Raw genomic sequence first — 72089 nt, 5'->3', positions numbered from 1 at the left:
AAAGCATTCATCCTCCTGGTAAAGGACAGTCCCCAGAAAAATGTCACTAAGAGCAGGGGTGAGGGGGCAAGGCGGGTGGAAAAGCTTGCACCTGATGGTCCCAGCACAGTCTCACCCCTGCAGCCCTGCATAAAATGATTTATGTACTTTTGTTCTGCTATAAGCTGTGGCATGTACATCTATGATTTTTTTGTGTGTGTGGCCACATGCCAAACTTCAGAACTAAAATCCACAAAATTATTCACAGGATGAAAAACAAAACAAATATCTGAGACAGAGATGCATAAGATGAGAAATTTTTATTCTGAAAGCTATCTCACTTCATAGGTATTCTATCATGGATGACTCTAGAATGCACCCATACCTTTCTATAGTAATGTCAGACTTGCTGCGTCTGCTATCTCATGGGTTATTTGCTCATGAAGATGACTACATGGGGATAGTTTTCACATGTACAATAAGCAAACTGGGGGTTGCCAATGTGGTGCTCTCCAGATGTTGATGGATTCCAACTCCCATCAGCCCCAGCTACCATTGTCAATGGACAGGGATGACAGGAGCTGTGGTCCAGCTAAATATGGAGGGCACTACATTGGCAACCCTTGAGATATTCCAATGAAACCTGAGAAATGGGCCTTAATTTTTCCCTTTGAAGTTCAAAATTTGAACACCTCTCCTTCCCTTGCTCCCTTTTTCTTCCTCCTCCATTACATGCTTCCTTAGTCCTGTTTTAAGGAAAGAATAGTCCAATCTTTCATAGAAAAATAACTCAATCTAGGCATTTTTTATGATTAATTCAAACCTCAAAGCAATCAACAATCCACTTCTAAGAGATTTCCTTTCAGTTGTCCACAAATGATTTTTAAATGGTGTTCTGTACCTACCTAGGATAGGAACTATTTTATATGTAATTAAGGGACATACGTTAGTGATTACGGTGCATCTTTTGTTTGTTGATTGAAGTCATGATATATTAGTTAAAGATAACCAAAAGGGCAAGAAACAGTTTTACTGTTAATGTTCCATTCAAATAAATTAAGAGGGGATGAGAAATGCAGATTAGATTAATGCAAAGCTCCTGATTGTGTTCACCAAATCAATTTGGTGGGGACTGTTGGTGATTATACAGCGACAAGAGTGGCTGTATACTATACCAAGTGTGTATTTTTCACATTCCGCAATGTTAAATTGAAAATACCCTCCTTCCCATTCTGATGCTTCCCATAAGCTCATTTGTAAACAAAACATTGCAAAACTTAGAGTCCTGAACTCAGAAATGCTTGCTTAACAACCCTCTCAATTTTCATGGTGATAAACTGCATGGGAGGGACTGCATGGAGGTGGTTCCGTTCTTACTTGGTGGGTCGTCTCCAGAAGGTGGTGCTTGGGGAACATTGCTCGGCACCCTGGGCTCTCCAAAAGCTTCCAAGCTACACAGGAAGTGGATTGGACTGTGAAAGACCAACCCAAATTATGTTTGCATTTTGAGAAATTTGTAGGGCAGTCCAATATCTCAGATAGGAGGCCAGGTCTCTTGCTCTTCTGATACATTCACTATAGCTGCCCAATTTCCCTGCTTTTTAAAGTTTGATAGACATATCTGTGGGCTATAGGTACATTCTTAAACCGCAAGGTTTTTTACCTATTAGTGAATTTTATTAGAAACGAAGGGAAGCCACAGTGGGGAAGAATTAAAGGGATCAATTTCAAAGCAGTAAATGGAATGGAATGCATATGCAAGCTTTTAAACATTTTAAGAGCAGACTGATAATTTTGTGATATATCATGTTCTGTGTTTTATAACTTTAATACTATCCAAGAGCAGTTATCAAGATTTTACCTATAGGGATAGCTGTTCACATTGATTTCTCTGCTGAGGAACCTATCTGGATCTACCACAGAAACATTTCACACTAGGAACAGAACTTATTTTTTTTAAAAGGCCCTGAATTATGAGACTGTTCACGTTTCCCCCCAATCCTGTTCACTGTTGATGTTTCCCCCAAAAATTCCTTCGCATATATCATCATTATCTTCTTCTTCTATTAGTCACTGAAGCTAGGCCCAGCAAATTGTGGATCATATATGGGATTATGTCACTATGCCTTAGCCAATCAAATTAGCTAAATGGTAGTGCCACTGAGGACAAACAATGCTACTTTAGAGTATGGACAATGATTCCCAAATGACTAATGTTGGACTCCTCTTGAATTTATCAATGGAAAATTAGGGCTTTTATGAAGCTGTGTTATACTGAGAAATATAAGTTTTCCTGTACCTATAGAAATGCTGACAATACATGTAGAATAATGACAATGACCTTTGGTAAGTTGGCAACAGTAGGTCATTGACCGTTTGCTAGAAGTCAGCAAAACTGGGAATAATACAATGAATGATTCAGAGGTTGCAGTTTGCTTATCTTGTAGCTTTGTGCACAGTGCAAAAGTACAGAGCATGACTAACCCCCACCTTTGGAATGTCTATGTATTGCCAACTGCTTGGAACTCAGAGTGTATAACTGCTTGTAAGAATCATGAATGCTTCAGACCTCACAAAATGACATGAGTCTATGTGAGCTCTCCGCTTTGCAAACGTATAGCTAATAAAAGGCCTTGGTTGGCAATTCTGAGTCTCCGTTGTTTGATATTGGACCTCAACCACGGGAACGAACCTTAATTCTGGTGTAACAGTTTTGGCGAGCATAGCAGCCAGGAGTCCTCTGGTTAACCTTGCAAGTGTTAGAGCCGAGCCGGAGAGCTGGGGAAGTGCGCACCGGGCCATTTTGGCCTGCCCTAGGGCCGGGCAGACGGAGGGCTAACACTATGTGAGAATTAATTGAGGATTCCCATAAAGACTCAGATGAACCAACGCTCATCCGGACGTGGATTTCCTCCTCTCCTGTTAGAAGCATTGCCAGTGTATGTGGAGAGGGAGGTGTGGATGACGGCCTGCTGAAAAGCTCAGGGGATCCTGGGGAATGTGGAAACTCCCAACTGACTCTGAGTGTTGAACACAAGATGAGTCAGATTTTTCTTGAGGAAACAGGTGAAAAACCCAGAAACTGAGAGCAGGCATCACGAAGGGAAAAAAGCATTGTAAACCCCTGGGTACATGGGATAAAGTTGTTGTAAATGTTTGTAGGAAATGGTAATGCACTTGCAAGAAAAAGAGAAAAAGGATGGTTGGGCATAAGATGTGGAATGGAATAGAATGGAGTCAGTAGTTTGGCTCCCGTGTGTGTAGCATTTTCCTGGGAAATGAGAGTGGTGTTAGGAATGATCTTGTTTAAATGGATGTTTATGAATTGAGTACTCAGGTGTGAATTGAGTGTCTGTGTGAAGGTTTTTCTGTGGGAATGTTATGAGGGAACTTTCACTCCCTTATTGTCACTTCCTAAAACATGTGGTTGTTGTTTTCCTTGCTGCGTGGATCGGCTGTCCATGCTACTATTTCTGCTAACTGTTCTTGTTTTGTTTTCCATAAGATCTGAAGGACTTAATCTGTTCCTTAAGTAGTGTTTAGTAATCTTTTAAGTTGGTATGAAGAGATTTTTGCCAGACTTTCATGCCCTCCTTGGCAGGAGAGGGAGAAAGGAAAAAAGTATTTTAAAACCAAGGCTTGAAGAGAGATAGAGGAATGAAAGGCTGTAGGGACAGAGCCGAGGAGACTCTGAGTCTCGGTGTAAAACCTTGAGACCAAGAGATTTCTTCCTGGTTTTGGATCAGAGCTCTTCCACATAGCTTCGGCTGTATACAACTGCCCACTGCAGGCACAGGATAGGTAATCTCATTTGCCTTTCACCTCTTATAGTAATAAGGTCCTTTGATTTCTTAACTTTAAAGTTATGAAGGAGTTAGGATGATAAATGCTGTCACGCACCCAAGTAAGTTTGTGGTGCTTTCTTGCTCTCTCTCTCAGTAAAATCAGGCTTTGCTGTGTTTTGTTTTGGACCTGCATTTCTTGGGTTGAATATATGCACCATTTGAGCACATTCCAGGGCAAAGCGTTTGTTTTGTCTCTAGCAGTGGATCCCCTCCTCTCAAGAAGGTGTGCTTCATGGGACATGAGGGTGGCAAATGCACACACTCAGGTTCCCAAGAGCACATGTAGCCAAGTTCTGAATGTAACTGGAATGAGCGTAATTTCCTTTCTTACTATGTTTTGCTGTCTCTTGTTTTAAAGTGAGTGGGGAAATGTTCTTTAAATGCTGTGGTAAATCTAGAGGTTAAGGTATAGAAATTCCCTGGCACATTGTTATCCCCCTCCCCTTCTGTCCTTGGCAACAAAGCTTTGGCAAATGATGATTGTTTTGAGACAGAAAACCCTATGAGAACCATGATTGAGGCCTATGCAAGATATTGCAAAGAGTGCAGGCCTTCCAAATCAAAGAAAAGTGTTACAGCCGCTTGGGGACTTTATAATGCATGTTAGGATTTGTTAGAAGAAGAATGCAAGAAAAGTCAGGACTCAGGTAGAGGAAGCCTTTGAAATAAAGCGCCTCCATTTGACTGAGGCTGAGGAAAGGGAGTATAGAGAGATGGTTCTGGAAGTTTTGAGCTTCCTTAAAGCAGGCAAAAGTATAGGGACATCACCTTTAATGAAGGGTGATATGTGGAAGGAACCCCAGTTTATGGGGGTAGTTTGTTAAGACTGAGGCATACAGAATGAAGATAGAAGGTTTTGAGATACATAGAAAGACAGTGAACAGGTTCAAGAGTCAGTGACTATTTGTGATGGATAAGGAATGTTTTGGGCAAATTCGTGGATTGTTTTAGGATAACAAAGAGAACTTGTGTTTTTGTATGATTTTTGAGAACGTCTTTTTAAAGGCTGGCAATATTTCCTTTGTAATGCAGCACAATTTGGAAAAATTGGGGGTCACCATTTGGGAACTGGGAAAATTGGCAAGAAAACCAGGCTTGGGTTTTTAATAATAATCCAGCCTGCAAAACTAGAGATCTTTAGCACAAATTTTGTAGCTACGGGAGGAGGTGATTCTCTCCTAGAACAGGGTGTCATGGATCACAGTGCAGAACCATATTTAGCACCACAGGAAAAGATTTCTTTGACTAAAGAAGTTGAAACTCCAGAAACAGTTGAAACCAGGAGGGCTCCTGTCTTTGAGCAAAGTCTTATTAATGTTCTTAAAGGGGAACATACAAAAGCATCTTCTTGCTTAAGCATCTTGCTTAAATGCTTCAGAGTTGCTTGAAAACACACACAAGATGTGTCCACTTCCATGGGGAAAAAATACTGATTTGAATGCTTCCCTTGGGTCTAGTACACCACAGTCTTTTGCTAATGAACATTCTTTTCCAGAGGAACAATTTCTTGCTGGCAAACAGCCTTTGGATCAAAACAAGACTCAAAGTATAGAGCTTCTAGCTTCAGGAAGAGTCTATCTAGATGTTGAATTTACTTTGAAAATTAATATAATTGGGCTTCCAAAACAGCAGCTGGTTTCTGATGCCATCTGCATGCAAATAGACAAGTTGCAAAGCCCTGATTCCAACAGGGAGTTGCCTTTTTTATTGTCACACTTTGTGCGTGCAAATTCAGGCACTGGTGCAAATGTGTTATTGCATGCAGTCCTTGATAAGTTAAGTAACAAGGAATCCAGAGTAATTGATTTGCATACAAGGTGTTCACTGGTGAAATTCCCTGACATGGTAAGAAACAGGGAAAGTGTATTTAGATATAAGGATAAGATTTGCAGTAATATAATATTCTTTAATGGGCCCAGCTTAAATGGTGTGATATGCATGTTTTGTTTTAACTATGGTAATTCTTTTCAGCCAAGTCATGACCAACGAGAAGAATTTTTGTAGATACAAAATGTTCTTTTTTATCACAAATGCCGGCTTCTCTTCCTTCCTATATCTGTGAACAGATGGATTTGAATCTTGCAAAGAGAAACTTAATTTTCCTCTCTGGGGCTCCTTTTCCTGTTTTTCCCAGTATTTCTGTATCTTTCCAGCAACCTCTGTACATGATCAGAGGCTAAGGAAACCTGTTGTGTGTTTGTTTGTCAGAAACCTTTCTTAATTGTATCTTTTTCACTACTAATGGCCTGTATACAAGGCTGCAAAAAGTGTAAATACAAAGGTACATGAGGGTTTCACCCGTCCTTTTCTTTTAGTAGACATTTGTTTTCAAATGTTGAAGGCCAAGCTGTATGGTATGTACAGATGTGTGCAAAAATATTAATAATGTGGAAAAACAATATTACAACTTAGTGTTTGGCTATCTATGTGAGAACATGCATGAATCATACACATGTTTCCATACCTCATTCAAATAATGAGTGATTTTATATCGGGTCTTATAATGTGAGAGAATGTTACAGATGCCACACAAGATTTCACCCAGATCAACTATAAAAGAGTGTTTGAAATAGGGTTTGTCTTTAATTATGACCAAATGGATATGTAAATCTCTGAGGCTAAAGAAAAAGGTCCTCAGGGAAAGATATCAAGGTTATTTATATTGTGCATTGTATTATATTTCATGAACTTTATGAATAGCATTGTAATCAGTCTAGAGTTAAAGAAGCACAGTCTCTTCCCACTAATGTTCCTTGTCATTAGTAAAAGGGGGAAATTATGTGTGAGAAGTAGTAATCTTTTGGATTCAACCTTTTTCAGTTCTTGTATTCCACTAATATAGCAGTTAAAAGCAAAGAAACACAGATGCCCTCTCAACCATGGGACCCTGATGCTTTGTTTTCCTCAGAAGGACTGTTTTTAAAGGATTTGATGAATTCCCACCCCGACATGCCAGTGGGACTCAGAGATTTTTCCAGGAGCAGCTAACCAAAGGCTGTTATTGCATCTGCCCATGCCAGTGGGAGAAAAGGCATTTCTAAAAGTCACACGGGGAAAGGTGGGTTCTGAGAAATACAGTCTCCGTACTTTTTCCTTCCAGAAAGAAAGCTGCTGCAATAAACTGTTTTTCTCATCATTTGAATTTCTGATTAGCATCAGTAACCCACAGACTGATCGATTAAGCTGACTATCTGATCTTTTGAAGATGAACTTTGTACAAACCTGCAGTGTGTTTCAAGACCATGATACTTGTTTTATTTCAATTGTAATATTGAATGTAATCATTTATGCATTGTGTTTTATGTGACTATTTAACCATTGACTGTTTTTCCTTACATAGTTTAAGTGTTAAGAATGTTTTGCTCTTGGGATGTTTTTGGTCTTTTAAATCCCTTGTGATGGGGTCTACAGAATTTGGCTATTTCAGAACGATGGTTAGGAATAGTGTAATGCCCAGGAAGTGCCCCAGTGGGCTATAATTAAGCATGCAAGATGGGTAACAATTAATGTGAATGGATGTCAACACCATAAGAATCTAGGATCTGTTTGTGAAGATGATAGTTTGGAATCCCATCAAGATTGCTTTTCTCTCAAAATGATTAATGTATCTTATTGTTCTTTCATGCTAAGAAATGAATCAAGTTCAATTATTGTATATTCTGGACATGGGTGCATGTGCTTTAGAACATTTTGTGATTATGTTGTTATTGATAAGTGTTATATACAACCTATGCTAAGATATATCAATGGATGCTTTGTGGTATTGAGGAAATAGTAGGATGTGATTTTTCATTTAAAGTCCCTGTATGGACCATCCAGAGAACAGATCTGTTTCAACACCTCAAACCCATTGCATTAGGTTATGGCCTAGCTGATCTCCAGAAGTTACTTTTTCATCCTATGTTACAGAAACAATTAGAAGCAGTTAAACAAATGGGAGAACAAGCTACACATCAGATAGCACATGATTGCTATACAGTCACTTACATTATAGATAAGTTCTTATAGATAGAGACACACAGATGGTGGAATTCTCTCTTGGGTTGGGGTGAAGATGCCAAAGAAGGTTTAATTCTTATAATGCACCCCATTGTGGTGATTTTGATGTTTCAAATAATTCTGGTCTTCGTCTTAATGGCCCTTGTAATATGGATCTGATCCCAAATAGCACAGATATACCAGAGGGAAGTAAGCATTAGAGCCAAGGGCAAGACTAAGAAGTCTAAGGTGTGAAAAGACATCTGAATAAGTATATACAGATGCTTTCCAACAGGGGGAGATTGTTACGAGGCAGGGCCATGGAGCCTGATAAACTACAATTCTCACCCCACACCCCCACCTAATGGTATGGCTGGTTATGCTTTCCCATGAGATTTTGTGCAAAGAGTAACAAGGGCAGAAATTAAGATACAAAACTAAAGCTACGGCATAAATGTTCTGCATAATTGTTAACTTGTTCTTTGGCAAATTTCCCCCACCTACAGTGAATCCCATTGTTCGTTAGAAAGAGCCTTAGTTGTTTTTAGTGTTACTTAAAAACATACATGCAGATATACACGCACGCATATGAGGTTTTCTGGTCTGATTTAATGTAAAAAGCATTCAGGACAGTGAAACCTTCCTGTGTTAGAAAACCCAGGGAAGTTAGTTTTTCATTTAAGGCAATAGGTGGTTCAAGGTTCTCCACAAGAGGAAATTAACGGTTTCCCTCCCCTAAATGCTTTTGAGGGAGGACTGTTATACTGAGAAATATAAGTTTTCCTATACCTATAGAAATGCTGACAATACATGTAGAATAATGACAATGACCTTTGGTAAGTTGGCAACAGTAGGTCATTGACCGTTTGCTAGAAGTCAGCAAAACTGGGAATAATACAATGAATGATTCAGAGGTTGCAGTTTGCTTATCTTGTAGCGTTGTGCACAGTGCAAAAGTACAGAGCATGACTAACCCCCACCTTTGGAATGTCTATGTATTGCCAACTGCTTGGAACTCAGAGTGTATAACTGCTTGTAAGAATCATGAATGCTTCAGACCTCACAAAATGACATGAGTCTATGTGAGCTCTCCGCTTTGCAAATGTATAGCTAATAAAAGGCCTTGGTTGGCAATTCTGAGTCTCCGTTGTTTGATATTGGACCTCAACCATGGGAATGAACCTTAATTCTGGTGTAACAGCTGCACAAAACATTCATAAAAAAACTCTCCCCTGTTTTGATTCAGCCCTTGTCTTATCATAATATTCAATTTCTCTTACCACATCAAGGTTGGGAAAAGAAGAACACATAAGACTGAAGTCCTATGCACACTAACCTGGAAGTAGTTCTAACTGAAATAAAGGAAATTTACTTTAGAGTAATTGTGGATAGGATGCTGCTGTAAATGGGCAAATATTATTTTGACTTGGAGGAGGCCAGTGTTAGGCGCCATATCCCATTTTTATTGACAATATTGGTTAGAGACAGTGAAAAATCTTTCCCTAGGAGGAGGAAGTGTCTTTAAGCTGTGCAGTGCAAACCTAGACGTGTTTACTTGGAGGTTAAGTCCCATTATGCTTAATAGAACTTACTCTCAGGTTGTAGGATTTCAGTCTATATGAGTGACATCTTAATAGGCATCCAAGCATGCAGGAAGGTGCTGTTTGATTAAAAACAAAACTTAAGAAGTTTTAATATGTTATGTATATTTACAGTGTATGAATTGAATGGTTTAGTAAAGACAGCATAGGGTCACAGCTCTATGGCCCAGGAACCTGCATAGTACAAATAGCTGAACTTGCAGTCTGGCTCATAGATCTGGAAATGTTCTTGGAACCCTCCAGTTATGACTGTTTGCCTTTAAAAAGTGAACATGCTTTCACCCTGGCTGCTTGGTTCCAGATGAAATTTGCTATGAACACATTACAATGGCATCAGCAGATGATGCAATTATCATTTGATTTCCATTTTTGAAGTCTGTTAAATGAATGCAATAACCTTTAAGGCCTCTTCTTCTTACCTGAAAAGAACATATAAGAAAAGGACCTCAGTGCTTCTGTGAGACATTGCAATGATACAAAATGATGACAAGTTCACAACTCCCTTTCTCTTTCTATCTCTGCTAGATAAAAAGGAAATTCTCCAACATCGTTATCTGCAGTGATGCACCATCTCATAACTTATTTGCATTCCAGAGTAGCAGTTTTAAAAGAGTCTACTAGGTTTCACAAGCAGTATGCAGTAGACCTATAGATTTGTCTAGGTAAAACAAATTTCAAAGATAATTTTTAAGAAAAACCTCTCATGTCCTTTGATTACATACATAACCTCTTCCAATTTCCATACAAACCAATGAAATCCAAAAACACAATTAAGGTAAAGATTTTTCACTGGTCAGATTGGCACTCGTGGCTCCAACAATTTATTGCACATCACCCTATAGGAACACCAATTCACTGTGCTGGACCTCGCACCAATGAAGGGTGAGATCTTTTGTATCCGGCTGCTAGTTATTTCAGAAGGAAGAACCTAACTCTCACCAGACATAGAAATCTTGTTCTTGACTTTGTGTCAGTTGTTTCAGGAAAAGTATAGTCCTTCAATATTTATTCCCTTTTCTTCCTTTATACTTGTTTCTTTGGTGTGAGTCAGTGTGCCCACTATCTCGGGTATGAGCAGGTATAGGGCATCTCTATACTTTCACAGATCTAATGTGTGATTGTATAAGCTAGATGTTGCCCATGTTTTAGCTGTAAACTGAATGCTATACTTTTTCCTTTTCCTCTTAAATAAACCCCTTTTATTATATCTCGTGTGCGTGTTCTTTGTTGGTACATTAAAGGTAAGACTGCATACATTAGAGCAATGTGCAGGTTTAATTCCAGCAAATGATTCCACTATATTCTTGGGATATGTTTAAGTTTAATGAGGGGTGGACACACACAGGGGTTTAGTTGTACACATGTTACACAGGCTGCTCTTAGGCTTCTGATTGGTCACTGTGAGAACAGGATGCTGGACTAGATGAGCCATTAGCCTGATCTAGCAGTCTCTTTTATCATTATTTAAGATGAGGTGATAGAAGGCTGTCTATTTCCACCCTCTTCCTTTTAAGAGGCGCAAGAGCAATGTCACTGCTATAAGTGGAAGCAGAGCTGCTATCTAGGCAACCTAGTAGCATTCCCATGTCACATAATGGCCCACTGGGCACAACATTACATTACAAGTTTGCCACCACACCAAAGAAGACACGTGACACATATATGGAGTAATGTTATATTTATTAAAATATAACACATAATCAAATTCAAATCAGCCAAATAATTGCATATCAAATGCTTCGGGCAGGTGAGGCTCAACCTATCTGGGAGGGTATAGACCCTCCAATCCAGGAGGCAACTCAGTCACATTGGACTGTAACTCCCCAGTCAAGGATGTGGGAAAACTTATCCCTCCTTGCTATTGGAGTCAGGTATGTGGTTCCAACCTCCGCATCCTGGCCCCGCCGTACAGGCATTCACCCTGATGCGCAAGTTGGTCCCATGAGGACACTCCCCAGATCCACACCAGACATTACACCCTGATGTTTCCCTAGGGAGTGCCCTTTACCAAAATGCCTCAGCTGCCTCAATTTTTAACCCCAATTACCTCACCTGCCCGAATTCGATGCCAGCCAAACCGGAATCACTGCACCCCCCCCAAGCAAGCCAATTGAATCAAACTGAGCAGTATGGAGTAGGCAAAACCAAAGAGATTCTGAAATCAGGATCTCCAAAAAAAAATTCCTACTCAGCCCCATCTTGGCAACTAGCAAAGTCCATACTGACAAGGGAGGGGGCGTGCCGCAAGTCAAAAAGGCACATTTTTAGGGAGGAGCAGACTATTTATAGCTGCCCAATCCCTCACTTAATTGGTCAAAATGCCCCACCTGACCAATTTGAAACCTTCTGGAACCTTCCCAAGTCTTCTCAGCAATAGGGTGGCGGCAAATACGCCCCCACGCAAGGCAGGAACAACATTATCCTTGAAGTTTAGTTCTGGCACTTGCAAAAGCTACAAGTATAATGTTTGCATGTGTGCACTGCACCCTGCTTGGGAAGTTTGCTGCAGTGTTTTCTGATATCATGTTCACCTCAGCTTCATTATCTACCTTGAAGGCTACCTGCATCATGAATAGTACTGTAACATGCATCTTGCTCCCTTCCTGTTTTGGGTTGGTGCAACTGCTAATGCTCCAATAGCAAAGCACTCGTGCCTTTCTCTGATACGGAATTTGCTTCAGTTGGCATGATCTGTAAACTGTGGCAAAATGACAGGATCCAGATATAGATGGGGTGGGGGGACACTGCAGTATTGCAGACCAATATTGAATGGTGGCAGAAGACACCCAGACCCTGCTGAAGATCCGAAACACTCTGCTTTCACCCCTGCAGGGATTCCTCATGCAAACTAGTAAATTGAAGCAGCTCTGTTAGCTTGCACTGAATAGGAACAAAACAAAATGCTCAGCAGGTGTGAAATCTAGGGCTGTGCACTGTATTTGTACAATCACAAATAACAAATCAAATATGGCTGATTTGGACCTATTTGTATTCTGTCCAGATTGGGTTGAAGCAGCTACTAATCTCTTCAGAGCAGATCAAGTACTCCCAAATCAGTGTTTAGATATTTGTACAGATCTGTAGCTCAAAACAGTTTCTAATGAAACCCAATAAGAGTGTCCCTGAAATGGAGCAAATACAACACAAACAAGGATGTATTTTAATTTTAAAACATCTGGAAATTTAAAGGTGGCTAGCATGAAAACCCCTGAAGCTATTCGTCTGCAACTTGGGAATTTTAATCCCCTGTATAGCAGCTACCATGTCTCCAAATTCCATGTCTCTAGGTAAAAAAAGAAAGAAAATGATGGCCATTTTGCTTTTGCAATGTAAGTCAATGGGATTCCTGGAGATTTGTAATTTCCATATTGTGATGTGGATTTGGATCCAAATTGGGTCAGACCAGGTCTGAATCTGTCCAGTCCAGATTGGGCCCAATCTGTATTTACAAATCAGAGCCACAAATTGGATCAGATGTACATGCACAGTTCTAGTGAAATCAGAGGGTGGGGGAGAGAAACAGGGATGGCACACATGATCCCACCCTTCCCTACATGTAGTGAATGCTATGTCTGCAAAGAACACTAATTTTGCCTTGAATAAAGCATCCCCTCTTTTTTCACATCAAAGGGTCCCTATGTCCATGATATAGCAACTATAATTTAACTGCTTTGATAAATATGACCAAAGGTATGACTTTCCAAGTCTATCACTTCTCCCAGGTCACAGCAGTGGCCACCCAAATGATCCCAGGAATCTTTCAAAGAAGGTATGATGTCAAAAAAATGTATGTCAAGGAAAATGATGGCAACACTTGTTATTAATCTCAGTAGCACAGAATTGTTTCTGCTGTTTTGAGAAGCCATATGGAATGGACTAATGTGTAACACATTATGACCACATAATTTGTTCCCCTGTCTCATCTCCCTAAGGAACCCTACGCCCCTCGACTTGTCCCATTATTCTAGAAAGACAACAACAACAACAAAGAGTGGTATTCAGTGCTAGGCCTACTCAGAGTAGACCCATTGAAATTAACAAATATGACTAATGTAAGTTTATTAATTTGAGTCGGTCTACTCTGAATAACATTTAGTTGGATGCAACCAAACAGACTACCACTATTGCTTTACATTAGAAATAAAACACCACAATCTGATGACAACATACAAAATGGGGGCCCTGAACGTGGTGGGAGTATTAGATTATTTTTTCTAGTTTCTCAGGCAGGAAAGGAAGTTTTGTTTTGTTTTTAACAACAGGAAGGAGTTAGAGATGAACAACAGCAGAATGTTCTCAAGAGAATTAAGAAATACAGTCAAAACGAAAGTAAAGGTCAATTTAATGTGGCAGTAAAGTACTGCTAGTTGAAAATTTAGGTGTGTACACATTCTGTTACACTTCTCATGGAAAGCCTCTCCAGATATTATATGGAACTCCTGTGGCCAGATTAAGAACATTCCATCTGATTCCATCAATACAGTGACACAAAATTAACCACACTCTTGCTCATGTGTCTCCCTGGAACAGACATGCCTGAACTGTACCCACATCTGCTGCTCAACTGGAATGTTCTACTTGCGGTGAGGTATTACACCAGAAGCAATAAAGGTGGATTAGAAAAATCACTTGCATGGTTGCTAGTGTGAAAATTAGCACTGGATTTTTTTTAAAAAAAGTTAAGCACTTCACTTACTTTTTTTGTATTAAGTCCTACATTGCTTTTGGTTCAATAACAACAACAGAAAACGTCCAAAACTCTTCAGAACTCCATAGGTAGTGTTCTAGATAGCATCACTTTGTAAGGCTTATATTGAAAGCCTATGAGCTATTAGAGGATACAGACAAGGCCTGTAAGATCAGTTGAAAGGCACCAGAACCTGAGGTAAAACTGCATTTTTAACACAGAGACACACAAATACACATCACTCAGCCACCTCCCAATTGCTTTAATGTGAGGAAGCACAAGAGACAAAGCCCTGCTCCCTCTCTCCCAGAAGGAATTACAGAATAAAGTTAATTCCATTTACTTCCCCCACAAATACCTCCTGGGTCAATCAGACTGCAGTTTGGAAGGCTTAATCCACTCTGAAATTTACCCTGTGCCTTTACATCTCATCCACTTTGACCAATTGTCACAGCAGGCATCCAAGGGCTCCAAAACTGGGTTCACCCGAATAGATGAAAGCAATCTTTGTATCACTTTGAAAAGCTTTGTTGGATGATTACTCAAGGATGCAACGGAGGTGGTAAAGTAGGCCTTCTTCACTGCATTCACCATCACACAGTAGGCATGATTATGAGCTCTTATGAGTATTCAGTTGCTACTTGTGCACCAGCCATCTCCCAGCTTATTTCATTGGCCAGAGCTTCCCTGTAAACAAGCATACAAGCAAGCATTAGAATTTTCCTTTACCATAGAAGTGCCTAATTTACCACTAATGATGAAATCATGGAATCCTCAAGGTGTGTTCATATAATCTTCAAATATTTCTTGATTTTTTTGGCATTACTGCCAGAAACCTATCAAGGGATCTTCTAAAATGCAGATTGGTGCAGCCAAGCATAAGAAATAAAAAATGACAACTTGGATTTTTTAGCTTTAAACGTCCTGAAAGCTTGACTCCTATTCCTATTATTCCAATGAGGATTGATTCATATTAAAATTCCAACCCATTTTAGTCTTTGTAATGAGCCTAAAATAGCTGCCAGCTTGCAGTGCTGGAATTAATGATAATTAAATGTAACACAAAATGTATTTCCATATTTTGTATTGCTCAAATGATTTCATCTCAGATGTACTCTGATTCTTTTTTAGTGATGACTACTTCTATTTAATCTCTTTTCCAATTTTAATTTGAATTTCATATTGTTCCTGACTGTTTAATGAATATTTTGGGAGATGGCCATAGTGTTGTTAATTATACCAGAGACTGAGTATAATTAATTCTTTTGGACCCAAAGTCAGTTGGTTAATCGATTTCTGATGGAACTGGAGATTAAACACAGATAGTTCACTTCTCCTTTTATTCATTTTAATTTTTCCCTCTTCAATTCAATCAGATTAGTATGGAAAGGTGTTGCTGGTAAATCAATTTTGGGGCACATTTTGGTCATTATCCAGGTGCTAATAAATAGGTGATCCTTTCAGCTATTCACCTTTCTATTGAGTTTTCAGTGGATGGGTATATAGGAACTTCAAGTTTTGTTCTTTTAAAGATGATTCTCCCAAACTTATTTGTAATTCATATTTCAGTTATGTATAAATGCTTGTCAACTGCAAGAACCTTGCCTAAGTGCAAAATGAAAAAACATTTGGACATAGTTCTCCAGGAGATCTAACCAACCAACATGGCCGGAGCAAAGCAGAAGTCAGTCTTCATGTAAATACAAAATAAATGTGTGCAGTTAGATTTGATTTTCAGAGAATGCTTTTAAAGGGCTTAAATGAACACTGGCAATACATTAGTATGCCAGGCACATCATGCTTCCTTATTTTTTCTAAGGCAATAAATAATGATATATTTTAATTCTTGACAGCAAGAAAAGCCCCAAAGGCTCCAAGGAGATAACCAAAAAAGGGTGAGTGGGGAAAAAAATGAAACAGAACAAATGCAGAAACTTCCACCTAATCAATGAGAGCAGCCTTGAACATTTTTTTTCACTTATTGCTATTCAGATATGAATAGATGGCTCTGGTTCCATTCAACAATATCTCATTGCCCTGACATTTTTCATACTTCTGCAGAATCACTTAACTTGACTATTCTGATTTCTATTGTTTCCTGACAGCTCCAGCCTATAGAATCTATAGCGCTTAGATGGAAGTTACTAGATCTCTGAAGTCATATGACATTGGGTGACTGATAGGTGGGTTTGGTTTGCCCATGATGGTTTCACAGGCCAAATTCAGAGGCCTGGTAGGCTTAGTTAGGCTCACAGCCCAGAGGACCCTCACCAGAACCACAATATGCAGATTTATGTATGTGCACCAATGTACACATGGCTCTCCTGCGCCATTCTTTATTTAACTGGAGAGGTCAATTCCATTTACATAAAGGAGCATTTGTGCAGAGCTTCTTCACTACTGAAAATGCAGGAAACATTTGTAGGCACGTGGCACTCTGAAGACATTAGAATTCCTGCAGCTGGGAGATCATTGAAACAAAACAATGATGATATAGCAGCCATGTGAGGAGATCCTTTCCAGATACTTCTGTACCAACCAGAAATCCCTTTGCTGGTAGACGTCTGTAGCATGGAGCAAAGTAAGGAATTTTGCCTGTCCCCACATAAAGCCAGATAGTACTGTCCTGTTTGACACTTTTTGGATGCAGAGTATTTGCAGTGGTGCAAACTAATGCCTACCTTACAATGGTTTGGTAGGTACAGTATATTACAATGAAAAGGGGACACTCCTTTCAGCTATGTGCAAATGGCATATTGAATATCAAAGGCAAATTCATCTCATGGGATCTCAGTGAAGTGATCAGTTTGGCCATATCACTCTTCAAAGATCCCATTAATCTTGTGGTAGTGGTGTTACACCAAGAGTTATGGGCTGTGTAATCCTTTTTAATCTAATGCATCACCTGAGATACAATGCATTCACCTGATCAATAGCCAAAGCAAATTAATTATTGATTCAGTAATCACCCTGTTAGAAAAGCAAGCTGAATTACTCCAGGTATTTCACTTATTTTTGCTGTAGCTTTGGACCCAAACTCTGAAGCTGTGTTTCTGAGATGGCTAGTCTTATCCAGATACTTCAGGGATAGAGCCACATAAATCTTGATGCTACAGGCTTCCAAAGGCTCTATAATTCTAAGTAAAGGGTTGGGGCCAATAGAGAACTGTTCTTCAAGCTTGGTTCCCCAGACGTTGTTGAACTGACTCCCATCATCCCTGGCCATTGGGAACCCAAGGTTGAAGAACACTGCAATAGAGGTGTTCTGTTTGCGCAAGGACATATCCTTGCATAGAGGAACTTCCCCCTTTCCTCTCCTTGGGCACCCCATCTCCCCCAAATCTGCTCTGGAGGGTTGGGTGCCCCCAGAATATATCTGGGGAGCACACCGAGGGAGAAGAGTTTCATTGTGCAATTGGAAGTCCTTGCATGAACAGAATAACTTTGTTGGATACACAACCCACAGTTTTTATACTCTTTGCTGCATTAAGCTAGCATTGATTTGCTAGATCATCTGAGGACATCTGAGGACTTTTAGGCATCAACAAAGGGTTCATGTATGGATGGCTGATGTGGGACATATTTGAACAGTTCACAAGGAACCTACACAATCATTCCATCTTTCTCAGGCTTAGTTTGTGAAACAGAAAAGATCACCAATTAAATGTACAGAGCCTGGTGTCTTTTAGAAGGAAGCCAGAAAATAACTTTCCCTGCTTCTTTAGTTAAGCCCTTTTTTCAGGTTAAGTTAGCATAAATGTTTTAGTTGATGGCTGAGGGGGGAATTGGGCACAAGAAAATGGATTCAAGATGGCTCCTATTGTGCTAATGTCCCATTTGCTATTTAATTTGTTACCTGTGAGGGAACATTCATCTCCACGGGGAGCATTTGTAGGCTACAGTGGGATGCAATGGAAGAAAAGATAAATATATCTACAGATATGATGAAGCATCTGATGACATGGGCTCCAGTTCACAAAAGCCTATCCATAATAACAATTGTTAAGTCTTTAAGGTGCCACAGAACTCTTTTGTGGTTTCCTGTAATGGAGTAAACTGGTTAACCCCCTGGAAAATATATCTGGGGTACTTTCTCTAATAGAAAATGATGTAAACATGGCAATAATGTTGGATAGGCATTGTATTATTTCCTCTGAGATACATACTCACACTTGAGGAATACACTTTTACAAATTTGTCCCATCATTCATATGGCAATGTGCACAGGAAAGAGAAATACCCAGAAGAAAAGGGGGACAATCAGACAGCACATTTTGTTAATGTGCACTGTCCAGTGGTTGGAAAAATAATACAAGATGCTTGGGTATAATTTAAGATTTTAGATTTCAAATACTACTAAATCCTTCATAGAAAGAAAACAACATTATTTTGGTTATTATTCCAGATCTACCATTTAGCATTTTTCTAAAGAGAAATTTTGAGCCAATTTAGAGATTCGTTCCTTGGGTGAAATATTCAAGGAGAAACAAAATGACTTTTCTTCAGAAATAATGGAGAAATGTCTGTGGTGGAGGATTGTAAAAGGGTCAACGTTGCTCATTTATAATTTAGGCCAATCAATCCAAAAGACGTGGGAGGGAGAACCAAAGGCAAAGCAAGTGCCAAATCCAAAGGTCTGCTGGGCTTATGCCAACAGGGGAGAAAGTGAATATGGGCATTGTTTCTCTAGTCTTCCTCCCCCACATTCTTGAGCCAGAATTTTCTTTTACAGACTTTCACGTATGCCAGCTTGAGGATGCATATGCTCTTCCTCATTCTGGGGGTATGTTGAGGGAATGGGAAGGCTTCTGATCCCCCAGATCCCAAGCCTCCCCTAAAGTCCCTTTGGCATGCCCCAGCACACACCCCTTTTGCTGGTGACACTGTTGGAATGCTGACAGCAGAGTGACAAGGGCAGCAGAGCTTTCCACATCACTACAGAGTGGTTTGCAAGGGCGACTCTCTTCCTCGATCTACAGACCTCCTTCTCTGTGAGTGCAAGGCTAGATCTGCTGTATCCTTTAGTCCATGATGTGCCCTCCAGGGACCATGTGATTGCACCCTTACACAAATGTTAGAGCAGCTGTTTCCCACTGTTTTCTGTTCCCTCCATAATATATTCTGTCCACTTACACTTTATTTCTGATTTCAAGCAACGAGCGGAAAAGAAAGCTAAGAACCATATGTAAATAGTTGCATTTTACATTAGGGTGGTACATTCAAAAGTAAGGCATAAAGGACAGAACAAAACTCCATGCAGTGTTTGCTTTGTTGGTCCCAATTTATCTTTCCAGATGTAATTATAGTTATGCTGATTATGATAGTGATGATGATGATGATGCAAGTGATAATAACTATAACAGCTGGTGCTGCATAAGTTGCTGCAAGCTAAATTAGTTTCATTTATTTTGTTTTGTTTTCAAAAATAATCTGATCCATTATTCTGCAGGATATTGCTAAAGGGATGTATCACTCAGAGGGTGCCAAAATGTATCACTATATATATTTGCAGTATGTCTGTAGGAGAATACCAGGATATTTGACAAGGGAAGAACATGCTACCTAGAGCATTTGAGAGCTTAACAAAATATCTCCCATTTAAATGCCATGCTTAAAAATAACCTGATGGCTACTATCTAGTGAGAAAGCCTTTCAGAAATTCACCTTTGAGAACTCTACTTAAAACAAGTGACAAACACTTGTACCTGTTTTAGCAGAAATTAGCAAAAACAAACCCTTTCTTAAACAGGGAACAACATGCTTGGAGGCAGAGCACAGATGGGTGACTCTTCAATGTGGTCCTTCAAGGAGACAGAGAGAGAGAGAGAGAGAGAGAATATGAATAGAAGAGAACAAATAGATGGATGGTGGATGAATGAAGGAGAAACGGATAAAATAAAGAGAGGAGTGTTTGGTGTGTGTGTGTGAGAAAGAGTGTGTGAGAAAGAGTGAGTGAGTGAGTGAGTGAGTGTGTGTGTGTGTGAGAGAGAGAGAGAGAGAGAGAGAGATTGTCCCTCCCATTTTTTGCTTTGGCTTTGCCCACTGCTATTGGTATGTGGCCCATGACAACTTTGCCCCACACCCAAGAAAACCTGATCAGACAGGAACTGGAGAAAAGGTTATATTTATTAATGTAACAAAGAAGAACTTGTGCCCATCATAAATAACAAGTGCCAGCAAGTATAACCTGGATAGGCAGGTACAAAATCTTCTGCATGCTCCTAAACGCCATTCCACCCTAATTCAACCCCATCACCTGAGAAGGTGTGATAGGAAGCAAATAACATCTTCTCATAAAGGGAAGCTGTGGGTGTGTGATTTGGCCTGTGCCAGCCACACCCAATGTTCAGCATTCAGCAGGTGGCACCTGTCAGCCCCCCAGAATAACATATTACTAACTGCACATCTGTTTGAGATATCTTGGCTTAGCAATGCTCTAGGGCTTGTTATCTGCTGATGGATTACAACAGGTCCTGAATTCATTCTAGGCCAGTTCTGACTGAAGCCTCATTTGGGTAGAACTGAGTTGCATCACTGAACAGAACAGTAGCAAATAGTGGGGTGGGGTGCTGCTGCTCACCTGACTTTCAGTTGGTCACACTGTTGCTGCTTACCAGAAGGTAGAAGGGGAAAGGCAAGGCAGAAGTGAGGTTGGCATGGTACAAACTATGCTAACGTTGCTGCTACTCTCAGTAAACATTAGCAACATGACCAACTGGAAGTCACCTACATGGCAGCAACCCCACATGTCATCTGCTGTTGAAACAGAATTAATGGAAAATGGGATAAGAAGATATATTTTCTTCTGAAGGCTATCTTACAACACAAACAAGTTATTCTGCTTCCAGTTTCCTTTAAGGTACCCAAAGTAGAAAACTGGTAGATAGACTTTAGTTTTAAGCCCTTTATAGCAATACTATCTTAAACTGTTGCAGGTATTCTTAAATTGGGCACTTAGTCATTAAGAATATGTCTACTGTGTAACTTCTCATACTCCCAACTCAGTGCTGGAACAAACAGGCAAGCACACTGGAAGCACACTAAGGAAAAGAAGCCCATGGGAAGCCATGAAGGCCACCCAACCCACACTCATCCGGTGCTGGAGTCTGCCAGCTGGATGGACAAGCAGAAGGCTAGTTGCACACTGAAGCATTGCACTGTACACAGAATCATAGAGTTGGAAGGGGCCTATAAGGCCATTGAGTCCAACCTCCTGCTCAACACAGGAATCCAAATTAAAGCATACCCAATGGGGCTGTCCAGCTGCTTCTTGAATGCCTCCAGTGTTGGAGAGCCTACCACCTCCCTAGGTAATTAGTTCCATTGTTGTACTGCTCTAACAGTCAGAAAGTTTTTCCGGATGTTCAGCTGAAATCTGGCTTCCTGCAACTTGAGCCCATTATTCTGTGTCCTGCACTCTGGGGCGATCAAGAAGAGATCCCAACCCTCCTCTGTGTGGCAACCTTTCAAGTACTTGAATAGTGCTATCATATCTCCCCTCAGTCTTCTCCAGGCTAAACATGTTCAGTTCTTTCAGTCTCTCCTCATAGGGCTTTGTTTTCAGTCTCCTGATCATCCTCATTGCCCTCCTCTGAACACATTTCAGTTTGTCTGCACCCTCCTTAAAATGTGGAGGTTGTTGACCAGAATTGGACTCAGTACTCAAGATGATGCCTAATCAGTGCTGAATAGAAGGAAACCAATACTTCAAGCAATTTAAAACCTGTATTTCTGTTAATTCAGCCTAAAATAGCATTTGACTTTTTTTTGCAGCCACTTCACACTGTTGGCTCATATTCAGCTTGTGATCAACAACAATCCCAATATGCTTCTCACATGTAGTATTGCTGAGCCAAGTATCCCCCATCTTATAACTGTGCATTTGGTTCCTTTTTCCTAGGTGTAGAACTTTGCACTTATCCCTGTTAAATTTCATTCTGTTGTTTTTAGCCCAGTGCTCCAGCCTATCAAGATGTCTTTGAATTTTGTTTTTGTCTTCCAAGGTATTAGCTACTCCTCCCAATTTTGTATCATCTGCAAATTTGATAAGCATTCCCTACACCTCCTCATCCAAGTCATTAATAAAAATGTTGAAGAGCACTTGACCCAGGACTGAGCCCTGCGGTACCCTGCTCTTTACCTCCCCCCAGTTTGAGAAGGAACCATTGATAAGCACTCTTTGAGGAAGATTCTGTAGCCAACTGTGGATCCACCTGATAGTTGTTTCATCCAGCTCACATTCAGTTAGCTTGCTAATCAGAATATCATGGAACACTTTGTCAAAAGCTTTGCTGAAGTCGAGATATATTATGTCCACAGCATTCCCACAGTCTACAAGGGAGTTTACCCAATCAAAAAATGAAATAAGATTAGTCTGGCAGGATTTGGTCTTGATAAAACCATGTTGGCTTCTAGTAATCACTGCATTGTTTTCAAGGTGCTTACAGACTGACCACTGTATAATCTGCTCCAGAATTTTCCCAGGGATCGATGTCAGGCTGACTAGTCTGTAGTTCCCAGGTTCCTCTTTTTTTGCCCTTTTTGAAGATAGGGTCAACATTAGCCCTCCTCCAGTCATCCGGCACTTCACCCATCCTCCACAATTTTGCAAAGATAATAGACACTGGTTCTGAGAGTTCTTCAGCCAGTTCCTTCAATACTCTAGGATGCAGTTCATCAGGCCCTGCAGACTTAAACTCACTCAAAATGATTAAGTATTCCTTGAACATTTGTCTATCAATCTCAAGCTGCAATCCTGCCCCTTCAATTTCACATATCCCAGGGAGAAGACTGAGCCAAAGCAGGAATTGAGCACTTCTGCTTTCTTTGTCATCTGTTATCATTTTGCCATCCTCATTGAATAGCTGTTCCGCCATTTCCTTTTTCCATATTTTACTATGGATGTACCTCAAGAAAGGTTTTTTTGTTTGTTTTGGCATCTCTCGCTAACCTCAGATCATTCTCAGCTTTAGCCTTCCTGACACTGTCCCTGCAATTCTGTGCTACCTGTCTGTATTCTTTCATTGTGGCCTGGCTTTCCTTCCACTTTCTTCATTTGTCCTTTTTGTTTTCAGCATTCTGTGAAACCACATTGGAGTCTTCTGCTGTCTTCCCCCTTTTTTCCTTGATGTAATTGTTTGCCATTCTGCCTTTAGAATTTCCTCATTTAGAAACTCCCACCCATCTTGGACTCTTTTTCTCATTAGGGTCGCTTGCCAAGGAACCTTACTTACAATTGTTCTGAGTTTATTAAAACCGGCTTTCCTGAAGTCCACGGTATGCACATGACTACTCTCAGCTTTCCCCCTGAGTTCCTGTAACTGCCACTTCATCCACCAAGTCATCTCTGTTGGTTAGAACCAAGTAAGGATAGCTGATGCTCTAGTTGCTTCCTCCACTTTCTCTAGGAGAAAGTATACTCTTCAGTGTGGCCACCCGCCATTCCAGGCCCCTCACTTTTTCTTCCAACAGTGCCACCAGCTTGCACTTGATGCACATGTATGCCATTTTGTTCTCAGGCAAGAAAACAAACATTGCACACAAGTTGCAGGCCACCACCACTGGAGTGTCCTTCCCATCCATTGTCTCTGTCTTTTGTTTCTTTCTTTCTACTTGTATTGGAATGGCATGTCCTGTCCTCCTGCAGGATAAATAGGAGAGTTCCACTGGTTTGTGTACAAGGGATTTTTTTTTTAAGGAACCTCCCCTGCTGAACTCCTCCGCCAAACTCCTATTAGCTCTACCTGTTTGCTCACTCTCTAGGAGTTGGCTTGCTTGTATCTCCTCTGGACCAGCTGACACAGCTCCCTCTCCTCTGCTCAGTTAGGAGTCAGGAAACAGAATGAAAACTCCCAGCACACACAGCTGCTCCTAGTTGCATATGTGTGGCTTGTGGGGATCAAAAGTACTGAAAAAAACAGTCCAAACTCCAGGAATTTTAGTCCTCCTTTATAGACTTTAAGAAATGTTCAAGTGGCTTAGAGCTACCGGGGCCTATCTTAAGTCTTTCAAATGAGCTGTACTTATTGAAACTAGTTTATAGCATTTAGGACATAATCAGGTCAGCAGGAACTGAATTCTGAATTAGCTGAGTATTTGCCCAGAAGCCATGAAACATACCTGAGGACATTGATTTGACTTTCACAAATTTGACTGAAAGGTTGTAAGCAGGGCCCTATTAGGAAGCAGTAGCAGCCAGTGTGGTGGGACAGAGCCAATCCTCAGACACTAGCATCACAACAGTTTACCTGGATGGGGCTATAGTGGGATTGGGCAGGGATGCTTGAATGCCCTGGTAGAGACAATCCAGTGCTCCCTCCAGTGAGTCTCTGTAGCCCTGGCCTCATCACTGGCCTGACCCAGCCACATCAAGTTAAGCTGTAGCAATGTTAGTATCAGAAGGGCAACACCACGGCTTTGTCCCACCAAACCACCCCCTACTGTTGAGAAGTGAGCAAAAGCAATTGCATTAAAATGAGATGTGTGTGATGTAAAGTAACTGTCTTCTTTTCTGCTAGCTTTTGCTCTGCTTTGTATTTCAGAAATACTTTTCATGTCTAAATTCTACATTGTTGTAAGAAGCACATCTTCTGGTGTATTTGTTTAAATGAAATGTATTTATTCTCAAGCTCTCTTTCCCCCTTTGATGCAAAGGCTCTTCTGGGGCCTATTGTTGACAGTCAGGTACAACATGTGCACGTATCATCCTTTTGTGAAATGTGGCATCACTTGTTTAGTATTCAGCAGTTTTCTCTCATGTCAGACAACATTAAGTGAGTGAGTGCTGGTCCTTTGGCAGTAATAATGCTTGGAATTTGAGGAGGATGGCATTCAAGATGTCAGAAATGTTGGCCAATGGGAAAACTGATTAGAGCAGGCAGTTTAAATGATTCAGCATTTCATGTATTAATCACTAGTTCAATGTATTAATCACCAGCTGAAATGCCCCCCCCATCATGGTTTGACGGGGACTGTAGAACCAAGAAAAGAGAACTATGCGCCCAAATCAGAACCACCAGGTGAGATAATACTGGCGAAGCTATCTCCCAACTTCTCTTATTAAAAAGGGCATATAAAAGATTACTCAAAGAGAAAAAACAGGCATTTTACTCTAATAATTGGCGGGCCCTGGGCCTAGCGGTATGCCACGGAAACGATTCTGAATTCTGGGGGTTAATTCAGGGGGGGCTCACACAAAATTACTTTGTGCCGGTCCTCCCCCCATCCTCCCAGAAACATGGGTCGCATATTATCGTGCTACCTTCAGGAGCATGGTATCTGTGTGGCTGTCCCCTCTTGATGACCCGGCCTCACTCCCAGCATGGCCTCCCGTTACCAGTGCAGACATCGGGGACCTAATCATGACCCTCCGTGTCGGCAAAGCCCCAGGGGAAGACATGCTCCCCCCAGAATTATTCCTCACCGAAATCACCTGGTGGGTCCTCTCTCAGCAATACTCTTCACATACATTAATTCCACGGGCTCCATCCCCACAGGTTGGCACACCAGCATACTGGTGCCCATATTAAAGAAAGGTGACCCCTCAGACCCCCGCAACTACAGACCCATAAGTTTGTTAGACGTGACATCTAAAATGTACGGACGTTACTTGCTAAACAAACTGCTTGATTGGGACTCTAAATATAACATCATTCACCAAGAACAGGCTGGTTTCAGGAAAAACAGGAGCACAATAGACCAGGCCTTTGTTCTCCATCATTTAATAAAAAAAGTCCATATCTGGGCCCATCAGGTCTCTATACGTGGCATTTGTGGATTTTGCCTCCGCTTTTGACTCAATTGATAGAGACCTGCTATGGCACAAATTAAGCCAACTGAATATCAATAAAAGATTATTATGGCTTATGCGGTCTCTCCACCAGGCAAATCTTGTACGGGTCCGACTGGGGAGGAATGGAACCCTTTCGTGACCAATTCCAGTTGAGAGAGGTGTCAAACAAGGGTGCATACTGGCCCCTTTCCTTTTCAATTTTTTCATAAATGATATCATTACAGCACTGGCTTCTCCGTCTTTTTTTCCTCCAGCGGTAGGGCCCAGGAAAATATCGTCTTTACTATATGCGGACGACCTGGCCTTGCTTTCCTTAAATAAAATCGGTTTTAAAAGAATGCTGGCCCGCCTAGAGGAATATTGCAAAGCCCACTGGTTGCAAGTCAATCATTCCAAAACTAAAATAATGATTTGCGGGAAGCATAAGAAAGCAAAATCAACCTGGACCCTAAATGGGCAACCACTAGACCAGGTCCACACCTTTAAATATTTAGGTATACATTTCAGTGACCAACTCTCATGGAGACCACAGTTGGAGGCTACCAAAGTATTGGGCGCCAGAGTGACTGGCCAAATAAGAAGGTTTTTTTATACCCATGGGGGCCACCTGATTGACCCGATGTTGAAAATCTATAGGGCCAAAGTCCTACCAAAAATCCTGTACAGGTCAGAGCTTTGGGGTAGTTCACTTAAATCCAGGCTTGAGTCACTACAAAATGTATTCATGAAACAGATTTTGGGGCTTCCTCAAGGTACACCTGCTGCCCACTTAAGAGCCGAACTAGGCCTCCCCTCATTGTCAGCCAAAATCGATCTGGCCCATTTAAGGTATTGGAGGAAAATCTCTATCATGGAGGACACCTCCCTGACAAAGCTCTGCTGGCAAGAGCAACTTCGGATTGGGGGCTGGGCTCAAGGAGGTCAGGCAATACTGGAAACCTATGCCCTCCCGCAAAAGAAACTCATAGGCTTCAACTCATCTGAGCTCCGTAACTGGGTGTTCGATTATGATGCGAACCAAGATAGGGCAATGATAGTTGTGGCCCGTTTCTCATCCTGGTTCCCTTGCTTTAAACCCAACCATGCTAAATCACGGTACTTCGACACCCTGACATGCCCCTCTCTACGAAGAGCATTCACGGAACTCAGATTCCAAACAATGCCCACGGCCTATTTGGAAGGCAGGTATCTGGGGACCCCGATCGAGGAGTGCTACTGTGTCTTTGGTTGTAATGTGCCAGAAGACTTAGTGCATTATATGTTTACCTGTCCCTTATATTCAAACCCCAGACACAAATTCTTAGCGCCTCTGATTAGCCCCAGAGTAAGGACACCTGGCGACCTGGTGGCTGAGCTCCTGGCTGACAACCATATACAGGTCACTATGGCGGTGGCAAACTTTGTTCTAGCCGCAAAAAAGCTAAGAGCAAACTACGTACAAGCCCAGCGAGCATAAATTTGACATGAGCGTGTGTTTGAAGTTGTTTTAAGCTGTATGGTTTTAATTGTTTGTTTTACACTGTGCAATGGCCTATGGCTAAAAGCAAATAAAGTGATTTGACTTTGACTATTAATCACCATTCAACCTAGCTTCGTTTCCAAAGTTGGGTTGTGCACTATATTCCCAACTGAATCATGGAAACTCAACATGGGCATAACAGCATTGATATTCTGATTTGTACACTTCCTGTGTAAAGTATTAGGCATTTATTTATTTATTTATTTATTTATTTATTTATAGATGTATATCTCACCCTTTCTCCAGGTAAGAGCCCAGGGCGGCAAACAAAAGCACTAAAAACACTTTTCACACATCATAAAAATAGACTTTAAAATATATTAAAACAGAACAACCATTAAAAACATTAAAACAAAACATCTTTAAAAATATTTTTAAAAAGCTTTAAAAACAACTATTTTTATTTTAAAAAGGAGATTTAAAAATATATTAAAAAGCAATTCCAACACAGAAACAGAAACTTAAAAGGCTTGTTGAAAGAGGAAGGACTTCAATAGGCACTGAAAAGATAAAAGAGATGTCACCTGTCTAATATTTAAGGGGAGGGAATTCCAAAGGGTAGGTGTCACTACACTAAAGGTCCGTTTCCTATGTTATGCAGATCAGACCTCCTGATAAGATGGTATCTGCAGAAGGCCCTCACCTGCAGAACACAGTGATCGACTGGGTATATAAGGAGTAAGATGGCCTTTCAGGTATCCTTAGGGTTGCTATATTCCAGTTCCACAAATCCAGGCAGGTTAATTTGCATATTATGCATATTATTTGCATATTATTTGCATATTAATATCTGGATTGTCCAGTTGTTTTGTTTTTGTGCCTAGGAATTACCACCAAAAACTGGGGAAAGATGTGAGAAATCTTTTTTTTTAAAAGCAACATTTTCAGCCTTAAATGCCTAGACTCTAGTTTCCAACACCATGGAGTATTTATTGATTGATTAAGAGAATTTATATCCTGCCCTTTTGCTGTTAAAAACAGAGCTCAGCACAGCTTACAAATATAATAAAAACAATAAAAATACACAATCAATATAAAAACATAATAAAAACACAAAATAGCAACAAACATAAAGTAAGTCAGGGCAGCAGCACGGTTAACCATAACATATACAATATATTTCAGAGATGTGGTGGGTGGAGAAAAACAAGCCAAAATGTTAGGAAAAGGAGTCTTTCACACCACATCCTCAGTTCTAAATACTGTTGCAGCAAGTTTTACAAGTTCCTCCAGTATTCCACTGGTGCAGGCACTCAGACTTTCAAAGTATCTGTATGTTTCTTAGGTTTTATAAAAGCAGAGCTCTGCTTAACTCAAAATTTCTCAACCACATCTACACAGGTTCCACCTCCATACTCAAAATGAAACTGGGCCTGGAAGTGTGCAACAACCCCACACATACCTTGCTAATTAGATTACCAATGCCAGGATGTCTGTCTTATAGACTACTCTCCTGCTCCCCCACACACACCGGGCATCATGAAAGACCCAGTCCTGGGCTCAGAAAGAAAATAAATATCTGGTCCTCTTCAAAGTATTGATAAGCCTCTTGTTTTAATTGAAATAATAATTATAAATTCTTGTTCTTATCACTAATGGGAATTAATTATCTTGCATATGCTGCTGTTGCTTCTATGGCTGTAATGGAGTGAGGTTAAAGATAAGTGAAATGCAAATAGGAAAAAAAAACACAGAAGGCAGTAACACTTTCCTAAATGTAATACCATACCAACCACAACAAGATTCCTATGAGTAAGGCAAAAAACTAAGCATCTCACAACCAGTCAGGATTCCTAACCAAAAACCAAAAATATGATAAATGAAGAAATATGTATATAAGCATGACTATCAAATATATTTATTATTTACACAAACTGTAAAGATATTTATAGTGCAATCCTAAATTTATTTATTCAGAAGCAAGTCCCAGCGTATTCAGTGGGGCTTACTCAAACAGGGACAGAACTGCAACCTCAAGTAATAAGCAACTTCATTCACACAACCCAAAATTCCGAATCATGCCACTTTATGCTGTTTTGCAACTGTTTATACTTGTTTTATGGTCATTGGATTTTAAATGGCTTTATTTCTTGTTGTGAGCTGCCTTGGTTTCCAACCCTACCTCACAGGGGTGTTGGAAAGACTCCATACATGCACACGCACACACAGCAGATGTATAAATACATACAGCCCATATAATAGTTTATTGTCAAACCAGTTGGTCATTGCAGAAAAATCAGTATTAGTTTTTAAAAAATCAGTATTACTTTCCTGCAGAATAAAAACTGTAATACCTAAGTAAGCCCTGCCTACTTGCTTTAAAATTGGACTGGAGACAGAAAGAGTTAGAACAGAAACATAATTCTTTTTTACATTCACTCCAAAGTCCCATTGATTTTCAGCACATTCATAACCATGTCTACTCAAAGTAAGTCCTATTGAATTAAATGGGATTTACTTTGGGCATATGGGATTAGCATTGCTTTTACAAAAAGCAAGTATTGGGAAGGTTTTCAAAACACTGCCCAAGCTCTGACTCCTGCACACAAGAGGAAAAAAAACTGAAATGTATATACTTACCCAATTTATGAGATTTTCAGATAAACGGGGGGGGGTTGAAACCACCATTTTGTTTTCTAGACACTGCCTCAGGTCAATGAAACTGAAACACAATCCCTGATTGGCTGCAATGCTGAACGGGCGGGGTTAAAGCTACAAAGTGCTATAGTACAGTACTGTTTAAAGAAAGATTTAACAGTCGAGGGGGGTGGCTGATGTTTTAATGTATATCTCGAGAACCGGACCACCTAGAAACTTAATTTTTTTTTAAATTAAAGCTGAGAATCCGGGCCACGTAAGGGGCTAGCCGGGTGCTGGGTGGCATGCATAGAATCCAGGTAAACCCCGGCTATCTGGGCAATATGGCAACCCTAGGTATCCTGGTCCCAAGCTGTATAGGGCTTTGTACACCATAACTAGAATCTTGAATGTGTCCTGGTAGCTAAAAGGTAGCCAGTGCAATTCTTTCAGCAGTGGGGTGACATGTTGGTGATACCCTGCCCCAGTGAGCAGTCTCAATGCCACATTTTGCACCAGCTGCAGCTTCTGGACCAATCTCAAGGGTAGCCCCACATATAGTGCATTACAGTAATCCAGCCTGGAGGTTACCAGTGCATGGACAACAGTGGTCAGGCTATCCCAGTCCAGAAATTGTCGCAGCTGTCTTACCAGCCGAAGCTGGTAAAAGGCACTCCTACCCACTGAGGTCACCTGGGCCTCTAGTGACAAAGATGGATCCAGGAGTACCCCAGACTACAGACCTGCTCTTTCAGAGGGAGTACAACCCCATCCAAAGAAGGCAACTGATCAATTATCTGAACTCGGGAACCACCAACCCACAGCAACTCCAACTTGCTAGGATTCAGACTCAGTTTATTGGCCCTCATCCAGCCCACCACTGACTCCAAGCACTGGTCAAGGGCTTGCACAGCCTCTCCCAATTCAGAGAAATAGAACAGGGTATCATCAGCATTCTGCTGGCACTTCACCCCAAATCTTCTGATGACCGCTCCCAAGGGCTTCATATAGATGTTAAATAGCATAGGGGACAAGATGGTAACCTGCGGCACCCCACAGCACAACTGCCAGGGGGCCAAAAGACAATCACCCAATGGTATTCTCTGAAAATGACCCTGGAGATAGAATCAGAACCACTGTAAAACAGTGCCTTCAATACCCATCTCACCAAGTCAGCCCAGAAGGATACCATAGTCAATGGTATCAAAAGACACCAAGAGATCAAGTAAGAAGTTGGCAGAGACTAAATGCCCTTTACTATTATATGCAGACAATGCCGTACTTATGTGTCTATCAAAAATAGGACTCAAGCGTTTATTATGTGTTTTCATGGCCTGTTGTAAGGACAATTTGCTGTCAATTAATTTTAGTAAAACCAAGATTATGGTTTTCTCTAGGAGTCCTCAGTCAAATAAGTGGATTATTGGCAGGCAACATATAGATCAAATCAAGCAATTTAAATACCTGGGTGTCACATTCTTTTCCACTCTCTCTTGGGCGACCCACAGAAAGCACTCAGTGCAGGTAGCCCAGAATACTACCAAGGCAGTTTTTCATTTTTTCTATACAAAAGGGCCCCAATATATTCCAATGGCCATGCAGGTATTTAAGGCTAAAATCTTGCCTCAGTTACTGTACGGTGGTCCAATTTGGATCCAGGGATTTAATCCAGCTGTGGAAAGTGTCCTTTCAAAATTCCGGAGATCTCTATTTGTAATGCCAAGGTGTGTCACAGCTGTGGGCTTATGTCTCAAGGCCGGCCTTGTTTCTATCGAATGCGCTGCATGGTCCTCTGCTTTTAGATATTGGCTTAAGGTTGTCTTCAGCAATCCTTCTTTAAGCTATTTAAATCTTCTTTTGAAAGACGTTTACATCAGTTCTTGGTCTAATTTTTTTATTGTTAAACTGCATTCATTAGGTTTTTCTTTTGATTTTATCCTTACACAAAATTTTAGGACTGCTAAATTCATTTTAGACCAACAAATTAGGGATATTGACTTTCAACTTTCTGTATCAAATGCTTGCAAAATATGCTCCCCTACCCTATGCTCTTGGTCTGAATTTCCAGCTCCCCAAACATGCTAACTCTTTGGAGAATCTGACTATTCCTAAGTATCGGCATGTATTCTCCAGAGCTGGGTTTAATTGTCTCCCTTCCTTTCTCTTGGAAGGGCGTTACCAAGGTGTCCCTTATGAGGACCAGATGTGTCCTGTGGTGATGAAGTTGAAACATTGACTCATGTCTTTTTTGTATGAAATTTTTATAGGGAGGATTGTGACATCCTTCCCCAGCACCACCTGTGACGCTCTCACTTGTGGCTACCAGCAGACAGGAACGTTAGGTTTATTCTTACCCTTTACAGCACTAGCACCGATCTCAAAAGATCCCACTGCTAGGCAGCACCACCCGACACTTTGTAACCCTTTTAGCCAATAGACTGTGCCTAGTCTCTGCCTGGCTATTCCGATACCTTGTGTCAATGGGTATAGGTCATTTGTAACCCCCTCTGCAGCCCCTTGACTCTGAAGCATACAGCCCTGGGTTTCTCTGTGGGACTGGATACACTTTCCTCCGATCCGCCGCTGCCACCATTCGACACAAACTGTTCAGCCTTGGTTACTTTGCTATTCCCCCTGGTATGTGTATCCCAGCTGAAGGAATCAGGCTTTTATTTAACCAAGAAATATTTATTGAGAATTAGAAATAACAAGATTACTTAAGGAATGTTTCACAAGCGTATGGTTTCATCTATATTCTGTTATTGTTATTATTATTATTATTATTATTGTTATTGTTATTATTGTTATTATTTTATTCAGTTTCTATACTGCCTACAGCCAACGGCTGTCTGGGCGGTGAACAACATAAATATAAAAATACAATAAGATAAAATCACATAATAATTACCGCACGCATAACAGAAATTCTCAAAGCTAAAAACATATTACACAATTAATTTAGTATACCAGAGTGTTATAAATATACTAAAATATATTAAAATGCCTGGGAAAAGAGGTACGTTTTAACCCGGCACCGAAAAGAAAGCAATGTTGGCGCCAGGCGCACCTCGTCAGAGAAACTGTTCCATAGTTCGGGGGTCACCACTGAGAAGGCCCTAGATCTTGTCATCATCCTCCGAGCCTCTCTGTGAGTCAGGACCCGGAGGAGGGCCTTCGATGTTGCACGCAGTGTACGGGTAGGTTCATATCGGGAGAGGCGTTCCATCAGGTATTGCGGACCCGTGCCGTGTAAGGCTTTATAGGTCAAAACCAACACTTTGAATCTGGCCCAGAAACATATAAGCAGCCAGTGCAAACGGGCCAGAACAGGTGTTATATGTTCGGATCATTTGGTCCTAGTCAACAATCGGGCCGCAGCGTTTTGCATGAGCTGCAGTTTCCGAACCGTCTTCAAAGGTAGCCCCACATAAAGCGCATTGCAGTAGTCCAGTCTTGAGGTTACCAGAGCATGGATAACTGAAGCGAGGTCGTCGCTGCCCAGATAGGGACGTAGCTGAGTTACCAACCGAAGTTGGTAGAACGCACTTCGTGCCACCGAGGCTACCTGGGCCTCAAGTGACAATGAAGGATCTAAAAGAACTCCCAGACTACGAACCTGCTCCTTCAGGGGGAGTGTAACCCCATCCAGGACAGGTTGAGTATCCTCCATCTGATCAGAGAAACCGCTCACTAACAGCATCTCAGTCTTGTCTGGATTGAGTTTCAATTTATTAGCTCTCATCCAGTCCATTATTGCGGCCAGGCAACGGTTCGATACATTGACAGCCTCACCTGAAGAAGATGAAAAGGAGAAGTAGAGCTGCGTGTCATCAGCATACTGATGACTATGCACTCCAAAACTCCTGATGACCGCCCCCAGCGGCTTCATGTAGATGTTAAAGAGCATGGGGGACAGAACTGACCCCTGCGGGACCCCATACTGGAGAACCCAGGGTATCGAGCAATGCTCCCCAAGCACTACCTTCTGGAGCCGACCTACCAAGTATGAGCAGAGCCACTGCCAGGCAGTACCTCCAACTCCCAACTCCATAAGTCGCTCCAGAAGGATACCATGGTCGATGGTATCAAAAGCAGCTGAGAGATCAAGGAGAATCAATAGGGTTACACTCCCCCCGTCCCTCTCCCGACATAGGTCATCGTACAGGGCGACCAAGGCTGTCTCAGTACCAAAACCGGGCCTGAAACTGGATTGAAATGGATCTAGATAATCGGTTTCATCCAAGAGTGTCTGGAGCTGGTTAGCAACCACCTGCTCTAAGACCTTGCCCAAGAATGGAACATCCGCTACCGGCCTATAGTTATTTAGGTTTTCTAAATACTGCTTGACTACTTTTCTAAATGTACTTGACTTCTTACTAACTGCCTCAGAACTCCGAGTCACTATCAACAACAACAACCTCCAAACACCACCTCACAGCCACCACCTCAATTCACCACCAAACCTCCACCAAATCTCCACCTCCCTGATTCAACTGTCATTCTTCCATTTATAGTCCCAGCCATTCAAACGCTCAGCCAATCATCCAGCATTCTACTGCTCATGTACTCCCCCTCCTCTTTCATTCCACTTACCATATGTCTTCTATATAACCAGCACTTACCATATTTACAATATAAGCAGGAACATCACAAGGATCACGATATACTACTTGGCCCAATTATGAAGAACTTTCCTGGCAGGCCATTGGTCTGGTTTTTGAAATATTTCCTAGCTGATTTTATAAGTCTACAACAGAGACAGTAGCTAAGTTCCTCTTCTCTGCTCAAAGGAGTCACAAGAGGATTCTTCTCTCTTAACTGCTATTTCTTTTATGATGTACTTTTATATTTCTGTATCTTAACTATTCTGATGTTTTTAATTGACTATTTTATTTGAATGGGTCTGTGACAGTATATTAATAATAAACTAAACCACTAAACCACTAAACCACTAAACTAAACCACTAAAGTAATAACAGAAGATTTATGCAGTGTTACAGTTGACAATGAGGACATTGAACTTGTCAAGGATTATCAATAACTTGGCAGTCATTAACCAAAATGGAGATGATAGTTAAGAAATCAGAAGAAGCCTAGGACTGGGGAAGGCAGCTATGAGAGAACTAGAAAAGGTCCTCAAATGTAAAGATGTATCACTGAACACTAAAGTCAGGATCATTCAGACCATGGTATTTCTGATCTTATTTATTTATTTATTTATTTATTTTTATTTTATTCAATTTATTAATCGCCCATCTGGCTGGATTTACCAGCCACTCTGAGCGATGTACATAACAAAACATATAAAACAACAGAATATCAGAAAGCAAACAATAAAAACTGTAACAATAAATGATAACTAAATAACAAGGTAGAGGCAACTCAGTTTCAATAATAGGCTTCTCGCCTGTATGGATGTGAAAGTTGGACAGTGAAAAAAGCAGATAAGAAAAAAATCAACTCATTTTAAATGTGGTGCTGGAGGAGAGCTTCGCCCATACCATGGACAGCGAAAAAGACCAATAATTGGGTGTTAGAACAAATTAAACCAGAACTGTTGCTAGAAGCTAAAATGATGAAACTGAGGTTATCCTACTTTGGACACATAATGAGAAGACAGGATTCATTAGAAAAGATAATAATGCTGGGAAAAACAGAAGGGAGTAGAAAAAGAGGAAGGCCAAACAAGAGATGGATTGATTCCATAAAGGAAGCCACAGACCTGAACTTATAAGATCTGAACAGGGTGGTTCATGGCAGATGCTCTTGGAGGTCACTGATTCATAGGGTCGCCATAAATCATAGTCGACTTGGAGGTACATAACAACAACAACAAACGAGTATAAAACAGTGCTTTCAATACCCATCTCACCAAGTCAGCCCAGAAGGATACCATAGTCAATGGTATCAAAAGCCACCAAGAGATCAGGTAAGAATAACAGGGTCGCACTCCCCCTGTCCTTTTGCCAATAAATGTCATGCACCAGGGCTACCAAGGCCGATTCAGTCCCATAACCAGGCCTAAACCCAGACTAGAATAGGTCAATATAATCTGTTTCATCCAAGAGTACTTGCAATTGCTGCACTACAACCCTCTCAATCACCTTCCCTAAAATGGGAGTATTTGTGACAGGGTGGTAGTTGTCGCAAACAAATGGGCCCTTGGTGGGCTTCTTCAGGAGTGGATGGATCACCGCCTCTTCAGGGAAGCTGGAACCACTCCCTCCTGCAATGATGCATTGACCATACCCTGGATCCACTCGATCAAACCCCTTCAGCAAGCTTTAATAAGCCAAAAAGGGCAAGGATTGAGAGGACACAATGCTGGCTGTATCATCACAAGCACCTTGTCAATGTCATCAGGCCACATCACTGGACTCCTCACTGGGACTGCTGTAGATGCAGATGGGGAATCAAGATTGCTACACAGGCAAGCAACTTTACCCTCAAAGTGCCTTGCAAACAATTCATAGTGGGCCTCTGGAGGGTCTAAAATCAATTTCCTGGAGTTGATGTCAACAGACCCCTGTCAATACAGAAAAGATCCATTGGACAGCTACTTAAGGATGCAATGGTTTCAGAGAAATGAGCCTTCTTTGCCGCCCTCACTGCCGCACAGTAGGCATGTTTATGATGTTTTACTCGTGTCTGATCAGCCTCACAGTACATCTTTTACCACTTGTGCTCTAGCTGTCATCCAGCCTGTTTCACTGCCCTTAGCTCACTGGTGTACCAAGGTGCAAACCGGGCTCCACAATGCCGCAGAGGGTGCTCTGAGGCAACTATGTCAAAAGCCTGACACACCTCACTGTTCCATAGCATGACAAGTGCTTCAACAGGGTCACCTGCTCTATCTACTGGGAACTCCCCTAGGGCCTTTAGGAATCCTGTGGATTCCATTAGTCTCCTCTGTCAAGAACACCTGGTTTCTAAAATGGTTCTGTGACAAGGAATTGAGGGGGCATCTTGTCTGAATTAAGGCCTGTGAGAGGCCATGAGATAGTCAGTTCTCACAGCTGAACTCAGTTAATTAAGCAGTAAGCAAGAACATCTGCTTATCTGCCCTAGACTGGTACTTCAAGGCCATAGGCCTGGGAAGATTGGAGATGTGTGTGACCTTTAGGCACAAAAGATCTAGAAGATTTCAGAAAGCCCCCTGATTGGCTAATTAATTTCTGGTTGTTGCTAGGCTTTTCTCCATAAGAATAGGACCAATAACTTAGTTCTTTGTTCCCCAATGTTCCTTGGTGCTACCTGATGTTGGGGTTCCATCTTCCATCTGCTATCCTGCCTATACATCTCTCAGGTGATGTGGAACCATGATGTTACTCTGCTGGTTTACCAATCTTGTGTGAATATAGATTAGGCTACACAGGTTTGTTATTTTTATTTGTGATTTGAACTCTCTCTGTATTTTATCTAGACCTTGGGGTTGTTTGGCTTAAAGAACTCTTTTACTGCCATACCTTTTGCACTTATATTTTATTCTAATAAAGCTACCTCTTATTTACCAGTGTGCATTTCAGGGGGAAATTGGCTCTAATCCAACACCTTGGCCAATTAGCCACAGACTACCATATATTTGGGCTATTTTACCTGAAAGCTCTAAGACAAGGAGTGCATCTTTGGCTCTTGTCTACTGGAATCCTTGGCAGGTTATTTCTGGCACTTGGGATTTCCCCTTGGCCCAGAGTGGGTGACCATGTTTAAGGGGTGGTGGCAGTCTACCTACCTTACAGGGTTGTTGTTGGTTTACTCAGCTGTGGTAAAGGAGGCACAGGTTGTGCCTGGCCAGGATCAATTGACCTGGGCTTGGGAACTGAGTCCTGGTGTGAACTGGCAGCAGTTCTTGACATCTGGGAGCAGACCGTATTAATCTGTCCATCACTCCTGCAGGGGAGGATCGGAGCCATAAGTCTAAACTTCACCAGGATGTGGTCTGACCATGACAATGAGGTGACATCCACCCCCCACATCTCCAGACCACCCCTTCCTCCATCTGGAGAAAAAAACAAATCAAGGGTGTGCCCTGTCCTCTGCATCAGGCCGGTTACAATTTGAGACAGCCCCACAGTTGTCATGGAGGCCATGAAGTCCTGAGTCGGAACACTAGAAGCAGCCTCAGCATGGACACTGAAATCACCCAGGATTATCATTCCAGGCTCCTCCAATACCACAGCCGAAACAGCCTCCACCAGCTTGTTCAGAGAAGCTGCCGGGAAGCAGGGTTGACAGTATACCAGCAGCAACCCTAGTTTCCTGTCTCCTTGGCCCAACACCAGGTGCAGGCCCTCACAGGCAGCTCTAAGACAGAGTGGTTTCCTGGTGACAGAGATGGAAGTTCTGTAGACCACAGCAACTTCTCCCCATCCCTGCAGCCTGCGCTGGTTTTGAACCAAGTATTGTAGCTGGGACATTGCTGGGTCAGATCAACTCCTCCCAGCTCACCCACCCAGGTCTCGTTAAAGCACACCAAATCAGCACCTTCATCCATGATCAAATCATGGATATGGTCTTATTGCGTACCGATCTGGCGTTAAACAACAGCACACACAGGCGAGGGGGCACAGCAGATGAGCAACGAGGAACCCATCCATGAGAGGAGTGGGAGAAAGGAACAAGGAGTAGATAGCCTTGCCCTCATTTTCTATGATAGTTCACCACCTCCCCATGGCTATACCTCCCTCTACCCATGATCACTTAAATTGGGGTGGCATCACCCCTATTCCTCCTTACTAAGACTCCTCCTAAAACCTGATATGGACCCAACAAAAACCCACCAACAAAATCTACCTGAACCAATTATGCCAGTAGGCCTGTAAGAGAATTGGAAACTGACAGACCCACTCAATATCTTTCACACAAGGCACATCTACTCCCCCCCATCTCACACCCAGGGAGGGTCAGCCTTCTGCCAGTTACAGACACTCTGAAGGTAGCTGGTGACTTTCTCTTATCATTCAGTTCACTGTACAGGCTTTCACCCTCAGAGCTTGGAAAAGTTACTTTTTTGAACTACAGCTCCCATCAACCCAATTCAGTGGCCATGCTGGCTGAGGCTGATGGGAGTTGTAGTTCAAAAAAGTAACTTTTCCAAGCTCTGCTCACCCTGCACAGGAACTACACATGTGCCATACACCCTCCCCACTACCAATCTCCTCTAGATTGTTTTTTTAAAACAATAGAATGGGGTTAGTGCCATTTGAGAGACCTATTTCAATACTAAGGGTATGTAGCAGCCACAAGATTTGCCTTGCATCTGTGTAGCATTTGGAAGCAGCCCAGTCTAGTTTGGATCTACTCTGTGCCATTCAGGACAAGATCATGAACATTCGCCGGGACCTTGACTCCAGTATTGTAACAGTTGAACCTAACGAGGTGTCCAGAGCACAGTCTTGTTCTGTTTTATTGGATGAGTTTCAGTTGGTACAGCTCGAGGATGTGGACAACATCCTTGGACAGGTGCGGGCGACCACTTCTACTCTGGATCCTTGCCCTTCATGGCTAATAAAAGCTAGCAGGAATGGGACAGCCGGCTGGGCCAAGGAGGTGATCAATGCCTCTCTACGAGAGGGAGTGGTCCCACTCCGCCTGAAACAGGCGGTGGTGAGACCGCTCCTAAAAAAACCATCCTTGGACCCTGATAATCTTGACAACTATAGGCCGGTAGCAAATGTCCCATTCCTGGGCAAGGTTCTAGAGCGTGTGGTCGCTCGCCAACTCCAGGCTCTCTTGGATGAAACTGATTATCTGGACCCATTTCAATCGGGCTTTCGGCCGGGGTTTGGTACAGAAACGGCCTTGGTCACCCTGTATGATGACCTCTGTCGGGAGAAAGACAGAGGGAGTGTAACTCTGTTGGTTCTCCTTGATCTCTCAGCGGCTTTTGATACCATCGACCATGGTATTCTTTTGGAGCGACTCTTGGATTTGGGAGTTGGAGGCACTGCCTGGCAGTGGCTGTGCTCCTATCTCGAGGGTCGTCTCCAGAAGGTGGTGCTTGGGAAGCATTGCTCGAGTCCCTGGGTACTCCAGTATGGGGTCCCGCAGGGCTCAGTTCTGTCCCCCATGCTCTTTAATATCTATATGAAGCCGCTGGGTGAGGTCATTAGGAGATTTGGAGTGCGTTTCCAGCAATATGTTGATGATACGCAACTCTACTTCTCCTTTTCATCTTCTTCAGGTGAGGCTGTTGATGTATTAAACCGCTGCCTGGCCGCGATAATGGACTGGATGAGAGCCAATAAACTGAAGCTCAATCCTGACAAGACTGAGATGCTGTTGGTTGGGGGGCTCTCTGCCCAGATGGTTGATGTTTGACCTGCCCTAGATGGGGTTACACTCCCCCTAAAGGAGCAGGTCCGTAGTTTGGGGATTTTATTAGATCCACTCCTGTCACTTGAGGCTCAGGTAGCCTCGGTGGCACGGAATGCATTCTACCAGCTTAGACTGGTAGCCCAACTACGACCCTATCTGGACAGGGAGAATCTCGCCTCAGTTATCCATGCTCTGGTAACCTCTAGATTGGACTACTGTAATGCACTCTACGTAGGGCTACCTTTGAAGATGATTCGGAAACTTCAGCTAGTGCAGAATGCTGCGGCCAGAGTTCTTACTGGGACAAAGAAATTTGACCATATAACACCTATTCTGGCCCAACTGCACTGGCTACCAATATGTTTCCGGGCCAAATTCAAAGTGTTGGTTCTTACCTATAAAGCCTTAAACGGCATCGGACCGCAATACCTGGTGGAATGCCTCTCCTGCTATGTGCCTACCCGTCCGCTTCGCTCGACTTCGAAGGCTCTTCTCCGGGTCCCGACTCATAGGGAGGCCCGGAGAATGACAACTAGATCTAGAGCCTTCTCAGTGGTGGCCCCCGAATTATGGAATGCCCTCCCTGACGTGATACGCCTGGCGCCTTCTCTGCTATCTTTTTGGCGCCAGGTAAAAACCTACCTCTTTGCCCAGGCATTTTAAATGGCATATTAAGTTTAAATTTTGTAATTGTAATGCTTATTTTAATCTTTTAATCTTGTGCTTAATATGTTTTTATAACTGTATAATGAAATTCACACTTGCTCATATTTTAAATGTGTTTTATCCTGTTGTACACCGCCCTGAGAGCTCAATGCTATAGGGCGGTCTAAAAATGTAATTAAATAAATAAATAAATAAATAAATAAATTCTGATTCCATTAATTTTTATCCCAATCCAAATATGATCTGTTAAATCTGGAGCTCTATTTTGCCTCCATTGACTATCACAGGGAATGTTAAAATGGTTATAACTTTTTTTTTCCATTTTCACATAAGTGGATGAAATTTGCGGCCAAAGGATCCTCTCTAGATTGGATTACATCTGCCAAATTTCAGACAGATCCAACTAGAGATTGGAACTAGAGGGAACCTTTCTTTTCTGAACACACAGAACGTGAAAACATCAGTAAAGTTTTAAAAAAATTGGTCAGAATTGTCTTAACACTCCCCTACTTATACCCTGCTCTCCCAGCCAAAACTTGGGAGGAGGAGGATCCACATGTTTACTTCACCATCCTTCTGTGATTTGAGTAACTGGGGAAATAATTTTCTGTGATTAAAAGCTAGACTTTTCATTCACAATGAAAGTTCATCCCATTTTTCTGTTTCCTTCTCCCTTACACCCCCTTCTCTCCTACCCCAACTGAAGCTCTGGACAATTTCCCAATCTACCTGAACCCTTAGGTTATTATCAGAGGCATTCCACCAGGTACCTCCTCTAAAAGAATTTCAGAGGGTGGCACCAAGGAAGGCCTTTTGAGCTGTAGCCCCCTGACTACGGAACACTCTTCCTAGGGATTGAAAACCAATTTGTATCACCAGGCATTTGAGTGATGGACTGTTGCTTCTTAGTGTGGTATCAGTTTTTATGTAAATATGTGGCACTCATGTCAATAGAATGGTTTTGTAAATTGTTATGTTTTACCAATGTGTTCACTAGACTGTTTATTGTGTTGCAGATTGTTGAACTTTTAAATTTTTGTATTAGGGTATATGTTCTGTAAATTGCCTAGAGATGATGAATATTAGGTGAATGAGAAGTTTAAGCAAGCAAAAAAGAAATGCAAGACGCACTAGTGCTCAGGCAGACCTTGCCTCTTAAGCAAAGCTGGAACCAGAAGCTCTTTATAGTCCCTCCTGCCAGAAAGATCTAATGGCCAACCCTCTGGAGTCAGTCTAGAAGATTCTTTACTGAGAAGGCTGCCAGCTACAATTCAGTGATTCACCACCCAGGTCTACAGATCTAGCAGGTCCTAACAGATACTTGGAAGTGTCATCCTATAGTGAAGACTGGTGTATTGTTAAATGTTTGAAGGACCACCTGCATGCATACAAGCTGGTCTGAGCTCTAAGATAAAGTTCACACACCCTGTCCTATTAGATTGGTGAACGTGAGAGACAAAGCCGTTTTAGTGATCATCAGGCATCATCTTTGGAACTCTCACCTATTTGACTGGCAAATTATTTTAAACTCAGTTATTTCCAGTTGGCATAAAAACAATCATAATAGGGACTCTCCCTGGCTGCTATTATTTTTCCCAAGCCCAGGCAAATCTTCATGAATTTTCACTTCAAGAAATGGTATAGCATCAGATCCCACTGGCAAAGTAAATTTGTTAATGTGGAGATTTCAAGCTGGAGGATGTTCCACATTACATGATTTTCTGTCCTTTAATCTGGGTTGTGGTTGTAATGAACATCATAATAGTCACATTTGAACACCCACAACCCAGAATAAAGGTGCAAGACACACATGGTTGTTGAACTAGGGCCACAAATTTATTTAGTCTTAATATTCAGATCATGGTATTCCCAATCTCTATGTATGGATGTGAAAGTTGGACAGTGAAAAAAGCAGATAAGAGAAAAATCAACTCACTTGAAATGTGGTGTTGGAGAAGAGCTTTGCGGATACCATGGACTGCAAAAAAGACAAATAATTGCGTGTTAGAACAAATTGAACCAGAACTATCACTAGAAGCTAAAATGATGAAACTGAGGTTATCATACTTTGGACACATCATGAGAAGACATTATTCACTAGAAAAGACAATAATGCTGGGAAAAACAGAAGGGAGTAGAAAAAGAGGAAGACCAAACAAGAGATGGATTGATTCCATAAAGGAAGCCACAGACCTGAACTTACAAGATCTGAACAGGGTGGTTCAAGACAGATGCTATTGGAGGTTGCTGATTCATAGGGTTGCCATAAGTCATGATCGACTTGAAGGCACATAACAACAACAAGCAAAACAAGAACGTCTGTCTAGGAATTAATTGAGTTGTCTCTATAGGCCTGCTACCTTCTCCTCACCTATGAATTCACAGGCAAGCCTAGCCCTGCCTATTACTTTAATACTTTCATCAAAGAAGAAATTTCAACCTGCATTGTTTTTCACCTGCTGAAATTCCCCCTTCTACATAACTATTAAAAGTGCAGGATCCCTGCCTTCTTTTTCAACTGGACCTAAAATTTAGCATTCATTTTTTTTAAAAAAGTGAAGATTTGGACCTCAAAAGTTTAAAATGTGTCAACTACAGAGCATGTCAGCATGGATTGTTTTCGAAATCTTGTGCATTCTTGGACCATTTTTGTTGAAGAGATAACATATTTGACAAATGTTGTAGAATAATTCTTGTGCCATCTTAAAGGAAAGTTCTTTAATGCTAACATTATAAACACATTATCGTGCTTCTTCTGTATCTAAATATTTAGGGCTAGAAAATAGGAAAGATTGCACAATGTTGTACAATTCCTTATACAAAGTTTTCAGATGTAAGATATGATTTTCTGTCTAGGCTTTACTATAATGTATATATTTATTGAATAAATATATAAAACTTATTCCTCTTTATCTTTATCATTTGCCCAACAGGTATAAAAATGCCAAAGCCATCTGAGGGCTTATCCACATGGGAGCATTACTAAAGATGGTGTTTTTACCTCCGTTTTCTATTTGCAACATCCACAATAAGGTCTCAATGCCAGGGGCAAACAGGGTGTTTTTTATTCACACTGAGGGGAAGGATCAGTCATGCAGTGTCCTAATGACCATGTCCTCTAATTTACCATTTCCACTCCCTCTGGTTAGTTGGCAACCAAACATGCTCAGTGTGTTCTACCAGTTAGTTTCATTTAAAAAACAACCCAGAAGTGTGATTATTGCATTTCCGCTGGTACAATATAGCTGAAATACAAATCTTTGTTTAAGACAGCCTTTCCCAACCAGTGTCCCTCCAGATGTTGTTGGACTACAACTCCCATCTTCCTGACCATTGGCAATGCTAGCTGAGGCTGATGGGAGTTTTGGTCCAACATCTGGAGGCACACTGTTTGGGAAAGGCTGGTTTAAGCAGTGTAATGCTTTTGTGCACAAGTTGGGGGGAAAGAAAAGTAAGGCACCATTTGCAGCAACATAAAAAAGGCTTGCAGAATGGGGGAGAGCAGCCAGTAGTTCTTTGTCAGCCCACAGGAAATGAAATTAAAGAAGGAAGGAAGAGGGAGTGGGCATGGAGAGGGGAACAATTGACACACCCACCTAAAAGCATGGGAGCACAGCATTTGCAAGCACTAGAGATATGGAATGAAGATGCTTTTTCCTTCTCTTTTCGTATTATCAGAGGATTGGGTCAGTATGGATTTACAGGGGGAAATTGTGTGATAGCTTCTGTTTGCCAGTAAAGTCATGTGAACTATGCAAATTAAAAGGGAATGTGAGTAGCACCAAACACACACTAAACCACTGTGTAGATGAGCCCTGATTCTCTCTCCCTCCTTAAAAACTGGTGTAACATTGGCCTAGCAACAGAGTTTGAAATATCTGTTTTTAGTTGATTAGGCATTGTATGTGTAGGAAATTGTGTTTGCAGGAAATGTAATGTTCTTTTGATGGCTTCCTTTGTAATTACATTGTGTCACACAACATCCATCATAGCTCTTTGCATCATTTTACATCAGGTCCTGTCAGCTCACTTGCTGTGACAATGCAGTGCACTAAATGATAGAAGCAATACATAGCATCACAAGCTGGAAGCACAGAAGTACTTTTTATTTAAATTGTTGCCTGCCACATTCCAGTCATAATGGATCATTCTGTGATGTGTGACAATTGATCTAGAGAGTACTATTTATATAAGTTTAAGCACAAATTGTTCAGATAAGCTTCCAAACCATTGATTGCAATGGGACTTGCATTCAAGGAATTAGTTTAGGGACTTATGTTAGGAATGTTTACATTTTCATTTTCAGTTGGGAGTATTGCACAGTATTACAAACTTTTTTACATTTACTTACTAATTGATTTGATTTATGGTACTTATATTGCCCACCCAAAAACACAGCTCTCTGAAAACTCACAAATATAAAAAGATGAAATTCTAAACAATGGCTTGGATCCTAACTAGTGAATGTAAAGACTCCTTCCATTCTCAGAGGATAGCGGAATCCATCAGAAGCTCCCACTGGAGCTCAGGGCAGGATGACATTTTTGCGAATCTCCCCTTAACCTACAGACCCCTGCACTGCCTCTTATGCTGATTTGGAGGGTCCCACAACCCTCTAGAGTAGATGTTTGAGGGGCTGCATAGGGAAGGAGAGATTGGTGAAAGCCATCTCCTTCCTTTTCCCAGTTGGTGCATCCCATGAACGAAACTCAGTTCTCAGAATAGTCCCAAAAGTAGAATCCTAGTTAGGGTCTAAGTCAATGGCTCTGGATTACCAGAGATACGGGCAACAAGATGTTTTGTTTTTATGATGTTTTTATTGTTATTTTCAGTTGTTGTTTGCCATTCTGGGCTTCTTTTGGGAGGAAGGGTGGGTTTTAAATCTATCAACAAAAACTATAACTGGATACTGGATTAGATCCCGTATACATTATCATTTTACCACATGTATGTACCTTATGTGGAAAATCATCCTTGGTAGGATGACACACAGGAGCAAGTTACTACCCAGGGTGAGATAACTTGCCCTGGATTTTAATCATGTCCACATTTGCACACACTGTACAAAATGTAATCACAAAGCAATTAAGTATGCTCATTCATACCTAGACCATAGGTGCCTCAGGTTAGTGGCAGAATATCTGCTTTGCATGTAGAATGTCCAAAGTTCACTCTGCAGCATCTCCAGGTGGGGGTGGGGAAACACTTCTGCCTGAAACCCTGAAGAACCAGTCATACAGTGTAGACAGTACTGAGCTAGATGGCTAATGGTCTGACCCAGACTCAGTATAAGGCAGCTTTCAAAGTCCCTAGACCTTCAGAAGGTGCTAATCCAGACCTGCATGACTTTTGACCCATCAAGCTGAATGAAACCCATCAGCCATGCCATGGGGGCAGATCATTGGCTTAATAAATCCCCTGTTTTCACTGCCTGCCTTAGGGCCAAACTACAGGTGATGTTGGATGTGTCCTTGCATGTATTTATGTATATGTAATTGCTTTAAAAAGCAACTGCAGGACCATAATACTGTTGAAGAGTTAACTGTCAAATGCCCTTCCCACTGTGCCATGCTCCAGATCTGGGGTGGGAGTGGGGCTGCAGCTCTAATTTTTTTTATTGAAAGTATGCCATTGCACACACACATGTGAAGATGGATTTAGTATTATCCTTAATTAGTCCTGCCCCTGCAAAAGCAGAAGCATGTCATGTTTTATTTATTGATCATATATACTAACAGCAAACTCAATTCCCATGTGCCAGTTCTTGCATAGTCAAATGACACCATCCATGCACAAGAGGGAGGTATCAGCACATTTGGGGGAGCTTAAAGGTTTGAAGAAGTTTGAAAAGCTTTTGAAAAAAGGACAATTCAAAAATAGAAAAAAGGGCTGAAAGGACATGGAATGCTGACTAACTGTTGTGGTGGTCGGGGAGGGAGGGGGAATTACAGGAGGGAACAAGAATGTAATATTGTGGGGAAGGGCATCCTTGGCTGACTGAGCATTGCACACTGTAACCCTTTTCTTCAAGTCCCACTTGTTACATTTATATCCCATATTTTCTCTAAGGATCTCAAGATGGACTCCCTTCCACACCCAGTTTTCTTCTTCAGAACTACCCTGTGAAGTAGGTTACTATGAAAGATCACCTAACAACCTTTGCTGCTGAGTGGGGATTTGAACTTGATTTTCCCCAGTCCTAGGTCCAGCACTGTAACAACCAAACCACACCGACTGATAGACTTTTGTTAGTATGGCAGCTCACAAGTTGCTCAGGCCTCTGCTAATCTAACAGCAGTTATAGCAGAGCTGTAGCCCTGTAAGGAAATTTGGTATTATTCTTCAACATGTACTTGCTGTACTGGGTCAGTCCTCATTAAGGATGGGTGAGAATTTCAATTCAGTTCAGATTTGAAGCCAAATTTATCAAATTCACACTTTCCGAAAGAATACGAGAACTGAAACACAGCATCCTTTGGAATTTTCACTTATTTGAATTTTGCAATGCAGTTTGACAACCAATGTTTACAAAAGTGCATATATTAGGGGAAAGTGTGCATAAAATGAATATATAATTGAAAATGACACATGAACTGCATTATACGGTATAATGAGAAATGACTTGCAAAAATGCGTACATTAGTCAAAATTGCCTACAAAAATGTGATTATTAGGAGAAATTCACACTAAAATGCTGGATAATTTTCATGAGGACCTTTTTTAAAAAAGTAAATTGCTACAGAAATGCAGAGAACTGAATTTAAGATTGGAAAAATGAGAAAGTGAGAGAACAGAGATTGACAGATCTTTCCATCTGTAGTCCTACTTGTTGCCAGGTTGTACTTGAGGAAAACTAATCCAGAACACTCCAACATGATCCTTCAAAGTTGGTAACATCAGTTACTGTTATAATTTACACAGAAACTACCATCTGCACATCATCTAAATTGCTATACTAGTACAGAAGGTGATTGAGTTCTATGTGGATCAGATTGCTTTTTACCTTAGGTACCATCAGAGTGATCCACAACTCACTTACATGAACATGTTTGATGTTTAAGCTGATTCATGTTCTAATCCAAAACACTCAAAATTGCTTGATTGTTTCATCCCATTTCAGCAGTAGTGATAATAGCAGAGGCTAGAGATGTGGGAGAATTTTGATTCAGTTTGTTATTCAAAGCTAAATCTACTAAATTTGAACTCTGAAAAAAAAGAGAACTGAAACAAAGCCATTCTTTAAAATTCACACTTATATGAAATGTGCATGTATGTTCTCCAAGCAGTGTTTACGAAAATATATTAGGGGAAAGTGTACACAAAAATGAATACATTAGTGAAAATAACTGCCAAAAATGTTTACATTATTTAAAACTGCATACAAAAATGTGTTTATTCGGAAAAATGTGCACTAAAATGCTGAAAAAGTTTGATCAGGATGTTTTAAAAATGCTAATTGCTGCAGAAATGTGGAGAACTGCCTCCATAGAATCAAAGCACTTAAGACTGGAAAAATGAGAGACTGAGAGAACTGAAATTGACAGATCCTCCCTTCCTTCAGCAGAGGCTTGTGCCAAAGTAACCAAAGCAGAATAAGGGAAGTGGGGACTATGATGTAGTCTTCTGTAGAATAGCCATATCACCACCCTATATTTTCCCAAGACCAATATTTTTCTGATGTAAAATGGCCTATGAGACAAGGTATGGTGCAATTAACTTTAAACCTTTAAACAGGAACTCATGCCTCTTTGAGGCATATGATGAGGGTGTGTCCTGCGGGGTCTTCTTTTTGGATCAGAAATTGTTGTTCACATTAATTTCATTTTGGAAAAAGATCTTGATGTTTGTGGACGTTCATGCACTTTTAAATTATATTCCTGTGATGTGGAGACTAACAGATGGACAACAAAGTGGATCCTGCAAAGGAAAGAAACTTCATTGTTGGAAGGCTTTATACCCATCATCTATTTACCAATGGTCTCAAGATCTTCTTGCCCTGTCTACATTTGAATGCATATTTTGTAATCATCAGTTTCATTTGGATAGCTGTGTGGACATATGGGGTTGTAGTCAACTTACTTAGAGTAGACCTATTGAAATTATCATTAATTTGCATATTAACTTCAATGGGTCCACCCATATATATCTAAATTAGATTAATGAATTATTCTTATTGATAAAAAACAATTGTGGGTTGCATTTAAGTAACATCTGCAATAAAAATATCATCATCTTTAAAAAAAATGAAACAGGAATGTTAAACTCCTCCTAATTTTAGGCATTTTTTTGCCACCACAGCACCCTGTCCAAAATGCTTTTGGGACCTTTGCAGAGGATGGTAGTGAAGGAGGGGATGAAGAGCCTCACTGCCATACAGGTAGGAGGAGGCAAAGACAATCTGCAGAGACAAATGGTGGGCCCAGGGGTTGCAGATTCACACCCCTTGCCTCTGCTGCCTGAGGCAGTTGTCTCAGTTTGCCTACTGGAAGGGCTAGCTAGTCCTCTAGTTATATTGGTCAGATCCTAGACTTCACTGCCACCGTTGCTTTGTGCTATCTGGTACAAGTTTAAGGTGTGGCTGAAATCCTTGAAAAATTTCAGGGTGAATTTGTCATTGAGACAAACATTTCAGCTTGATCGACCCCACAGAATACACCATGGATCAGGCCTGCAATAGATGAGGCTGCTTTCTCATTCATTTTGCTTTCTAGCAATGATTCCCTTTTCCAGCCCTGAAAGTTCTTGTTCTTCAGAAATCTTTCTGGAAAGACAGGAAAATTAAATGTTGAAAATATGCCTTTAAAAAATTAAGACATTCCGCCCTTTCCCATTTGCTCAGGTAAAGGATTCCAAATGTGATTTCTTTTATGAAGTTAATTCGGTCTCTCCTCAAAAGTAAGTGGTAACATTTTGCCAATGAGGGCTATGACTCCTTCTTGTAAATTATTAGGTATTCTGGTTGCACGTTCAAATCCCCAAAGCTTTGTATAGATAATTGGATTCCATCTGCAGTTGTGGGCATAACAATAAGCAATCAGTCAATTCCATTACAGTGAGGGTGATACACCAATGTCATTTGCTTTTTCGTTAACATATAAACACCACACTCCAGTTCCCAGTGTTTTCCTGTTATTACATTTCAAATCACACAGCTAACAATAGGTTTGCAGTGACTTTGCAGCATGTCTGCTCTGAATACAAATACCAAAAGAACAATACACAACACACACACACAAAATCAGCAAAATATAGCTTTCTTCCATTGATGTGCAGCTAGTCATCATGATGATATTAAAACAGTGAGAGGTGGGTGGAATAGGGGGTATGAAACTGTGTGCTTTGAGGTTTCAAGGTGGCTTTGTTTTTTTCAATGCATTGAGTCTCTTGAGAAATAAACTGCATTGTTCCACCTTCCTTTAATTGGAATATTGTTATAATAGAATTTTAGGTGATTAACACCTTAGGATGATGGAGTTCCCGAAGGTTTGAGGCTCAAAGAAAATTCAGCTCTTTTAAGAAATTGTCATTAGGATGTGAAGCACACTTGAATGAATCTGGCCTCAGTTGTTGAAAATAAAAAGGATCCTGCTCTTACTTTGCATTTCACAGTGGAGTTTAATATGCTCTAATTTCACAGGCAGACACACTGCACCTAATATTCTTTAGAATAATACAATGATCCCTAGGTAAATGATGCTAATGATATCTTTTTATATATAAAAAGTTCCCCATTTTAATATCAGCACTGTCTTATCAACATTGTCAGAAATAAAGATGAGTTGAGGGAGTTAAAGCTCTGATGTGCATCAGTTTAGCAGACAATACCTAGAGTCTTGCCTACAGCAAAGGTATCAGAAAAGGTTTTATGAATTTGTGGCATCAAAATGTTTTATTGATAACTGAGGCCATTAAAAATAGCTGGGATCAAGGCAAAATTATATTTTGTAACAAAACTGAAGTCCTTTATAACCTAACTAATACTGCAATATAACTCAGCTTTGATGTTTCAAGTGCAACTCTTGACATCAAAGTAGCTCAGTTACTTTGCAAATTTTTTTAAGATAAACTTTACTAAAACTGAACTGCTTAAGAGCAGAGATCTAGGGTTTTGTAAACATGCACCAAAACTGCAGTGCTCAGAATTATAAGCAAATTGTACACACAGGTTTAAATCCCAGCTGAGCCAGGACACTCATCATGACCTTGGACCAGTCACTTCTACTTCATAGGGTTGTTGCGAAGGTAAAACAGGAGAGTAAAATGACGTACTTCTCTGCACACAACACTGATGATAGGCGAGACAGAAATGCAGTAATAATTTTCAACAACACAGCTATTTAATATCTTCATTTCTGATGTTGAAGCCATCTAGCTGGTCAGTTGTAAACCACTCTAGCTGAAATGCCAGTTTAGTTGGTTGACAGGCTACTTCTCATTTTCCTGGTTGGTGGGTTTTTTCCCCTCTACAAGGAGATATATTTCTGTGTTGGAAAACACACTGCGGTATGAAATTTAAAGTATGGTGTGAGTGTTGCAAGTATGTAGTACATACTACATATGAAAAAGCAAGGCACTCCTGTGCTGTTCCTAGATCTGCTGTCAATAGATAGCCCGTAGGATACAGCATAACCGAAAGTCAGTCTCTGCCAAGCTCCATTCTTTCACTTCCACTTTGTCCCAAGCAGTGGATGGGGCCACCAGTTGATATGCATCATGTTTTTCCTAAAGGCAAAGATATTCATAACTATGAGGAAAGCTCCATAGAAATCAGATTTCCTATATGCCTAAAGACTGGGTATATTGCTTTGGTGTCAAAGATAAAATTTTAATCTCTCATTAAAAAGTGAATTTGACCCAGATACATCAGATAGAGTTTCTTGCACAGGTTTCAGGGCCAGATTTGGGGCAGAGGATCCAGGCTTGGTTGGTACGTGCCAGAGGCTATCTACTAAACTATCTAACTCAACAACCAAAACAACAATAGTGTAAAAAGTCCATCTTTGCCTGTGAAGCTGGCAGGACTGATTTGTGTAGCAAGTGTTGCCTTAATTCTTTTATTATATTATGTATGAGGAAATGTACAATGTTGGTGCCTATTCAACAAATGTTACATTTGTGGGTGGTTGTGCTCAGATTCATGCATGCAAATTTATTGTCTTATATGGCAGGATAAATCATGCACGTGAAACAATAATCACAACCATTAACAGGGCTAGAAATGCAATAAAACAAGGTAGTAAGAGCAGAACAAATGGAAGGGACAATGGAGAGACTGCTTCCCGAGGTGCATTTGCCACATCTGACACCTTATAAATAAACTTGATGTATAGGAGAATTAAAAAAAATAGAAAATACTATATAATGTGGGAAAACTCTGTTGCATCATCCCAGAAATCTGTGACTTTGGACTGTGAAGATATTATTTCCACTATCAGTCCTATCTGCCTTGCAAGTGGATGGGATGTTCTCTCTAAATTTAGGTGAACTGGATCCTTATCTTTTAGAAGGATATCCACCTGCCAATCACCTAACATAACACTGATAATAGGAGACCCATTTTTGCCTGCATGTGCAGGTGCAAGTCCTGATGATCAGCCAATTTTGGGGGCTCCAGCATACCACACATGGCTTTATGCAAGCCCAAATGATCAGGTGAATATCAGTGCTTCAAAGCGATGTGCATCACACTATGCAAGCTCCAACAATCAGCTGATCCTTGAGGACTGCATAGATTCATGTGTGGTGTTCTGAAGCATCCATTTGGCACTGCTGTTTTTACCTGCCACACACCTAATATGTCAAGGGAAGGGCAGGTGGGAGTGGCTTGAGAAAAATATCTTCATGGGACAAATGAGGAGGCCCAGCAGACCTAAATAGGTCCATGGGCTGGATGTTCCACACTGCTGATGTCGTCTATCCATTTCTTAGAAATGGAACTGCGAAGATTAGTGCTGTCCTGAAACCTGTCCTCTAGTTTCTCAGAATTTTCTCCCCCTTGTAAAATATATTTGATATGTTTCTACATTATTCGCAGTACACTTTAGATTTTTTCATTCTATTTTGTTTAGAATTTCTCTCTCATTTTCATGGGTGTGGAATTGAGTTTATGTTATTGTTGCAACCTGTCGGAAGGCAGAGCTGGGGTCCCAATCCCGGGGAGCTGGATCCCGGAGAGTTGGGAAAAGAGTATTCGGATGGATGGCAGAGGGAAGGGGGAGGAACTTCCCCCCTTTGGAGCGAAGACAAAACCGAGGAACTGCCAGTGATAAGGTGGCTTAGCAACGGGGAGCCTGAGCCCTTCCTGGACATTCTCACGCCTCCCCCTCTTTCAGGCTCAGAGCAAGAGGGGGAAGAGGGAGGGCTGCTCACAGCCGAAAAGCGGGGAGGCAGTTTACCATCAGCCCCTCCCCTATCCCCCATCCTGGAATTGGAAACTTCAGAAGAGGAGGGGGTGATGCTTCCCCCCTCACCGCGCACACGCAGACAGCTGAAAAGACAGGAGAGAAGGGGGGAAGGCGGGCAGTACCTGAGGGGCAGTTAAGGAGGAGCAAAAGATTGCGCGCCCGTTTGGCCCCTTCTTAAAGAACAGGCAGGAAGAAGTCCCTTGCTCTGTCAACTTTCTCCCAATGCCGCAGGACCTGTATCCCTGTATTGATTCATGAGAAAACGCAGTCTTTGTTTGGACATTACCCTAATAAAACACGAATTAACTACAATCGTTGGTCTGGTTCCTGAGTCACATCCTGGGCCTGACAGCTTGACAGAGCCACCTAAATCACCCTCAACGCTCTCTTCACTTGACTGGGACAAGATGTCAAAGGGAGCAGCGGGGGGGACGAACCCCACTTCTGAGACGGAAGAAGTGGAACTCCTGAGGACTAAGGTAGCTGATTTGCAGATGGATGTTCAAGCCCTGCTAGCAGCAGTCAAGGTGCTGAAGACGGATAATCAAACCTTGAAGGCCACGATAGACCAGATGCGAACAGCCCCTCCAGCTGCCGTAGTAAAGGTTCCCATTGGATTGCCCCCAAAATACGCGGGACAAAGTGATCAGTTGTCAACCTTCGTGGCTCAATGCGAGTTATATCTGGATGTCAGGCACACGGAATTTCCAGACGATGGGGCTAAAGTAGCTTTCGTGATTAGCCTCCTGGAGGGAGAAGCTGCAAAATGGATGACTCCGTATCTCGTGAGAAAGGATACTGTCTTAGGAAGGTACAGAGGATTTATACAGGAGATGACCGAGATGTTTCAAGACCCGCAAAGGGCTGAAACAGTAGCACGGCAACTAGGCGCTCTGAAGCAAGCTAAAGGGACTGTTTCCGAGTACACTAACGCTTTTAAAATTCTGTCCCAGGAAACTGGTTACAATGACGCCGCCCTGATGTTTATGTACCAGAGTGGATTAAATGCTGAAATCCTGGATGAGTTGGCCAGGACCTCCCCCCGCGCTGACCTACCAGGGCTCATCCGGCTATGCCTACAGATAGATCACCGGATGGAAGGAAGGCGCCTGGAAAGGAAGCAGGAGGTCCCGAGATACTCAGCCTTGGCATCCCACAACAAGACCCTTCCCACTGCAGGGATGGCAGGTAATGCAACTGAGGGACAGGGAGGGGCTAGGCCAAGACTGTCGGAAGAAGAAAAGGAAAGACGACGCCGGGAACGTTTATGCTTTTATTGTTCAAAGCCGGGCCATGTGGCCAGAGACTGTGGACTGAAAGGGGGGAAAGCCGAGCCGTCGGGAAACTAGAACACCCAGTCCACGTGCAGGCCGGTGGACTGGGGGCAGCGTTGTATAAAGGCCCCCCAACGATCCAACCTCCCTCAAAGGGGGTGCTGGTCTTGCCTATTCGGATTACAACTTCCAGAGGAGTGGTGTTTAATTCCACTGCCTTAATTGACAGTGGAGCCTCCACAAATTCTATTGATGCAAAGTTAGTCAAGCGTCATGGAATTTCCCGGTGGAAACTGGACGTTCCCCTAGCTGTGGAGACTATCGATGGGAGACCCCTGAAGTCAGGAGGGGTGACACAAGCCACGGAGGAAGTGAAACTTCAAATCCCTGGGCACGAAGAGTTCATTTTGCTATACGTGTCAGATCTCTCGAACTTTGAGGTGATTCTGGGAATGCCCTGGCTAGCAAAGCATGAACCCAAAATAAGTTGGAAGGAGGCGGTGGTGTGGTTCACTTCACAGTATTGCCAGGAGAACTGTCAACCTGAAGGAATCAAGAACACCTTAGCGGGGGCAGTGCAAGAGATCGAGCAAGTGACCCTGCCGCCAAAGTATGAAGAATTCAAAGATGTGTTTGATGAAAAAGAGGCAGAGACTTTACCCCCCCACCGCCCTTACGACTGTGCGATTGATCTAGTGCCAGGAGCCAGCATCCCATCAGGGAGAATCTACTCTCTCACAGAGAATGAGAGGGAGGCCCTGAAGGAATTCCTGGATAAAAACCTGAGGCGAGGATTCATACGCCCTTCACAATCCCCTGCTGGAGCGCCACTATTGTTTGTGAAAAAGAAGGGGGGGAACTCAGACCCTGTAATGACTATCGTGCATTGAACCAGATCACCATCCCCAACAGCTACCCGCTGCCCCTGATCTCAGAGTTGCTGGACCGACTGTGCTCTGCAAAAATCTTCACGAAGTTGGATTTGAGAGGAGCATACAATCTGATCAGAATGAAGGAGGGAGATGAATGGAAAACAGGATTCTTGACCGCTTACAGACAGTATGAATACCTGGTCATGCCGTTCGGGCTTTGTGGAAGTCCAGGAATTTTTCAAAAATTCATGAACGACGTGTTTAGAGACTTGTTGGACACGTATGTAATCTGTTACTTAGATGATATCCTGGTGTTCTCAAAGAACCAGGAAGACCACGACCAGCATGTGAAGACGGTGTTGAAGAGACTGAGAGAAAATCACCTGTATGCTAAATTAGAGAAATGTGGATTTGACCTCAAGTCTCTAGACTTCCTTGGATATCGAATCTCAGCGGAAGGTGTGGAGATGGACCCAGGGAAAGTAAGCTGCATATTGGACTGGGGCCAACCTGTCACCAGAAAGGATGTACAACGGTTTTTGGGGTTTGCCAATTATTACAGAAAGTTCATTCCAGGGTTTTCCAAATCAACAGCTCCTCTGACTGACTGTTTAAGGGGGAAGAAGTTTCAATGGACAGAGAACGCCACCGAGGCCTTTGAGGAGCTGAAGAGAAGGTTTGCTACTGAGCCCATTCTGCGCTTTGCTGATCCGAACTGCCCTTTCGTAGTGGAAGCAGATGCTTCAGATTTTGCCATCGGGGGGGTCCTGCTACAATTAGACCAAGAAGGGAAGGAGCTGCACCCCTGTGCGTACTTCTCTCGGAAGTTAAAGCCTGCAGAGAAGAACTACACAGTTTGGGAGAAGGAGCTGCTGGCCATCAAGGACTCTTTTGAAAACTGGAGACAATACCTAGAGGGGACCTCTCATCGAATTGAAGTGCGCTCCGACCACAAGAATCTTGAAAGCCTCCAAACAGCCAGAAAGCTGAACCAGAGACAGATAAGATGGTCCCAGTTCTTCACTAGGTTTAACTTCCAGATTACTTACCATGCCCAAGCCAAAAACCAGAGAGCGGCTGCCTTATCCAGACAGCTACAATACAAAGAAAGTGAATCCGAGGACCAGCCTCAGTACGTAATCCCGCCAGAGAAATTAACGTTGGGAGTATGCCAGCCTTCATGGGAAGAGGAACTCAAAAAGGCACAACAAGAAGATGCAGACATGCTAAAATATCAGCAGGAGACGGGACAAGGTCAAGACTCAGAAGTAACCTTTCACTGGAGAAATGGACTGTTATGGTTCAAAACTGCCAGATATGTGCCAGAAGGGGAATTAAGGCTCAGAATCCAATGCCAGTGTCATGATTCCATCACAGCGGGACACTTTGGGATTTACAAGACCATTCAGAACGTGGCCAAGGACTTCTGGTGGCCTAAAATGCGTCGGGATATTGAGAGTTATGTTAAGTCCTGCTCTGTCTGTCTGCGGACAGAAACACAAACAGGGACACCAGCAGGACAGTTACAACCGTTGCCTGTCCCACATGAACCCTGGAAGGACCTCTCCATGGATTTTATAACTGATCTACCCAAGTCCCAAGGAATGACAGCCATCTTAGTAGTGGTGGATCTACTTACCAAAATGGCACACTTTCTTCCTTGTGCAGGGGCCTTAGAGGCTAAAGAAACGGCCAAGTTATTCATAAAAGAAGTCTACCGGCTGCATGGATTGCCAAACAGCGTAGTCTCAGACCGAGGAACTCAGTTCACAGCCAAATTTTGGAGAGCAATGTGGAAACAGTTGCAGACGGAATTAAAACTCTCCTCCGCCCATCACCCCCAGACAGATGGGCAGACGGAACGCTTGAACGCCGTTTTGGAAAGATATTTACGAAGTTATGTGTCCTATCAACAGACTGACTGGGTATCATATTTGCATTTTGCAGAGTTCGCCTACAACAATTCTCTGCACTCCAGCACTCAACAAACCCCGTTCTTCGCTAATTATGGATTCCATCCTAAAGTCTTTCCAAGCAGCTCAGAAGGAATGCTGGTACCGGCAGCTGAGAACTTCCTTAAGGAATTGCAAGCGGCGCAACAGACACTGAAACAGCAGTTAAACGAAGCCAAAACGGAGTACAAGCGAGTTGCTGACCTGCACAGGAAGGAGGGCCCCCCCCTTCAACCGGGAGACCAGGTATGGCTGTCCACCCGCTTCCTCCAGATGCCGGGCAAATGTAGAAAATTACAAGACAAGAGGGTGGGTCCTTTCGAAATAGAAACTCAAATCAATCCCGTGGCGTACCGACTGAAGCTGCCTGACACGTTTAAAATACATCCTGTGTTCCATCAATCCCTCTTAACGAAAGCCGCCCCTCCCAGTGAGTTACGGCCAGAGGAACCTCCCGGAGCTCCACTCCTGGTAAATGAGCAGCTTGAGTTTGAAGTTGAGGAGATCTTAGATTCCAGGATCAGACGCCACAAGCTGCAGTACTTGATTCACTGGAAAGACTATGGGGTGGCTGACAGATCATGGGAAGATGCAGCTGATGTGCATGCTCCAGAATTGGTAAAACTTTTCCATCAACGTTTTCCCCACCGTCCCAAGCCAGACAAGGGGAGGGGGGCACAGCCTGGGAGGGGGGATGGTGTCGGAAGGCAGAGCTGGGGTCCCAATCCCGGGGAGCTGGATCCCAGAGAGTTGGGAGAAGAGTATTCAGATGGATGGCAGAGGGAAGGGGGAGGAACTTCCCCCCTTTGGAGCGAAGACAAAACAGAGGAACTGCCATTGATAAGGTGGCTTAGCAACGGGGAGCCTGAGCCCTCCCTGGACATTCTCACGCCTCCCCCTCTTTCAGGCTCAGAGCAAGAGGGGGAAGAGGGAGGGCTGCTCACAGCCGAAAAGCGGGGAGGCAGTTTACCATCAGCCCCTCCCCTATCCCCCATCCTGGAATCGGAAACTTCAGAAGAGGAGGGGGTGATGCTTCCCCCCTCACCGCGCACACGCAGACAGCTGAAAAGACAGGAGAGAAGGGGGGAAGGCGGGCAGTACCTGAGGGGCAGTTAAGGAGGAGCGAAAGATTGTGCGCCCGTTTGGCCCCTTCTTAAAGAACAGGCGGGAAGAAGTCCCTTGCTCTGTCAACTTTCTCCCAATGCCGCAGGACCTGTATCCCTGTATTGATTCATGAGAAAACGCAGTCTTTGTTTGGACATTACCATAATAAAACACGAATTAACTACAATCGTTGGTCTGGTTCCTGAGTCACATCCTGGGCCTGACACAAGCTGGCCAAAAGTTGTGTGTGTTTCTTCCCATTAAACATTTCTTCTGCACCTCTTGATCTGACAAAGCCCCATTGGGAGTGTTACCTCATGACATCTTGCCCTGGGGTTTAGTTGAAGTGTATGAAACTGGAGAGACTGAATCCTTTCTTTTACGTTAAAAAGTCTTTCTACACTAATTGCTTTAAAAGAAAAGAAAAACTTCAAAAAAAACACAGAATGAACTGCTACCAAGAGCATGGCAGACAGCCTCCCCAGTTTCCTGCACATATGGAGAAACCCAGCTAAGGTCATCATGGGGTTTTCAGGAAGTGTGGGATGATTTGTACTCCAAATACGGGGTGTGAGCATACAGGAGCAGACACACACATTGAGACTGGAGTGGGTAAAACATAACCACAACTTTTCATTAATTACAGTCATAATAGAGGTTGGCATAGCATAGGGCAAAGGATCCTATATTGGGCAGCCTGACTGCTGAATGTTATCTCATATACCAGCCCGCTAGCTGGGTACAGAAAGGGAGTTGCCAGGCATCAGTGAGGGGCCCATTCTGGTGCAGGCTGTTCTGGTGGGCTCTGTCAATAACCTGGGTCCATGTCAGACAGCCTAATCCCGCCCCAAGTTGGAGCTGAAGTCTTGAGGTGGCCCCACCAAAGACCTCTTATGGGGTGCCCCTCCACCAACAGTCAAAGTGGTGACAAAACATAACTTAGGAACAATGTTAACATAAACTATGAATATTGCTGTGAGGGAGGAGAAAACCTGGTCACAAGATGGCCAGCTGGTGTGGCGAGTAAAATTCCTCCCCATTCCTGATAACCAGTGGCTGACAATGTCCACAGAAAGATTATTTTTAACCAAGGATGAGTGGAAGAGTAAATTGCCATGAAATAAAATGACATAATATTCACAATACAGTTTTCCTAACGATTATGTCATTACTGTTATATGTTATTTAAATCTATACATTTATAATTCAATTTAAACATTGTAATTCATTCAAATAATATTACAATAATTTGCATTTATATACTGACTTTCTGCCAAGATGGTTTATAGTTTTAAAATACTAAAACAAATATATGTTGTAAAGTTGTGTGTGTATGCGCGCATACGAGTGAACAGTCTATTTGGGGCAGTCTCTGTTGTCTTTGCCTGCTTGGCTTGCTTTCTTCTATCTTCTCATAGAGCCGATGAGGTCCATAAATAAATCTCTCCATTAATTTAATCGAAGCAAGAGTCCCTAAAACTATATTGTTCTTGACTTCTTCTTTTTTTTCTTTTTCTTTTAAAATCAAAATAAAGTATTGTGGCAACTCAATTATATCTCTTTTTAATCCAGTCTTGGCTTCACCTATTTGATTATTTTCTTGCTTTAATTTCCCAATTTATTATTGTTGGGGCTTCCTCCTTTTCCCAACTCAATGCAATTCAAACTTAGATAATTGATAATAGACATTAACTCTTTTTTTTCTGCTTCCAATTCAGTGTCTTCTAAAAATCCTAACATAATATAATACAATTATAATAGTGTCTAATGGGATTTATACCTTTGATTTTCTTTAATATTAATCTCCAAAATCTTTGGACAATTCCTCCAAATATGTAGCATATCCACTTTTATGTCACCAATATGCCACTTTCTTTTCTAAATTTATCCTTTTAATTCATCATGGAGCCATTTACCATCTAGCTGCTATTTTAAATATAAGTTCAAATAAATTTATATTGGGAAATAATCTCTTATTTCATTTCTTAATGGTTTCCCATATTTTACCTGGTGTAAACTTTCTTAAGTCTGTATTTGACTTGTTACCATAATTATTCCATCTATCACAGATTTGAACAAATATATATTTTAATATAAAAGCTTTTTCTTTTCTTGTATCAGTTTTTCAAAGCTTTCAAATTCAGGCTGAGGGCAGTATTTGTTTAGCCAACGTGTAAAGCACAACGTTTTATAAAGAAAGAAAAAAGTTGTAGAGTTTCAGACCTTTTTTTTAATAATGCTCATGTTTGCTACACAATCTCTGCATTCAACCTGAATTTGTTTCCAAGACAGTTTTAGTATCTTTCTAAATATTCTATAGCATAATGAGGGGTTGGAGGTGGAGAGAGAACACAGAATGATAGGAAACAGTGTAATTTAATGTTAAATTTAATTGAAAATGGATTAACAGAGAAAGTAGTTGAACTGGAATCCATCACTTTATATTGTTTTTGTTAACTAGATTTATGATTCATGGCAATTAGCAAAACAAAAGTAAAACAGGAATTGATTTGCTGTTTGCTACCAATTATTTTCCTTGTAATATTGATAAATAGCTGGAGCTCATCACAAACTGTATCTTCCTCAAGCAGAACCACATCTGTCAGTGGTATCGCAGCATGGGCTCCTACTGGGAGGAAGGGTGAGATATAAGGGTGAGACGGCCTTGGTCGCCCTGTATGATGACCTCTGTCGGGAGAAAGACAGGGGGAGTGTAACCCTGTTGATTCTCCTTGATCTCTCAGTGGCTTTTGATACCATCGACCATGGTATCCTTCTGGGGAGACTCGCTGATTTGGGAGTTGGAGGCACTGCTTGGCAGTGGTTCTGCTCCTACTTGGCTGGTCGTCTCCAGAAGGTAGTGCTTGGGGAGTTTTGCTCGACAGCCTGGGCCCTCCAATATGGAGTTCTGCAGGGGTCAGTACTATCCCCCATGCTTTTTAACATCTACATGAAGCCGCTGGGTGCGGTCATCAGGAGTTTTGGAGTGCGTTGCCACCAGTATGCTGATGACATGCAGCTCTACTTCTCCTGTTCATCTTTTTCAGGTGAGGCTGTCAAGGTGCTGAACCGATGCCTGGCTGCGGTAATGGACTGGATGAGAGCGAATAAATTGAAGCTCAATCCAGATAAGACTGAGATGCTGTTAGTGGGTGGTTCCCCTGACCAGATGGGAGAGGCTCAACTTGCTCTGGACGGGGTTGCACTCCCCCTGAAGGAACAGGTCCGTAGTTTGGGAGTTCTCTTAGAACCATCCCTGTCACTAGAGGCACAAGTAGCCTCGGTGGCACGGAATGCTTTCTATCAACTTCAGTTGGTGGCCCAACTACGCCCCTATCTGGATAGGGAAAACCTTGCTTCAGTTGTCCATGCACTGGTAACCTCAAAATTGGACTACTGCAATGCACTGTACGTGGGGCTGCCTTTGAAGACAGTTCGGAAGCTGCAGCTCGTGCAAAATGCAGCGGCCAGATTGTTAACAGGGACTCGGAGATGTGCACATATAACTCCGATTCTGGCTTGCTTGCACTTGCTGCCTATATGCTTCTGGGCTCAATTCAAAGTGCTGGTTTTGACTTATAAAGCCTTACACAGCTTGGGACCACAATACCTGGTGGAACGCCTCTCCCGATATGAACCTACCCGTACTCTGCGTTCAACATCGAAGGGCCTCCTTCGGGGGCCCACCCAGAGAGAAGCCCGGAAGGTGACAACAAGAAAACGGGCTTTCTCTGTGGTGGCCCCCGAACTATGGAACTCTCTCTCTGATGAGGTACGCCTGGCACCGACATTGCTGTCCTTTCGGCGCCAGGTAAAAACCTTTTTGTTCTCCTAGGCATTTTAACAACATTTTTAACAACATTTTTAACATCTATTTAACACCTACATTTGCACTTACGCCCTTAATATTTTAGTAATCTTAATTACTTAACATCTTAACATCTTGATACTTTTAACTGATTTAATGCATTTTTAATATTTTTAGGCTTGTGTTGTAGCTGTTTATGTTTAATTATGTTCTACTACTTTTGGTATATTGTTTTTAAGTTGTTGATATGTGTTTTTACTTGTATATTGGATGTTTTATGTTGTGCACCACCCAGAGAGCTACGGCTATTGGGCGGTATAGAAATATAATTAATACATAAATAATAAATAAATAAATCTAATTAATAACAATAACAATAAATGGTTAGTAGACAAGATAATCTCCTGATCCAGAGCTGTGCATGAACTTGAGTAAAATCACTGAATTTGCATGTGAGAAGGCTCACATAGTCACTTCAGCGGGAAAATGTGTGCAACACTTCCTGTATGCAGTTGATGAACTACCACATGGGAATTTTTCCAAGCACCTTTTATTAAGGATTATATAAATTTTCCCACTTCGGAGAGATTTCCCACCTCCCCCCGCCCAAAAAGTGTGTTGAGAACACTACATTTGCTGTTCTGTATGTGTGTAGCTGCTCCAAACATGAAAGTGAATGGGGAAGACATTGTGACCAGAAAAGCTCCATATGAGCATTCAAGTACAGGCATACCTCGCTTAAAGTAGCTTCACTCAAAGTAGCCTCACTATAAAGTACATGCTCCATACATCCCCATACCCCGCTTAAAGTACGTGTGCTTTGCAATAACGGACACTTTATTGGCATGGCGCCGCTGCCATCTAGTGGTGATTGCGTGCAGTACAAGTGAAGATAATTGCTTCACTTTAAGTACATTTTCACTTAAAGTACACTCTCTGTTCCCATTGCGTACGTTAAAGCGGGGTATGCCTGTATCTGCACTTATGAGGTATCATTATGTTGCAAAAATGCTGTTCGTTTCCCTGGTAGGCTATCTCTGAATTACCACCAAGAATGAGAAGTTAGCCAGTCGAGGCTGTGCCGTGATGGCTGTGCTGTGCCACCCTAGTCAGAGGCAGCATGCTTCTGAAAACCAGTTGCCGGAAGCCTCAGGAGGGGAGAGTGTTCTTGCACTTGGGTCCTGCTTGCGGGCTTCCCCCAGGCACCTGGTTGGCCACTGTGAGAACAGGATGCTGGACTAGATGGGCCACTGGCCTGATCCAGCAGGCTCTTCTTATGTTCTTATGTTAAGTTTTATTCTCGAGAATAGAGACACTCTCACTATGCTCATGCATCAAAGTAAGTTGTCTGGCCATTAGTGTGGCCAGCTTCCTTTTATATTCTATTTCACTATGTATTTTGCATACTATGCTTTTTGGAAGTTTTCAGCATTAGCAACAAAATGAAACTTATCATGGGCTACTGCCTTTTAGTTGTATGTCATTCTCATCTATGTCAATAACATTTACGTCAATAACATCTACCATCCACTCAATAACATCTAACATCTACGTCAATAACATCTACCATCCATGTCAATAAGATAAGTTGAACAAGATACATATATTCAAGCTAACATTGTTCTCCTAACAAGATACATGTATCCAAGCTTAACCTTCTGTTTTCCTTTGCCAGTTTGTCAACATATTTCATCAGCATATTTCGTTCCAAGTTTTCTATAAGGCCTTGAGACCTCTAACATAGCTGCACTTTAGTTCAGCATTGCATATCAATACATATTCTAAGTATAATTATATTCTAAGCATAATAACCTGGATTTTCTCAACAATTAGACTGAATGAATCTTAGATAACTTTAGCTCTGTATACTATTTATTAATAGCAAACTCACTAGAACACAGGAAGCTGCCTTATACTAAATCAGACCATTGGTCCAACTAGGTCAGTATTATATAGCAACTGACAGTGGCTCTCCAAGATTTCAGACAGGGGTTTTTCCCAGCCCTACATGAAGGTGCCCTTGGAACTGCAGACACCTGTTCTTGTACCTTGTACTCCTCACTGCCCTAACAACCAATGGATCAGCCCTCCTTGTGGAGGCCTCCAACATATTCGTACGAGCTCAAATAGCAAGACAAGTCTGTTTAATAAGCATCTTTTTACCAAATGTCAGCAGGACCTTACCTGGCACACACTCCATAGCCTCCAATCTAGCCAGGACAGCTCAAATTCTGGGTGCTTCATCTCCTTCAGAAGAATCCTGAGCTGCCGGCCTTTTCTCTGGCTAGTGAGAAGTCTGCTTCAGAGCCTTTCCTTTCTTCCCTCTAATCTCCTTACAAGGTGCCATCCCCACTCAAAAACACTGAAGGGAAAAAAGATGAGGCAAATTGAACAATCAACACCCCAGTTCAACAACCACCAGGTTCCTAGCTAACCACCCAATCACCAAATCGGATGACACTGGATAAAATATTAACCACCAGTCTGATGAATTAAGATACCTCCACAGGATTGAAACCAACCCTGCCCTACCTCCAACCAAAGCAGACCCTGGACCAAAAATGTAGGGCTAATATGCAAGCCCAAGCACATGCCTTAAGGCACAGACAATGCCATTATGCCCAAACCCCCAGACCCAAATGCATGGCCCAAGGCCAAGGGTCACCCAGGCCCAAAGCCTCAACCACGTTTCAGTATACAGGTTTGAAATAGAGGCTACAACACAATCATGTGGCCCATCCACAGGCCTCAAGGCCTAGTCACAGGCCCAGGGCCTAAAATACAGGCCTGAGCCCAAAGAACAGGTCCAAGGGCAACCCGGGGCCCCAAAGTACAGGCCCTGAAACAAAGGCCTCAAGTCCAATCACACACCCCGGAGTACAGGCCCAATTCACAGGCCACGAGACCTAGTCACAAAACAGTGTTTGTCAAGGGACTGGGAATTTCTTGTTTGTGTTCCTATAAATCTTAATTTGGCATGTTATCAATATAATGATAAGGCTGTCACATACACTTTGGCCTAGAAAGTAATGAAATATTTATTTACATAGATCTATTTATTAAAAGTACTTTTATCCTACTTTTCATTGCAGACCGTTTCAGAGACTACAAGTGAAAAGGCAATACATCAGCATTAAAACAGATGCAGATAAATTACAATACCACAATAGACAGTCTGAGTAAAGACCTAAGAGTAGAGCCAGGTCCAACTAGCATCGGAAGCTCAACAGCATTGCATCAACCAGAAACCATAAGGGTGGGTGTTCGAAAGCTGGGCTGCCCCCATCAGGATGGCTATCCCTTGCATCAGCACCAAATGAATTTTGGTAAATGGTGGAACCAGCAGGGGAGCCTTCCCAACTGATCTTAATAAGGCTCATCTGTGAGGCAGCAGACATTCTCTCAGATACCCAGGACACAAAGCATTCAGGGTTTTTTACACAAGTAAGCCAATATACTGAGGTAGGCTTGATAGCACAGCTTCAAAGATTACTTTTAAAAAGTAATAAATTGCAGCTACAATTACATGGCCCAAAAAAGTAGTAATTACCATTATAATTACAACTGCTGTGAAAATAACTGATTACTTTACTTTTTCTCAAAAGTAATCACTACAATTACATTTCAGTTATCTTTTTTAAAAAAACACCTACAAGGTGCTGGTCTTGGCTGCTACACATATAAGTAGCCTAAAACAACATTAAAAATAAATACACACATACAGAGGTAGTAGAATAATTCTTTTTATCCCTAAGATAGCAACGGTGGTTTTTCTGCTGGTAAGGGAGGTGGGAAGGGAGGCAGAGGCCACTCCTCAGATCTTTGCACATCAAACCAAGTGCAACCCCCCCCCACTCAGCCAGCAAGCATAATCTCTGCCACTTAACCACTTCCCAAACCCTGCTCTGCCATCAACTAAGGGACACTCACCCAAGCAAACATTTTCCCCTGAGATGCAAAAAAGTTAAAATACTGCAAATACAGCACAATAGCCAGAGAGGGTGGTGGATATCACATTGTGTGCCAAGTGCAAACACAGTATTCACACACACATACACACACACACAGGGAAGAGCGACACTGCACAGAAGCCCAGTTTGAGGCACATGATTTTCATCCACAAATCAGAGGAGCAGAAGACTTCTCCTGCTTCCCCCCCCCCAGTAATGCCCCAAAGTAATGCTGGAAACATTACAATTACTCCTAGTTCTATTACAATCAAAATGTAAAGGAATTACCCAGTCGGTCCTCAAAAAAGTAATGAATTACAAGTAATTTGTAACTTGTAACAAATTACTTCCAAGCTCTGCTTGATGGCATATTGGTAGCCAATGCTAATTTTTCTAAATCGGTTCTATTTGCTTGTGGTAGGCCACCCCCAGTTGGAACCTAGCCACAGTGTTCTGCACTGCTGCACCTTCTGGGCTAGCTTCAAGGACAGCCACACACAGGGCACATTAAAGTAATCCATCTGATATCTTCTTGCCTCCAGATAAAAACTTACCACCCTCGGCATTTGATGAAATAGGATGATAGGGTGTTGTTGTTTTTTGCTATTAATGTGCTGCCCAAGCTTATTGCAGCTGTTTGGTGTGGTTGTTTTGCATATTGTTTTGGATTGCAGATGCTTTTGTATGAATGTGATAATATTAAAATGTATTTTTGTTTGTTTTTGAATATGTTGTTGGTCACCTGGAGATCTCTGTGTAACATGACACTTACAAGGAGTAATGATAACAATAACATCAACAATAATGACAACAATAAACCCTTTCCTCTAGTTGCACCCCCTTAACTCTATTAGTTCCTGTGTTGTGGAAAAATGACCTTGTGGGCTTCCCAGTTTAGAACAATTTGTCACAATACTACTGCAAATGCTAACCTTGACCTACCTTCACTTTTCCTGCTGGACATGCAGCTACTCAAGACTGCTCATCAGCCTGTTTTACTCCACATTGCTCAGTTTGTCCCAAGCTTGTGATAACTCCCTCTCCCATTAACTTCCACTAATTTGGTGTTGGTGGACTGATATGGCAGGGCTGTTCCTGCTGACATAACATTTCACATCTACTCTAATTAAATACAACCTGTGCAGCTCACTGATCTTTTAAAACATAATGTTTATGTCCTTTCATTGGATACCTTTGTTCTTATTAGGGGGAAACAACTCACATCTCCTCACCTTAGCACTTCTGAGTTAATAAGCTGTTAAGGAAAGTACTGCACTGAGAACCTTCAAGGAGACTAACCTGATAGAAGTGACAAATTGCACTTCTGTGCTGTTGTGGTGTTATGTTAAATGCTCAGTCCCATAGCACATGACAAGAGATACTGTACAGCTCCTCTTTATGATGCCTGGCAGGAATTTCTTCCAAAGAATTTGTGTTCTTTTTTCTTATTAAACCTCTTTTATCTGACCTTGGTTCTTTGGATTTTTTTTAAAAAACAACAACCCAGAACTACCTGCCCTTTTCATTTTGGCTAAAAATTTGTCAGTGTTTATACATTTTATCCATAACATCAACCACCTTACCTTAGGCAAGAGTGGATTCACAAAACTATTTTTCTCCCATAAAACTTTTTTGTTTTTTTACACAGCCTAATCCTGTTGTGTGTTTACTCAGATGTAAGTCCTACTGTGTCCAATGAGCTTACTCTCAGGTAAGATTTAAGTCTTGGATCTCAAACCTATGAATGTTTGCTTAGAAGATTCTCATTAAACTCAGTGGTGTTTCCTCCTATCTATATTTGCACAGGACTACATCCTTGCCATGCAACCCTTCTATTAAATCCTGTCGAATAAACTGGGACTGCAAGGTCTGCAAGTGTCAAATGCCTTAAATATCTGGTAGTCTGTAAGCTGCACATGTACAGACCTTTCAAGTAATTAGTTTCACGTGTATGTGTGTGTGTGTGTGTGTGTGTGAGAGTGAGAGAGAGAGTGTGTGTGTGAGAGAGAGAGAGAGAGAGAGAGAGAGAGAGAGAGAGAGAGAGAGAGAGAGAGAGAGAGAGAGAGAGAGAGGGTTGCCAGGTCCATGGTCTGAAACTGATCCTGTATCTTTAGGAGAAGAGAAAGTCAGCCAAGTGCAGGTGTTCTTGCAACTCTGTAATGGGAAAAACCACAAGGTGGAGGCAACCAAGAGGTCTTCTGTATCTTGTGCAGGGGGAAGGGAGAATTCCACCTTGTGGTTTTTCCCATTACAGAGTTGCATGGACCTGGCAACCCTACTCCTATATATTTTGAGGAGTAGAAAGGCTACATGCTTGTGTCCATTGTCAAGTGGACATATTTTTTTAATTGTTAACTAATAAGAATATTAGGTGACAACGTTTAGGCTATGTTTCAATAATTGGAAAGCTACTGATGATCAAAATGAGCAGTATTGGGCTACAACAGACCACTCCCTGTCGTTATAGCTCAGAGGTGGGAAATGTATGGCCCTCCTGCTCCCAAAAATGTAAGTAGTCTAAGACCCCCCAAGACCCTGGATGACTACACCCCTGATGTCAGGTATGGGGAATCTGTGGCTCTCCAGGTGGTGTTGGACTCCAGCTCACATCAGTTCCAGCAAATGACCTGGAAAGACTCGAGATGTAGGCTAACAATGTCTGGAGGTCCACAGGTTCCTCATCCCCATGTTAAGATGTTATGAACACTGGGTGAAACTATCAGTCACCATGGTGAAGCATTTTACAGTCTTCTTTGCTGTGTGTGAACTAGTTCCTATGCATCTTTGAAAAGAAGCATTGTGATTGCCTAGTATATACATCCTGAAGGTCAGTCTTGAAACCTGCTGTGATGTCCCTGTATATAGATATTACTGTAAATATGGTAAGTGCAGGTTTATTAAAGTATATATGGTAAGTGGACTGAGTGAGAGGGGGGAGTACATGGGCTAGAATGCTGGAGAATGCTGTATGATGATTGGCTGAGCATTTGAGTGGCTGAAGGTATAAATGAGAGGATGACAGTTGAGAAGTTCGGTTGTTGTATGTTGGAGTTGGTTGTGGGTTGGATTGTATTAGGATGGTATTGAGGCAGATTATATATGACTAGAAACATAAACAGTAATGCAATATATGAAACCATACATTTGTTAAATATACCTTAAGTAATCTTGTTATTTCCTGGTGTTTATAAATAAATATTTTCTTGGTTTATCAAAAGCCTGATCCTTGGCTGGGGCTTTCACAGACTAGAAGGGTGGGCAAGGTATTTACCAAGGTGGAGAAACAGTATCAAATGGTGGCAGTGGTGAAGACATAGTGTAACATCATCAAGTATCCAGAGCAACCCAGGACTGTATGGTTTATAGGCACAAAGATACAAGGGGGTTGTGGCCTGCAAGTGCACCTAGACACAAAGTAACAATAAGCCAGAAGGAGACTAAGGCAAAGTCTCAAAGCAATATTGTGAAATAGGGAGTGGCTGGTGGTGCTGCCTAGCAGTGGGATCTTGCAAGATCTGTGCTAGAGCCGGTGAGAGAACAAATAAAAACCAGGATCCTGACTGGTGGTGACCACAGCTGAGGCACACAAGGTGGGACCTGACAGGTGGTGGCAGCAGGAGGGTCCTGACAGGTGGTCGCTGTAGCAGTGGGATATGAACAAGAGAGAGTCCCTAAAAAGTGGTGTAACTGTGAAGGGAATAACTAATCAAGATTACTTATGAGTGTGTGGTAAAGTGTGTGAGCTCTGAGAAACATGGCTGAGTTCATGAAAACGAAGAGAGAAGAGCTGGTGGGAAAATGTATAGCTTTTAATTTATCTCACGACGGTAAAGGGGTAGATGAATTGCAGGTAGCATTAATAACTTATACATCAGTCCAAACCAAAGAACCTGTAAAAGAAGAGACCCCAGAAGGGTGCTCAAGTAATCCTGCCTATGTGGAGTGTTTAAGAGAGAAGTTAACATGGGAGACTGAAAGATTTAAAATGGAGGGTGAGGAGAAGGAAAAGCAATGAGTGTTGGAAACTGAGAGATTGAGAATGGAGGCTGAGATACAAGTGGAAAGGTTAAAATTAGAAAGAGAGAAGTTTCATTCTGAGGAGACAAGAAAAGAGAGAGATGAAGCAAAAATAAAAGTCACTCCTAAAGATTTTGCTATGTATGAGCCTGGTCAAGATCCATAAATTTACCTCACAACATTTGAAAAGGCAGCTCAGATGTGGGGGCTACCTGAAGATAAATATATGCAATATTTATCAAACTTAGTTAAAGGGGAATTGGCTGTGTATCAATATTTCCCCTCAGACAGGCCAGTAACATATGCTGAGTTTAAAGAAGCAGTGTTCAAAAGATTTAGACTGGAGCCTGATTATTTTAGAAAACCTTTCAGAAATTGCCAGATACAGACAGGGAGGTCTTTCGTGGAGTTGGGGGCAAAACTGACAGATATATTTGAGAAATGGATGACAACTGCGAAAGCTCAGTCTGTGGAAGAGGTGAAAAGCCTCATGATATTAGACCAGTTATACCATCAATTGCCACCAGAAATTAGATTGCTGGTTAAAGATCATTCCTCTAAGTCTGTGTAGGAGGCAGCAGAGCTGGCAGATCATTTTACCTCAAACCGAACTGGTTGGATGGGAAAAGCACAAAGAGATTTTAAAACAAGACCAAATAATAATGGCAGAAGGGATGTGGCACCACAGAGAGTAAACCCTCTAATAAAATCAGAAGGGCACAGGACACCTCAGATTGGGTCTGTGTATCCTAAAATGGAGGAGAAGCTCTGTTTCAAATGTGGTAGGCCAGGACATCTCCATTTTCAATATGAAGCTACAAACCCCATCAGTAATCCTGTTCAAGGGAGAACAGTGAAAAGTGAACTGAGAGAAGGGAAAACAAAGAAAATACAATTCTGTCAAATAAGCTGGTGTTGTGTTCAAATTGAAACCCCTGTGTTAATAAAACTATAATTCACTGGTCTTACCTAAACCAGCTTAGGCTTCATGAGAAATAGAACCAGAGTGGCATTTATCTGACTTTCGGTATAAAATGTAGATTTATTTCCTTGTGACCTGACCCTTACCAACATTCCAGTGGCTCACATAATAAAAGCCGGATTACGCTGGAGACTCCCCTATTATACATTTCATACCGTATATATGCTTATGGCTTTGCTTATTACTGTCAAAATGTTTCACACAGAAATGTCAAAGGCTGCTTTATTGTCCCTCATAGCTCTCGAGTTGTATCCCTCCCTTTTGATATGCAAGACGAAATGATACCATGTCTGTGTTTAAGTTAGAGGGCGCCCGGTTGCAATTGAACCTCCTCTTCCCATGCGCCTTTGTCCGTTCCTGCATAGTGCTTATCTCAAGGACATGTGAAATATGTAGACAAGTTGACAGTGCAATGTTTCCACTTTTGTTCTTCTCCTGTACCCCTTTTTGTTTCTCACATACGTCCTAAAGCTAGGGCAGTTAGCAATTGTTTCTTTATGTTTTATGACGTGAACATGATACTGTAAATTTCGGGGTAAACCTATATAAACCCCCATCTATCAATAAACGCGGTTCCCATGCTCACCTGCTTTGGCTTGTAAGTATTGGGTCCCCTTTGCAAAGGCTTTGTTTTGTGTTGTTTGATCTCTGATAGTGGGTTCATTTTTACTCAGCTCCGCACTCTCCCGGGGTGTAATAAGTGAGCTGGGGTAACAGGACAGCTTGCGTGTTGGGTTTGGATCTAACAATTGGGGGCTCGTCCGGG

At 41.9% G+C, this 72089-nt stretch overlaps 1 long non-coding RNA gene across 2 annotated transcripts; it reads right to left on the bottom strand.

Annotated features, from left to right (window-relative positions):
* Nucleotides 1-13525: 13525 nt before the first annotated feature.
* On the bottom strand, nucleotides 13526-68154 carry LOC133369299 (uncharacterized). 2 transcript variants are annotated; one of them, XR_009758873.1, is made up of 4 exons: nucleotides 67624-68154; nucleotides 64559-64736; nucleotides 42897-42938; nucleotides 13526-14777 (listed from the first exon to the last, which is right to left on the bottom strand). It is a non-coding gene; the product is annotated as an uncharacterized LOC133369299 (long non-coding RNA). The 2 variants fall into 2 exon arrangements; XR_009758870.1 differs by lacking the exon at nucleotides 67624-68154 and adding an exon at nucleotides 67267-67541.
* Between the last annotated feature and the right edge of the window lie 3935 nt (nucleotides 68155-72089).

The sequence above is a fragment of the Rhineura floridana genome, chromosome 1 (assembly GCF_030035675.1).
Source record: "Rhineura floridana isolate rRhiFlo1 chromosome 1, rRhiFlo1.hap2, whole genome shotgun sequence".
NCBI lineage: Eukaryota > Metazoa > Chordata > Lepidosauria > Squamata > Rhineuridae > Rhineura > Rhineura floridana.
Note: the sequence above shows the minus strand (reverse complement) of the source record. Positions and strands in the feature narration are given on the sequence as shown.